The sequence below is a fragment of the Dendropsophus ebraccatus genome, chromosome 6 (genome assembly GCF_027789765.1).
Source record: "Dendropsophus ebraccatus isolate aDenEbr1 chromosome 6, aDenEbr1.pat, whole genome shotgun sequence".
In the NCBI taxonomy this organism is placed as follows: Eukaryota; Metazoa; Chordata; class Amphibia; order Anura; family Hylidae; genus Dendropsophus; species Dendropsophus ebraccatus.
The window spans coordinates 77,016,919-77,089,007 of NC_091459.1; the positions used below are offsets into that span (position 1 = coordinate 77,016,919).

General features: G+C 42.3%; 1 protein-coding gene across 1 annotated transcript; it reads left to right on the forward strand.

Moving 5' to 3' along the window:
- The first annotated feature begins 317 nt into the window (after nucleotides 1-317).
- SLC2A2 (solute carrier family 2 member 2) lies at nucleotides 318-31,538 on the forward strand. The gene is made up of 11 exons (XM_069975206.1): nucleotides 318-406; nucleotides 7,360-7,455; nucleotides 9,639-9,832; nucleotides 12,177-12,301; nucleotides 13,488-13,603; nucleotides 15,678-15,840; nucleotides 22,198-22,385; nucleotides 23,772-23,876; nucleotides 27,009-27,110; nucleotides 27,692-27,895; nucleotides 28,961-31,538. Exons 1-11 carry the CDS (start codon nucleotides 380-382, stop codon nucleotides 29,150-29,152), a joined length of 1,512 nt encoding a protein of 503 aa, XP_069831307.1. The 5' UTR covers nucleotides 318-379; the 3' UTR covers nucleotides 29,153-31,538.
- Nucleotides 31,539-72,089: the final 40,551 nt, after the last annotated feature.

Below are 72,089 nucleotides of genomic sequence, written 5' to 3' on the forward strand. Positions count from 1 at the left end.
CAAATAAGGCAGATATTGCCCTGTGTCATAGAGCCAGTGATCAGCTGACAAATGAGCAAACACTTGCTCGTCCCCTGATTGCTCACTTTGAAGTTGCCATTGCCTCCGATTAGTTGCTACTATGCTTAGTGGCACTATACAATATTATATATACAATAAAATAAAGCTTTTTCATCTAAATCTACTGTAATGTAAAATCATGCTAAATGAAGACACTTGTTCGTTTGTAAAATCAGGGACATTCTTCTGTGACAGTACTTGTTTTTTTGGTCTGGTAACTCCTCTTTCTCCTCCCCTTAAGATTGCACTCTGTTACCTGTATATAACCACAGGTCACTGACAACATTCAGTCTCTCGGAGCTCTCTGAACTAAGCAACAATGGACAGGAAAATGCAAGAGCAGAAGGTATTGTACATTTTCTATATTATTGTAAAAGAAGAAGTGCAGAAGAGACTAAATATAGCTAAATCTACACATATCACAAATCTTGAAAAATCTGTTGAATTCGGTGCCTCTGCAACACTTGTTATTTAAGTGCTTCAATAGTTCAATAGTCTCTGTCAATATATAACTCATATGTAACTCATATACCATAGTACATGTTGTGTAGATAAAAAACCCCAATGTCCACACAAACTCCAGCTGACGCTGTGACACATTGTAGCCATGTGATTGTTTATAGCATTGTTTTAACAAGCAATGTCAGAAATATCTGCATAAATTGTACTGTGATTATTGTGGTACATGTGCTAGATTACCCGTTATGGTAAATGTGGTGGAAAATGTTACAAATGATCACTCACTGAATCATAAATATCTGAACACTATAAAGGAAATGTATTGTGATTATTATTATCAGAATTATAAATATCTGTACACTATAAAGTAAAAGTATTGTCAATATTATCATTATTATTATTATTATTATTATTATTATTATTATTATATTACTCACTGAATTATAAATATTTGTACAGTATAAAATATTGTCACTTATTATTATTAGTATCACTTACCATATCACAAATAGTTGTACACTGTACAGTAAACATATTGTCCTTCTTACTATCATTGCTACCCTCATCATCTACCTGCAAGGTAATAACTTTAGATGAATCCCTCAGATTGGTTACCATGCAAAACATGGCAATATGTGCGGCTCTTCTTTATTGCCAGCACATCTGCTCTAAAGAAATTCAGTTGCAGGGGACAAGTAACAAGACAATGGAGCCATTCTATCGGTAAACTGAGCATCCCACCACCCTTGTGGCCCCTAGTATCTATCTATCTATCTATCTATCTATCTATCTACATTATAGTGGAGTCCAGAGGAGATGCACCTGTATAACACTAACCTCTGTTCTGAACAGCTGCCACACTCTCTGCTACAAGTACATTTTCCTGGGATAAGCATTTTTTCTAATGACACAACAAGTTTGCAGGTTTATGACCCAGCAGACTTCCACATGTACAGCTGGATATTGCACTCTCTGGAAGGCTGGTGATGAAGTGTTAGTTATTATGTCATTCATAGCTTTATTAAGTAGTAAGGACCTGCATAATTTACTAGTAATAATCTGTTGTCTTTTCTTTAAAAAGAGATGTAGGAATTGGTTCCCAAGGGTTCTCTGCTTTTGGAGAGTAAGGCGAATTCTAGATATCTAGAGAACTGAAAAGTCAAATAGATATGATTATCATGAACTAGCACATCCTGGTTTGTAGAATGTGATGATGCTGATACTATTAATAAGAGAATAATATTACTAATGATAGCCACTATAGTTTTCCGATGTTCTTCCAACAGCCGTTGCTAGCTTAGGACAACAATGATGGGTTTGTGTCATTTTATTTGATGGTTACATCAAAAAATACTGGTTACTGTTTTAGGTGCTAGCCTATTACGTAGTCCAGGAGGAATTCTCATCAACCATTCACACAGAGCAGTGATAGGGAAGCAAATTGCTTAGTTAGCTCTTCAATCTGCTTATCAGCCTGCGGCCTTTGAAGTCTGTTCCGCTCTGCTTTGGGTGCCAGGAAAAGCTGGATTCAGTCCTGGGAGAAGTTTCCCAGGACTAGATCCAGCTTTTTCAGGCACTGGGGGTGGAGCAATACAGAGCAGTATGGACTTTTAAGCAGCAGGCTGATAAGCCGATTGCCGAGCTAGCAAAGCGGGAAATGCTGTTTTCCTATCATTCAGAGACAGTGCTCTCTGCTGTCACCTCTGTCCGAGACAGGAACTGCCAGAGCAGAAGAGGTTTTCTATGGGGATTTGCTACTGCTCTGGAGAGTTCCTGTCTGGGACAGAGATGCCAGCAAAGAGCACTGTGTCAACTGAAAAGGAAACATTTCCTGCTGGACACACAGCAGCTGATAAGTATGGGAAGATTTTTAAATAGAAGCAAACTACAAATCCATATAACTTTCTGAAACCAGTTGATTTGAAAGAAAAAGATTTTTTTAAACCTGAAAATTCTTATTATGGCAATGGGTTGGTACTTGGAAATGTATATTTTTTCTGGTGGTTGCTGCATCTTTGTTCTTTCTATGGATTCTGAACATGGTGGTTTGGTCCCTCCCCTAAGTGAAGGTAATCTACTTATATGGTGCTGTCTTAGGCTATGTTTACACACAGTATTTCTGTCAGTCTTTTGGTCAGTCTTCTTTAAATCCAAGTCAGGATTTAAACCATCAGGGTAATATTAAAATGGAAAAAAAATGGACTGACCAAAATACTGAGCAAAATACAGTGTGTGAACATAGCCTATGACCGTATTCTTCTATAAGAGCAATGGTGACCTTATCAGTTAATGGGTCAAAGGTATGAAGAAAGACTGTGTGTACACATACCTGTGCTGGGAGCAACACTTGCCCTATTCTCTTAGTAAAGTGCACATTGAGCAAATGGATTCATGGATTTTATAAACAAGCAGAATTTTCCAGTTGTGGCTTAAATCATCATAAAAATTAGTTTGTAACATATTTGGTAATGTCTCTAAATTACAGCCTGTATTAAGGTTTATTCACATGTGGCAAGTTTCTTGCAGATATTTCTGTGATTGTTCTGTTGATCTAAATAGACCTTGTAGAAATCCTTGCACATGCTGCAGAAATAACGCCACACTAATATAAAGACCATATTTTTGGTTGCAAAAATTTCTACAACAAATCTGCAATATGTATCTACCCTTAGGGTATGTTCCCACTATGGAATATGTGGCGGAATTTTTAAGACTCTGTTTGAAGTTCCGCCTGTCCCATAGACTTAATGATATTCTCTAACGAAATATGCTGTCTGCCCAAAGAATTGACTATCAATTCTTTGGGTGGATGGCGGATTTTGTTTGAGAATATCATTAAGTCTATGGGACAGGCGGAACTTCAAGCGGAGTCTGCTGCGTGGACTCCGCTTGAAATTCCGCCGCAAATTCCATAGTGGGAACATACCCTCAGGTGCACTTTTCTTTTAAAAAAACTAAATTAAAAAAAAGTCCTTTGTGGCTCTTTCTGTATGTTTTTTGTTGGGATTTTCAGACCACTGAGATGTCTTATTAAGTATATAGGGAAATATAAAATGTACTGCAAACACTGCTCTTTTTTCCACAGTTTATGGGTCTGTAAGTTTTCCTCAGGAATATATATATATAGGGTTTTAAATTAATGACAAATTTAATAAAGCAAAAAAATTCTGCCAAAACACCCCAATCACCCATTGAAGGTCAGAATGTTGTCATTTTGGCCATTCAGATGGTTTTTGGTGGGGTTTGTTTTTTCAGCTAGAGGTAATAGTAGTGCATACCTCTGGGCTATTTCATGGAGCAGAATACTGTGAAAAAAAAGAAAACATATACCCCATGGTATAGGTTTTTTTTAACGTGGGAATCTATGTATAATATGCTTTCGTAGCTAGATGGCAATATATGATAGATACATCATAGAGTCCTTCAACTGATACCCCAGATGGACACCACAAAAATGAGTTGTTAAAGGGCATTCATTTTTTTTTACTCCGCTTTTGGCAGAGACAGAAAATGAAAACTGCCCCCTACAGTCCGAAGTTGCATTCACATATCTTCTGGTTGTCAATAGAAACAGCTGATCTACAGTAACTGAATATAATCCTGCCTGGGATAAAGATATATCCATCCTAAGATAATACTGAAGGAAATAATATAAGAGTGGACTAGACTGAGCAGGTGGTCTTTTTTTTGTTTACAATCTTCTATGTTTCTGAGTAGGAATGGTCCGAACCTGCCGAGGTTCGGGTTCGTATGAACCCGAACGCTCGGCAGCAGATCCCCGCTGTCTGCCCGCTCCGTGGAGCGGGCGGATACAGCGGGAGTAACGCCTGGAAAACTGGGATACAGCCTATGGCTATGGCTGTATCCCAGTTTTCGAGGCGGTCCTTCCGCTGGATCCGCCCGCTCCACGGAGAGAGCAGACAGCGGGAATCATTACCGAGGGTTCGGGTTCGTACGAACCCAAACCGAACTCGGTTCGGACCATCACTATTTCTGAGAAAGGTGCCTGAACCTACAGGTGAAAGAGCAAATAAGCATTACTCATTATCCTAAAGGGGTTTTCTAATTAAAACCTGTCCTCTATGCTGTGGATAGGAGACAAGTAAGGGATTGCGGGTTTCTGACCTCCTGGCCCCCAGCTCCCTTGTTTTGAATAGAGCCATGGGTTGGCATGTGACCCTCAACTCTACTCTAAAGAGAGCCGAGTGCAGCAATAGGCCATAGGCTGCATCCAACTTCTCCAGCCACTGGTATTCAAATGCTTAACAATTGAATTCAAGTATGCTGCATGCTGTATGGGATGCGCTCATCTCAATTAAATATACATTTTGAAGTACATAGTGTAGATACTGGAATGCCCAAAACTGGAATTACTGTATATTTTAAACATGATACTGTTATTCTGTCAGAACTGACAGACCAAGAAAAAGATCAGATTTTTATCCTCTATATTCCTGGAGACAACTATCACTAACTGTGTTTGGAAGCTGCACATCTTTCCTAATTTTGGGAAGATTAGAATTGTATAATAATAATATATTGGCTGAAGGATAAAATAAGCAAGTCTGTGGCTAGGATTATAGACTAGCAGAAAATTGTTAGTAGATCCAACAGTTAATTAATACATGATATATCCTTTTAAGTAGTGCCAGCAAGGTCTGGTGGAAATGTATCACTTTTCCCTATAGCAAGTATTGAATCCTCCTGTTTTTGCTATATGTACAGATCTTATTCCAGCACCATGTGACATCTAATAGATCATTTTATAAAGTAGACCCTTTATAAGGGATGGATTTGTGTGCATCAGTTTTGATCTGTTTTTCCACTCACTGACTTTAATCATAAAAAAATAATTGATGAAAAACGGATCAAAACGCATCCTTTTTTTAGTTTACACAAAAACGTGGTCAACCACGTGTCAGAAGTTTTGATTAGAGTGCTGCTTCTTTTAGCTCTGTGTGTGGTCATATAGGTATAGCTAGATGAGAACACATTTACAGTATGTCCGATTCACACATTTAAAGTCCTGCCGCAGCCGCTGACCTGCAGCTACTGACCGGATTAAAGATGTACACCCATAGCTGTCTGCATTAGCATGGGCCTATTTATTCAGAATAGGGGATCAGTACTGCAAATGCAGGCCGTACAATGGCCTGCTGGTATTTTCTTTCTGGAGCGAATCCTGAGCCAAACATAGACCCGTAACACCTACAGGTGTGTGAAATGGGCCATAGAAGTGAATGGGTCATTATTTTGTGCTCTTAGCACTGAGATCCAGACTTATTCAAATTTTTATTAGAGATGAGCGAACCTGCCGGATTTCTTTCGCACGAACCAGAAATCCGGCAGGTTCGCTCATCTTTAACTGTCTCTGCACAGTGTTTTATTAACACATCCAGTTTTGTGGATGTTTTTGAGCCACAGTGGGTACAAAAGAGAGAAGTCTCTATATTACTAATTCTTTTGGATCTATTAGCTTTAAATTAAAAACTACATGTCTGATTCCAGCCATAAAATCATTACTCTTCAAACTGTACATATTTAATTTGATTTGATTAATTTGATCATCTGTTTTGATGATAGCTAAATATTAGTAACATAGCAACATAGTTAATAAGGTTGAAAGAGAGACCATAAAGTTTAACCTAAAGAAACCCTACCTTGTTGAAGGCAAAAACCCCTATGAGCAGATGCTATTTGCCCCATCAGAGAAAAATTCCTTCCCATCTCCAATGGCAATCAGAATAATCCCTGGATCAGCATATCACCAGAAATCTAGTACCTGTTACTTGTAATTCTAAATTTTTTAAGAAAAGCATCCAGACCTCCCTTGAACTTATTTAATGAATCAGCCATGACAACATCATGTGGCAGAGAGTTCCACAGTCTTACCGCTCTTACAGTAAAGAATCCGTGTCTCTGCTGATGGTGAAATCCTCTTTCCTCTAGGTGTAGAGGATGCCCCCTTGTCATTGTTACAGGCCTAGGTGTAAAAAGACCACTACAAAGATCTCTGTACTGTCCATTCATATATTTTTACATTGTTATCACACCTATGATGTCTTTTTTCTAAACTAAATAACCCCAAGCTTGATAGCCTGGCTCGGTACTATAGCCCACCTTTCATACTGACAGTATCAAATGCCTTTGAAAAGTCCAGTGTGACTTCCTCATATAAGCTGATCAGATTAGTCTGACAGGACCGATCCCTGATGAACCCATGATGGTGCTGTGTTATAAGATTATTTACATCAAAATATTCCAGTATAGTTTTTTTTTTATAAAACCCTCTAATACTTTACCTACGATAGATTTTAGACTTACAGGATAACTTTTTTGCTACTTTTTGAATATTGGTACCCTATTGGCTATATGCCAGTCCTGTGGAACAATCCCTGTCATCATAGAATCTTTAAATGTTAGGAATAAGGGTCTGTCCAACAGTATTTAATTCCTGCAAAACTCTAGGATAGATGCCTTATTGTCTTGTGATTATGGCTTTGAGGCTTGTTTCACATAGTGCAGTTTTGGTACCATGTTGCTCTGAAAGTCTTTGCTTTATTTTTTTTCTTGTCTAGGATCTACATCCTTGGCTTTGTCTAAACAGAAATAAAATGTCTCAAAAACTGCATTTAACTGCATTATGGCATTTACTTTACACGCTTTCCATTTCTCAACACAGAGTATATCCAAGTAAAAATAAATAGGAAAACAATAGAGGGGCAGTACTGAACAATAGGGATGCCTGCTGAGATCAGGGTTACATGTTTTAGGAAGTGAACAAGCGATTGAACAATAAATAACCAGTAGTGTTGTGTCTATTCTGTTTCACTTTTCTAGAACCTTACGGGAACTCTGATTTTCGCTGTGTTCACAGCAGTGCTGGGCTCTCTGCAATATGGATATGGTATCGGAGTTATTAATGCACCACAAAAGGTAAAGTGTACTAGTGTATTACTGTTAGTTCTACTGCTACAATCAAGAAATCATATATTGTAACCAGGGCCATATTTACCACTAGGCACCTGTGGTCCGGTGCCTAGGGCAGCACCTTTAAGGGGGGCAGCACCAGGGAGCAGGGGGAAAGGAAACAACTTTTAGTTTTTTTTGTTTTTTATTTTTTTAGTCTTCCAGCTCCTGTTCAGACTTGCCAGTAAATCTGGTGTCTTTTTTTTTTTATTATTATTTAGGGGGGATTATGTTGGTATTGGTCAGGTCTGGTATGGTGGTGTTATCCATACCATATACCTATACGCTTTATCCATGTCATACGCCTATTGGTTACCGCATGAGGGTCTGGTTTTGGCCGCATGTGGAGACGTAAAGTAAATGTGGGAACACGACCTAAGACTGATCAGATATCAATATGATGTTCAGAAACAAGAAAATCCTTAAGCTAATTGGTGAGTGAAGATGGGGCGTCTTCAGATTTAGTGCCTAGGGCAGCAGCAGCAGCTCTAAATACAGCCCTGATTGTAACAAACAATCATTTTGTATGAGAGCAATGGTGCTCCATCTAAGGGCCCTTTTACAGGTTCCAATGGTACAAATCAAATGAGTGACATCACTTAGATCGGGGTTTGCAGAGTCTTCCCAAGGCTCGATAAATCGTGTGGCCTGAATAGCTGGATCATTCCTGCGGCCATTTGAATCCATTGTTAAACACATCTGTTTTTAAGACAGGGAGATGTGTGGTAAGTAACGATAATTTATGTGGCCAAACAAACTCATTCATTTTCTGATTTCCAGGTCTTTTACATGGGCTGATTACCGGGTAATGAGCATTCCTAATCAGCCTGTGTAAAAGGACCATAAGCCTTATAATAATATGCAGGGCAATTAGAAAGATGAGCACTGTTAGCTCCATTACTGCAGAGCACTACCTCAATATTCATGTAAAGGGTCAGGCCAGTTGGGCGGATCAGTGCACTAAGGGCTCTAGTCCTGCCCCCAGTGCACCAAAAAAACTCATTTACATATTAATTACAATAAAGATTTAGTAAGAATGGCAGTGAGGATAAGGGTAGGAAAATGACCTTCATTCTCACTGTCCTATGAGCTATGGGAACATAACAGCAGGTCACAGTCTTGTAACCTGCTGTTAGTTTCCCTGTAACTGACAGTCTATAGTAAGAGTTGCAGAGTAATAGAGGAAAATGTCTTCACTTTACTCCACATACCACAGCCTTACATATCTCAATATACAACCCTAATGTCAAAGTGCTGTAATTAACGTATTGGCAACATTTTATGCATGTCTTGGTCTAGATAATCATTTTTAAGACCGATACTCTGTTCATATGGGCAGGCAATGGATAGCATGTCTACTCAACAGATCAGTCTCTATAATTCATCCTTCTCTTATCTCATGAAAAAAGTCAACTGTCTGTCAACTGCAAGGGGGCCTCCTGACTAACCCCTGACAGATGATGTAGAGGAGGGTCAGATATGTTGGATGTCAACTGCCTGATCGCTTGTTCTCCAAGAGCTGACTGGCAGCAGCTTACCTGGCTTCTCCTCATTTACAACACATGAATGTTCAGCCATGTTGAATGGCCATGAGTATGGGAGATAGGGAGAGTTAGCTGTTGACCAACTGAACATTCTGTTGAAGGCTATTGTATGTGTATGGGCACTTTTAGTATCAGCTGATCAATACCAACCTCATGCAACAAGAGAAAAATATTACAAAACAGCCTAACATTACATTTATACCAATATTAGTTACCACCCAAACTGTTCCAGGCTACAGTATAGTAAATAGTGATATATGGCATATAGGCAAGTACAGTCTCAGCTAAAGTGTTTAAATAAGATCTGTTTTATTTGCATGATGCATTTTTTCTAAGAAATATCCCCAAATGACCACAAACTATTGGGTGCAATGGTCTATAACAGAAGTAACATACAATATTTCAGAAAACACTGCAGAAACATTTTCATACAAGGAGCTTCTGATACCCAGGTTCTGGTTTAGGGGATTTATAACTATGTGTATAAAGAAGATGGAACTATTTATTAGGGAGCATTCCCCCATTAGGAGCCAATGTGTTTGCTTGTGTAATTTCTTTGGCCATATTAGACAGTTTTAATTGTATCTGGTATATCCTATCCCCTAGGTCATTGAAAAACATTATGCAAAAGTACTGGATCTACCGATAAAAGAGGACATAGTCAGAAGTGGGAATGAAACAACAGAATCTGTGGTAGATCCAGCTGTTACCATGTACTGGTCGCTTTCTGTATCAGTGTTCTCTCTTGGTGGGTTGGTGTCTTCCTTTTTTGTTGGATGGATTGCAGACAAACTAGGAAGGTGAGTAGTATTTCTACCTTTGTAGCTTTATATCTTATATAAGTATACATGTTGCAGAAGTAAAATTTTCATCTTTAGCAAGCTATGATGATGTTGATTTAGCTATATCTGATGTGTTGATACTGTAAGGCTGGGGCTACATGGCAATTCTGGTCGTGAAATAGCAGGTCTCATCCAAGCTGTGTGACATGGCAGCCTTCTCCCGGAAACAGCACCACTCTTCTCCTCAGTTTGGATCTGGTTTTGATGCTCAGTTCCATTGAAGTAAATGGTGCTGATTTGTAAAACCACACAAAACCTGAGGAGGGGTGCAACTGTTTTTGCAAAAAAGCCACTGTGTTTTTTTTTCTAATCCTGTATAACGAAGTATTGCAGATTAGACATAAATAAGTAACTATTCTGCAAATGGACCCTATTATCACTACATTATGATCAAACTTGAAAATCAAAGGAATCTGTTATCACTGAGGGCAGCATAAAGTAGTGACAGTAAGCCTGAATATATCTTCTTTACAGCAGTGGCTCTACAATCGTTTTTTTAGCTGTGGACTATAGGGACTATATGCCTTTGCTATTTACTCCATGATATTTAAGTTGCTGCTTCCCTCTGGGCACCACTGACTTCTTACGTACAGGCAGAAAGCTGCCAAAAATCAGAAAGTGGGGGCACGTGATGTATATTACAGGTTTAAGCTATGGAACTCAATGGAAAAACTTCTAGTAATGCACACATTGTAATATTTTACATAAAAGGACAGCCATTATTGTCTATTTTGAGGGAAAGAGATGAGATTAAAAAAAAAACTTAGAAGGCACATGGCTGCTCTGTATTCTGCACCTAATGCACAGAGATCTTAGGAAAACCACTCCAACATGCAGCATGCTCACAACCAGTAGTCCATGCAGGGCCGGATTAAAGGGAGGGCACCCGGGGCACGTGCCCTGGGGCCTCCACCACTTAGGGGCCCCCACCAGCCCGAACCCTAGCAGAACAGTGCTGCTTACCCAGGATATCAGGCCATGTAATAGGGCCCTGACACAGTGGTTAAGAGCGCAGAGAAAGTGCTGTGTTCTCACATTGCGTTATTAACACAAACACAATGTGGGAATACACTCTGATACTTATCCCCCCCCCGCTTCTGTCTCTAGGGCCTGGCATCTTCCCCTGCACTGCAGCCTCTAGTGTCCACTTGCATAACAGAGGAGGATGCTGAGCCATACAGCCAGGAGTGAGGAGGGGTCTGTGCTAAGTCGCCTATAGTAAGCAGCCATCTGTATAGATCGTGGTATCATTTTTTTTTTGGGGGGGGGGGGTTGTCGCCCGGGGCCTCCACCAACCTTAATCCGACCCTAAGTCCATGTATTTCTCTTTTGCCAATGTGCCTCTGATGTTGCCATCATTACTAGTGAGGGCTCCGAGCCCATAGGGCTGCTATAGTACCAGTGCAGAGAAGATGCTGAGCGAGAAGCTTTTGGTTTGGGACCCAGAGTGCAGATTGCCTGCTATTTACTCTGTGCTGCCTGACTACCTAACCCAGGCTTGTTTGAGAACAATGAATTAAGTTGCTAGGTTTAAGGAGAGTTGTCAGGTTTCAGGTTGATTGCTGTTACCAGCCTGCAGCTTCATATTGTGTTCCGCATTGCTGCTGTGTAAAGGTTTGTAAAGGTTTTAGTAAAGACTTTCTTTAGTAATAAGTTTCTGGAGAGGTCTCCACTGTTACCCGAGGCTTATTATAACCTGACACTACTCATAAAGGGCAGGTTTAATCTGGGGGCAGATTCCCTTTAACATAATATAATAATTTTACACAATTGCCTAATGATATCATCCAAACAATCCTCATGTGTATATCAGATATACATGGTAAATGTTAGCAACCATTGTAATCAGACATAGTATAGTATTAGAGACATACAGCAGCCAGGTACGGCATTATCACTATTACCATGACAAATGCTAGGGCAGGCAGCAGAATGATTCATGCACACTATGTAAGAAACAAGACATTGTAGATTAGGTTATTTCTGCAGGAATTCTGACTGTATATTGGTAAAAAGTCACATACACAGTAAGGACAGGCTGTGTAAAACCAGTTATGTAAGAAAATGTTGTTCTGTACTATGAACTATGGCCAATATAATAAAGCATTGGATTTTATAACACTGTTACTGTGAACAAAGTTATTATATAGCTTGAGATTCACTACTTACTGGGATGGAATATATTACTTTTGATCAGTGAGCATACCTATAAACTTAATTGCCATTTCAAGGGTCCTAGACAGGACAATGTAATGTGACTGCAAATATCCTTTCTGATTTCAGATCTTGTTGTATATTTCAGGATTAAAGCCATGATGGTTGTGAATACTCTGGCTGTCATTGGTGCCCTTCTCATGGGCTTGGCTCCTGTAGGCCAAGCACATGCCCTTGTCATTGCTGGTAGACTTGTAACTGGTCTTTATTGTGGTAAGTGGGGTTTATATACAAACTGCCCATATCAATTATTAACCAGAATGTTCTGTGTTTTATTTCTAATGCATATATTACTATATCACAGTAACCCAACCAAAGTACTGTATGTACCATTTGTGGTGTCCCACCACTGGTGCTGTCTATGGCACCTTAGTAAGTCACTCCCTTTGGTTCACACAAGTGGGAGATGTAGTATTGTGTTTTCCCCACTAGATGTCACTACTGATTCTGCTTAACCTATTGCACTACTGAAGGAGTGGAAGGGGTAAATGTTTGTACCATTTGTTATGTGCTACCCAGTTACAGGTGCTAGTTCTCCTCTATTCTAGTTCTTCTTCTCTCTCTCTCTCTCTCTCTCTCTCTCTCTCTCTCATACACACAGGCCCACCACTCACAGGAGGGTTTAGTTCAGCCCCTGTAGGAGGAGTTAGTTTTGGTGGAAGGAAGTGTTTAATCTGGGTATTGTATATACTGGCTTTGGCCAGGACCCCTGATAAAGACCAAGGACAGCAACTTAAGACTTTAGAGGAGAGAAGCCACATAGGAAACATCTTGCCCATGTCAGGAATCTCTCTAATACATGCTTGACAGTTACCTGAAGCAAGCAGAACTTAGCCCAGAAGGACAAAGCTACAGTGAAAAGGTCTACCTATCCTACTGTGCAGTGCAGGACAACTAGAAAACCTTGGAAGTCTGCTACACCCAGATAACCAATGACTGGGGCTCGTATTACCCACCTAGGATGGGTATCCTGCAACTAGGGGGCATAAGGCGGTTCAGAGCCTGTATAGGCATCCGTGAGTACAAGTATCTTCTTATCTCTTCTATTTCTACACATGTTCCGGCAGAGCACGTTTACTACATTGTGCAGGGCTCCTCTGGCAACTCCTCTCTCTCTCTACTACAAAGCTCCTACTACTACAAGCACTGGTTCTACCTCACTGTCAGCACCTACGTTCTATGTCAAGATTTGCACTGTTTTCAACAGATGTACTGTTGATCCTGAGTTATTCTACAGTAAAGTATTATTAAACATAATCTTTTTTCTATCACTAAGCCAGTAACTTAACCACTCGCACACATTTCCTCCCCAGCCCCAAGGGTTCTCATTTTATGTAGCTGGATGTACCCCAGACTATGTATAATCTGCAAATAATCATCATAACACTTTATTATTTAGGGCTCTCATCAGGACTGGTACCCATCTATATTGGTGAAATTTCCCCTACTGCCCTAAGAGGGGCTCTTGGAACATTACACCAGCTTGGCATTGTAACTGGGATTCTTATAAGTCAGGTAAGTTGCTAAATAACAAAAAATCATATATAATATAATGTTATAGAATAGTATGTACAAAAAAGGTACATATTATAAACCTAGATATATAACTCCATTTTATTAAAGGCTTGCTACTCATCTCAATGGCCACCATGTAACCCTGTGGTGGCTGATGTAGGGGGATGTCTAGCTGTCTGTGGCCTCCCTCAGTTCAATAGCAAAGACTTCTCAATGAGACGGTGCCTTTAAATGTGTGGTGGCCATTTAAATAAGAATATCATAAAACTTTACAACCAGCACCACATGACCTGATTTAGTAAAATGCCTTTGTAATATTCTATGTGCACATCTGCACATGTCACTCGATAGGCACTCTCACATTGTTGGAGATGCTTGTGAGGGCTCGGTTCCCTATTTTTTTGGGACTGCCCCCTTATTAAAGGATTCTAAGCTGAAGTGTGTTCAATGTCCTCAGTGATACTTGAAAACCTGTCCCATGTGATCCCTTGATAAGCCTTTTGAATCTTAGTGCTGTATTAGAAGGCCTGATATTTCAAGCGAGCTCCAACCTATTAGGTCAGCACTCGCTTGCCCTTCATTCCCTGCCTGCTGTCGGTGTTATTAAACACACAGGCATTGAGCAGGGAGCTGCGGTAGGGGTGCGGATGGCCCATAGTATTGTCCGGGTGGCCCATAGCAGATAACAGTGGTCTGCCATCACCGCTGCTATTACGAGGAGTGACGGCCAGCAGACCATTGCTATCATTATCTGGATTTTAGGTCATGCTTTAAATCAACGCTGATATTGTGCATGAGGGTCTAAGGGTGCAAGAGAGATGGCCAGGTAGAAGGAGGGGGCTGTATAGATGCTGGGCAGGGGAAACAGACCACTCCTGCCCTACTACAAACCACTAACACAACTTCACAAGCAGTCTGAGCACGGAGGGTTAGTTGCTACACTGAAGGGCAACCACAGCACATTCTGAATGTTAATCTGTCGGCGGGGAGAAGGGGCATGGATCAGGCTCAGAGGTGTATGAATATGAGACTGAGGTGTGGGAATCAGGTGGTGGTGGGGGAATATTACATTGAGGGTCATGGATCAGGTTCAAATGTGTATGAATATGAGTTTAAAGGGAACCAATCACCTAAAATATCACTACAACGCTATTGAAATGTGCTGCAGCAGCGCCCAGCACACTTTCCAGACATGCTTTTTTAACTTTCCTCCCTACAATGTATATTCCCCAAACATACTTTATATTCTTGGCACGCTGCATGCAAATCCCACACACGGCGGTGAGCCGCCTGCATCTACTCACGTTCTTCCACGTCAATCACGCCCAGTGATTCAAACTGAAAAAATAGCCTGACATCATTCAGGGCTGCACTGTGCATCACGTTGGCGCACCCACATTCTAACTCATTGCCGGAGATCCAGGAATGAATTTAGGGCTATTCTGCACCTGTGCAGTACAGCGAGGATCGGGACCGCTCTATTGCGCATGCGCAGCATAGTAAGAACGTGGGCACATCGACGTGATGCACGGCACACCCCTGAATGGTGTCAGGCTAATTATTCAGTTTGAACGTCCAGGGTACCGTGACTAGATGTCGACGGCTCACCGCCGACATGACTACTTGTGGGGGATTTGCATACAGCATGCCAACAATATAAAGCAAGTTTGGGGAATATACATTGCAGGGAGGAAAGTTAAAAAAAGCATGTCTAGAAGTGTGCTGGGCGCTGTGCGGCATATTTCAATAGCGTTATAGTGGTATTTTAGGTGATTGGTTCCCTCTAAGGTTTAGGAATCAGGTGTGTGTGTGTGTGTGTGGGGGGGGGTAGATATAAGAGAGGGGGACATGAATCAGGCTGAGTGGTGTAAGATTATGAAGCTGAATGGGAATCAGGCTTGGGGAGGAGATAAATATGAGGATGAGAAGCATGAATCAGGCTCACATTGCTTTAACCCAGCATTCTAACCTCCCTTTTAAATAAAGTTGTTCACACCCACTTGTCTAAACATTTATTTGTTCATGTATGACCAATGACAGGGTCATATTAAATATTTCATTTTGTTTTCCTTAGGTTGTTGGATTAGAATTTATTCTGGGCAGCAAGGATTTATGGCCCGTCCTTCTTGGTCTTTCTGGTGTCCCATCTGTGATCCAGACAATTTTGCTGTTTTTTTGTCCAGAGAGTCCCAGATATGCCTACATCAAGCTTGGAAGAGAAGAAGTTGCTAAAAGAAGTAAGCTATGTTCAAATGTTTATGCTATACAAATGTAAAGCATCATTTTTATTAAATTCATTATACGTTTTTCTAAGTGATGGAGTGATTTAGGTCCCTATTACACAGCCTGATATTAAGGAGCAAGCGAGTGCCGACCTGCTCCTGGTTTCCCACTCACTGTCTGTGCTATTACACACACTGACATCAAGCGGGAGGAGCAGGGGGCTGTGGGCAGCTGCGGGCAGCTACATGGAGCACCAGCCAGCAAACCATCACTATCACTGTCTTTTTAAATGTTCTAAGACAACGATTAGCTGACATTGTGCACGTCAGCTCATTGTTGCCATTTAACACGACCTATTACACCAAACGATTATCGTAATGGCCTTTACCCATTACAACCAGATCAGAGCTCAGGTTTTCCTTTTACCAGAGCATTTTAACGTGAATACTGAGAGGTTTTTTTTAATATTTTTTTTAGTGCTGTTAAAATCCTATACCTTAAAATAATTGTCTCCCCTCTTTGTTGTGCTTTGTCATTTGGGCGATTTTTTTTTTTTTACTTAATGTTATTTGTTTTTATTGGCATAAAACTAATATAACATAGGACAGTATGAAATACCTTAGAATGAATGCACTACACTGACTAATTTGGTAAAAATGACATACATTTCAGTTACAGTAATCTTTAAAAGGGTCTGTATAAATAAATTCATAAAAGTGTGTTTTAAAGTCAACCGTGAAAGGTCATGTGTTCCATAAAAAGCAGCAAGGTGTTTCAATCATAAATTGTTTTTCTGTCAGCAACTTACTTGGAAGTCGTTCTAGGTATTCTTGAAGACTTGTCATTGCCTGGATACATTGGTTAAAAGTTAACAAAGATAAGATACTAGTAGTTAATGCTAGAAACCACAATCTATTTCCTAGCTGAACAAATATATTGATTCACACCGGTCTGTGTGGGATAGTGTAGTTAAAGGGTTGTCCAGGGAAATCAAAAGTTCTCTCAATGGCTGGTGGTCGTATAAGAACAATAAACATGCTTTACTCACCATCTGTAGTTCTTTGCATCTTCTGCACCAACACTCCTGGTCTCTGCTTCCTCTGGATTCTGTGCCTTCTGCCCGCTCAGCCAATCAGTGACACTGGTGCAGCTACTGATTTAGTTGGCTTGTCCTGTGGGGTCGGGACAGCATAGAAATCGTGAAAAATCAGACTAGTGGAGGATTTGGAACTATGGTGCATCAGCTAGGAACCATTGAAGATGAGTATTGCATGGTTAGCATTTTTATAGAACCCCCACACCTGAATCAAATCTTTGTTTTGCTTGAACAACTCCTTTAAGTCATGAAACACTTACAATGGCCTCAAGATACAATATTTTAAACATACAATGTTACTTTCTGGACCATTGTAACCTGAGACCAGCCTCAGCATACAATGCTACAGACAGTCCAGATCTGCAGAACATGTAAAAAAACACTAGCTGATCGAGCAATGAGAGTGGCCATTGTACTGGTACAATCCCAGTATTAGTGAAGTACATGCACTGGTTGGCTGTATGGTATCTCCTCTGTACAGTACAGTGTAATATTACATGTCCTGTATTACTCTTTACCTGCTCCTTTGGGCACCAGGTGAGGGTGGCTTCATTATATTTTTCTGGGACCCTGTGTGACCCGTTTAAAACCTTGAAAATGCTACATAGAAAGAAATTTAGGACCCTATTCAACCGGACGATTATCGTTCAGATTATCGTTAAATCGTTCGAATCTAAACGATAATCATTCGGTTGAAATGCAGTTAACGATTAATGACCAAACAAGAAATCGTTAATCGCTTTATAAGACCTGGACCTATTTTTATCGTTGCACGTTCGCAAAACGTTCGCAAATCGTACGCATTGAATAAGACATCGTTCGGTCGTTCGCAATAGATACGAACGCAATAGCGAATAAATAGCGAAGAAAAAACTATCGCAATTACAATCATAAGTAACGATTATCGTTCCATGGAAATGAGTGAACGTTTTCAGGTCTTTCGCAATAGCGGTCGTTTGAGATCATTAATCGTTAAAGATTATGCAAACGATAATTGTCCGGTGGAATAGGGCCCTTAGAGTCTCTTTTAGCTCTTTCTGACTGTTGTATGTAAGGACTTGCTGTATCCATATTAGTTATCTGCTTATTTTCCTTTAAATCTTGATTTTTTTTCTTATTTTGGGGATTTTAGAACCAATTACCAGTTTTCCATAGAGTTTTGGTCTCAACATACAATGGTCGTACTGGAGCCAATTAATATTGTATGTTGAGCAAGGCAGTTTTTAGGGCATTTTGGGAACAGGGCAAATTCTGATAAAAGCACCCCCCCGAAGCTCACTAAGTTTAGCCCTGGGGAAGGAAGATTCAGGCAGCAGTGCCGACATCTCTTACAGCTCCGGGGTCAGCGGTCAGTTGCACCGGCCTCCCTGGCGGCGGGCGCCAATGATGCCATGAATGCGCTGGCATGACGGCGTTCCTCCAACACAGCATATAGACCAGGGGAGCCATGATGTGTCTGTAAGGCATAAAGACTGAATGCCACGCCATGAATTCGCGGGGACCGGGCACTGTCAGGCACCGCTGTGCGCCCCCTGGATGTCGGCGCCCGTGCAGTGGCCCAGCCAGCCTGGTCCTAGAAACGGCCCTGATGTTGAGGGACAACTTTAGTCTTTTTGCTTATCCTTTGTTAAATTAAATTCGGAATAATTAATAAGATTCATAATGTACATTTTTATAATCTAAGGTAACTGGATCATTGCCATTGTAATTTAGCTAGTTTGAGAAAAGTTCACATCTTGGTTTCCATTGCAGTCCTGTGACTGACATATAATTTTCTATACAGTATATATGGAGAAAAAACACTCACATACTGCATGTCCTTGCCAACAACTTACTGCTACACTTAATTTATGTGTAAAATTTGGGCTTATAGTGCACCTTTTTTTAAGATTGTGCCACCCATCCACCAGCCCTGAGGTGGACTGAAACATTAAACTGATTCACCACTCTTGGGCTTTAAGCCTACAAACTTTACTGTGGGTGTACGTGGAATTTATCAACTCTTTGCTCTCATTAAAGGGGTAGTGTGGCGCCCCCCCCCCCCCAAAAAAAAAATAAAATAAAATAAAAACGGGGCCAGACAGCTTATTTACACACATTAATTAATTTGTTAATTGTTAATTAAGCAGAAAAAGAAAAACGCCACACTACCCCTTTAAGGCTGGGGGCTGGGGCTCTATGGCAATTCCAGGTGATTCCTAGTACTACAACTTACCTCAAGCCGCCATGAGGCAGATGAGTGCATGACCAGAAAGGGACATACACCCCATGCAAACAATAAAAATGCAAAAATAGCATCACCAAACAAAATGTAATAAATACACTTTCATTTTATGTCTGTGTACTGAGATATATATCGGCAAACAGATGGTCCAACTGTCTAAACCATCCAACAAGTATCGTAATGAACTGCCATGGCACTTACCACATAAACTTCTGCTTTACAGCAGGCGCTGAATGGGAGACAGACACATGCCAGATTGACAATAGCTGTTTTTTTATTTTTTATAATCTGTAGTGTTACTGAAGAAGATTGTTAGTTTATTATGCATTCTTCACAAAAATATGAAACTAACCAAAATGACTATATTGCTGCATGTGTGGTTATGCATGGAACAATAATTTACACTTTGCTCAACTCACAGAACAAAACAGTTCATTCCAGTTTTTGCTTACCCACATGTAAGCACATTGTGCTCCACTGGAGCAATACATTTTCTTCATTTATCAGTTCAGTGAAGAAATCTAACAGGCGATGATCTCTAGAGGGAAAAAAACAATAGAGCAACCAAATAACTAAATATTTAAAGAGTAACTTAACTACAAAGATGGGCATTAATCTACTGAACGCAAGTTCTCTAGATAAGTGAAATTTATTTTTTAGCCATGGTCAGCGAGACTATACTTATCTGTCATGATTGTATGAACCTGAACTCTCAACTTCTGACTGCCGCTGTCTGCCCGCTCCGTGGAGAGGGTGGATACAGCCGGAGGACCGCCTGGAAAGCTGGGATACAGCCATAGCCATAGGCTGTATCCCAGTTTTCCAGGCGGTCCTCCGGCTCTATCCACCCTCTCCACGGAGCGGGCAGACAGCGGGAATCAGAAGCCGAGAGTTCAGGCTCATACGAACCTGAACCTCGGCAGGTTCGCTCATCTCTACTTATAAGCATATACCTTATAATATAGCTAGGGATGGTCCGAACCTGCCGAAGTTCGGGTTCATATGAACCTGAACGCTCAGCATCAGATTCCCGCTGTCTGCCCGCTCAGTGCAGCAGGTGGATACAGCGGGAGGACCGCCTGAAAAACTGGGATACAGCCTATATTTATGGCTGTATCCCAGTTTTCCAGTTGGTCCTGCCGCTGTATCCACCCTCTCCACGGAGCGGGGAGACAACGTGAATCATTTCTGAGAGTTCGGGTTCGTACAAATGCGAACCGAAGCAGGTTCGGACCATCCCTAAATATAGCATTATTACTATAGACTAATAACCATATCAACATTCCAGCTGACCCCTCAAAATATTTAATAATAACCAAATATTTAATGTTCATAAGAAAGGTAAACCAGTTGTCCAAAAAATTTGTTGGCATTGTGCTAAAATAAAAAACAATACTATACTCACTGGTTTAATCTTCTCCAGGTCCAGCACAGTGTTTGTTAATTTTTAATTTTAGTACAAATAAAGCAGTGGGAAATTTTTAAGTAAGTTGGACAACCCCTTTAAAAGGAATCTGTTGCCACACTCAATGCTTTCTGCAAGGAGTTCAAGTAGTGACAGGCATCCTGATGTTACCGTTTGTAACCTATTTGTCAATACACATATTTATAAAATCATAGGGGGACATATATCAAGACCAGCATACAATAGAGATGAGCGAAATTTGAGCATGCTGGAGTCTGATCGTTCAGCATTTGATTACAGGTGGCTGAAGAAGTTGGATGCAGCCCTAGAGAGTCTAAGAAAGGATGTATACGGCATCAGGTCTAGCTCCTTACTTCACCTCATACTCATTTTCTAAACATTTTGACTCTTAGGCTGAGAGTAAAACTCTTAAGCACAGAGTAAAACTGGTGGAATTCTGCGGTGAAATTCTCCACCGCGGAATCCTGCCAGCCTCCGAGTCATACTGGCAGTCTATGGGAGCTTCTTTGCTCTAAAGATTTGACATGTCCATTCTTCTGCTCGGAGAGAGGAGGCAGCGAGCCTCCCATAGACTTCTAGTATGACACGGAGGCTGGCGAAATTCTGCGGCAGAGAATACCGCTGCGGAATTCCGCCAGTTTTACTCCGTGTGAACTGGCCCTTATGTTAAATATTGGCCTTATCAAATATTAGGAAGGATAAACTAGGATTATCTGTCTAGACAAATCCTTTGTGTTAAAAGGTTGCGCTAACAATAAACTTATGATTGTATCTTATTGCTGTGACCCTATACGTTTAGTGAGAAACATTTCCCTGCAGCACCTCAGGGGAAATTAGGCATCACAAATCAATAGGCTGTCCAGAACCAGAAACACTGTTTGCAAACCACTGTTTGCTCAAGCTAATGAGAGAGAGGATCCTGAACAGGAGACTGTGTTCTAATAACTCCAAACTTCCAAAGCAGAGTCTTTGAGAATGTGTTTCCTAGACAAGACAACTTCTTTAAAGGGGTTATCCAGTGCTACAAAAACATGGCCACTTTCTTCCAGAGACAGCCCCACTCTTGTCTCCAGCTTGGGCGGGTTTTTGCTGCTCAGTTCCATTGAAGTGAATGGAGCTTTATTGCAAACTGCACCTGAACTGGAGACAAGAGTCGTGTTGTCTCCGAAAGAAAGTGGCCATGTTTTTGTAGCACTGGATAACCCGTTTAACTGCTGCCCAGTTCTCAACTGTCAATGACAAAAAGAGTTGATAAAGAATATTTTATATTCTTAGCCTTTAATAATGAGGGCTCAAATTGTACAGATGCAGCTGAGCTGGGATAAAACAAATTACACTGCAGAAATACTTATTTTAAGAATTGAATAATTCTTTAGGTAATATATAGGTTATAGTATAAGTGTACCATATGTTGTGTTCAACACTAAGTTCCTGACTGTTAGGGTAAGTGCACACTAGACTCGGGCAGATTCCATTGTCCGCCCGAAGAATGAACAGTCCGCGAGCAGGTATGAGCTGTGGAATGTGTAACGGGTTTTCCTTTGCTATTCCACAGTGTGCATGTACCCTTACATCAAATATTCAGTTATTCTATAAATTATATAATTTACATCTTCTGTTTGCAGTTTTGAGAAAACTCAGGGGAGACTATGACCCCTCCAAAGACATTGAGGAAATGAAGAGGGAAAAAGAGGAGGCAGCCAGTGAAAAGAAAGTTTCTATTATTCAGCTTTTTAGGTCTCCAAATTACAGACAGCCGCTCCTTGTCTCACTGGTACTACACATATCCCAACAGTTTTCTGGAATCAATGGGGTAAGAAAAATAAGATTCACTTTCAGTGTTAAAGGGGCATTCTAATTTATTTAGAAATCAAACTGCAGCCTGCTAGTGCTGTATACTGAGAAGCTGCAGAATAAACACCTCCTCCAGTCCAGCGCACTAGTCCACTTTACTTACCCTGATGAAGCGCTCTCCCTGATGAGGTCTACTGATGATATGCTGAACCAACTACAGCGATAAAGTACACAGAGGCTGGACTGGGCAAGGTGGGTATGCTGTAGCTTCTTATTTTACAGCACTGGCAGGCTGCAGACTAATTTAAAATTAATAATAGTTCCCCCTAAAAAATAAAACAACATTGATGAATTCCTTATGCCAGTCAATATCTGCTTTCTATTCATGAAATATTTATAATAAAGAGGCTCTGTAACAAAAAGCCACTAGTGGTTTGAAGACCTCTGGTTAAAACTTATGTTATACAGGCTGTATGCTACAACATTACTGATGTAGACTACAGGGGAATACTACCCCACCTATAGAACATTATGATGTAATCTTTTAAGAAGCAGGGCAGTAGCAATTGAAATTAGGTCCTGTAAATGTAAGCATTTATTTATTCATTCAGTTATAGCATGGAGAACTGGAGAAGATTGACAATATGCTTCTCTTGGAAAACCCCACACATGCTTTAAAGGGTTCTTCGTACCCCCCCCCCCCCCCCCCCCCTCATGCTAAGAATACACCGCCCAGTTAGCTGTAAGATTGTAGAGGGCTTCTTTCTACCTCCATCTCCTTGCCCCTAGCACTGGTAAAACACATTGCCGCACAACAATAGTTTATTTTATCATAATAAAAGCGACGACATAGTACCGATTGGTTGTCATTATACACAACAACTGATCAGAGTCAAGTCACACCACTGTGCCTGTTAGATAGCAGTCCCAGCTATCGCTCATAGTCCACACATGTGGACCTTGCTCTCGACAGTGCGGAGGGTTTGGAGTTCAAAGCTTCATAGCCAGTGGAGGAACAGGGTCTTTGAAACATTACAGCCTTGTGAATTAGTGATGTCACTATACACACACGATCAAAATAAAAACATGACTATTTTCAGCACAGAAACCACATTCCGTTTGGTAGGGGTAAGGAGAAATAATAGTTAAGTAATTGTATCCTTTTTCTGGGGATTCATGTCCTTATATCGTTTAGCGTATTTCTGACTGAAAAGTTATTAACCCTTGACCCAAAACACTGTGTGCAGTCTATATTAAAGCTTTCACTAAACTCGTCTCTCTGTGTTACTTACCAGTCAAAGGTCATAGAAACACAACAACTGTTTATTTAAGATGTACAAATCATATTCATTTCACAATAGCTTAAATACCGTGGAAATTATAATAAACCTTTATCTATTAACAGATTTTCTACTATTCAACAAGCATTTTTACTAAATCTGGAATTAGCCAACCTGTGTACGCAACCATTGGGGTGGGTGTAGTGAACACAGTTTTCACTATTGTTTCGGTAAGTCTTTATTCATTGGTATGTATTGCAGCATTTTAATATCTAGAAGCCTTTAACTGATATTGCAAACTAATATTGACGCTGTCAGTAGCACAGTGCCAACCCAGGAGCCTTTGTTCCTTTCTTCTTGTGACAATACTAGTATGTAAAAACCTACAGAGACAGACAGATAGTAATCACCGCTCGCTGTATAGCGGCTACAACACACAGCCATAGTAACAGCAGCCTCCCCCTGTTTTTTGTATATTTTAATAAGAAAATACAGTACATGGGGAGGACCCTGCTTTGTATCAAACACACTGTGCAGCAGAACTGGATCAGAGCGGGGGAGCAGGAGCCCCAGCCCTGCAGTTCCCTACAATGAACATTGGTGACAACTGGGGGATGTTTATGAATGAATGTCCCCATACTCCATTGCACCATAGCTGCACCATCAGCTTTGACTGGATAGTCTCAGACAGTGTAGGGACACACCAACAACTGCGAACACAGTTATACATTTTTAGTAAGAGGAATGACACAACTTCTAGCTAGAAGAAGCAATATTCCAGAATTGCAATTTTATGGGGAATACAAGGATTTACAGGTTCACTTTAGCTTTTAATACAAAACATACTGATATTGTTAATTCAGCAGGCAATCCTATTTTAGCAGAATGAAAGATTATGCTCTATAATAAGAGATGAGCAAACTTGCCAAAAGTTTGGGTTCACACAAACCTTCACCATCGGCATGTGAATCCCCCTGCCTGGAGAGGGTGGATGCAGCCTGAGGACTGCTTGGAAAACATGGACACAAACTATGGCTGTATTCCTGTTCTCCAGCAAGTCCATGAGCTGTATCCACCTTCTCCAGGGAACAGGGTTCAAATGCAGATTACTTGGGTTTGTGCGAACCCAAACTTTTGGCATGTTTGCTCATCTCTGTAATGCTCTTGTATTATTTACCATAGTTATCATATTGGAGTAGTCAGGAGGGCAGGGTGCTGTCTGCTGCTCTAAATAATCTGGGTCATGGAGTGAGAAAGAGTACTGTTAAAATTAGCCTCAGGTACATTGCTGACATTATAAGTTCACCTGGCAGAACACTGGTGTATTCTAGCCTGTAAGCATTTTTATTTTATCTCAGCAACCAAGGTCAAGCCTAAATCAAATGCTGACACCCACAAATCAGCATTACAAACTTAGCAGCCTGTTATTTATTACCAACAGGCAAGGTAATATTTGAATAGTGTAAAGTAGCAACTGAAGAGAAAGAACCTCTGTATTTATTATGTAAGTTTACCGCTAACCTAAATGCCAACTAGATGTATGTTATGATCATTAAAATGTTTTTTGTTTTTCCCAGTGTTATGTAAATAAAGATGAACCCCTTTAGGATGCAGCCATTTTTTTTTATTTTTGCTTTTTAAATCTCCTTGCCTTCTAAAAGTCAAAACATTTATTTTTCTACCTGAAGAGCCAACAATTTTTATATTTTTATTTTATTTTACTAGTTTTTAAAAAAAAGTAAAAACCATATTTTATAAAATAAGAAATTCTTTGTATGGCCATATGGAGCTGTGTAAGCTCATTTGTTCCACTGTTATCTCTAATTTTTATTGGCAATATTCTGAGGGAAATAGGACTTTTTGTAGCTTTTCTATTCCATGTTTTTCTGGGATGTTATGTAAGTATACTTTTTAGTTAACAAAGATTTGACACCAGTGGATTAGACTTTGACCTAGAGGGTAGATACATGTAGGTGGCACAACCGAGACAAATTCCTTCTTTTCTTTTCATTATAGCGCCCCAATAGCTCTATGTTACATTAACCCTTTCCAGCACGAAGACGTAACTGTACGTCCTCGCGCGGGTGCGGGCGTCCAGAGCGGGGCCGCGCGCGGCGACCCCGCTCTGAACCGCCGTGGTCCCGGGTGCCTCATGTAGCCCGGGGCCGCAACAATTAGCGGGCACGGTCCGATCGCTGTGCCCGCTAATAAGGTGACAGCTGCATCCGATTACCGGATGCAGCACTTCCCTGGTGCCTAGTGGCGGAGATCGCTCCCCTGGGACGTTGTCCCGGAGGAGCGATCTCCTTTACTGCTGCCGGCCGGGGACCTCTCCAAGATGGCGCCGTCCCCGGCTCGGCACTCGTTTGTTTTCGGCTGCAGCAGCCGAAAACAAACGAGTGCCTATCTCATCGATCTATGCTGTATAATTATATACAGCATGGATCAATGAGTGATCAGTGCACTTATACTAGAAGTCCCCCAGGGGGGCTTCTAGTATAAGTGTAAAAGTAAAAAAAAAAGTGTTATTAATAAAAAGCCCCCTTCCCTAATAAAAGTTTGAATCACCCCCCTTTTCCCATGTTATAAATATAAATAAATAAACAAATAAATAAACATATTTGGTATCGCCGCACACGTAATCGCCCAAACTATTAATTAATCACATTCCTGATCTCGCACGGTAAACGTCGTCAGCGCAAAAAAATCCCAAAGTGCAAAAATGCGCATTTTTGGTCGCATCAAATCCAGAAAAATTGTAATAAAAAGCGATCAAAAAGTCGTATATGCGCAATCAAGGTAACGATAGAAACAATACATCATGGCGCAAAAAATGACCTCTCATACAGCCCCATAGACCAAAGGATAAAAGCGTTATAAGCCTGGGAATGGAGTGATTTTAAGGAACATATATTCGGTAACAATGGTTTGAATTTTTTATAGGCCATCAGATAATATAAAAGTTATACATGTTATATATCGTTGTAATCGTAACGACTTGAGGAACATATATAACATGTCAGTTTTCCCATAGGATACACGGCGTAAAAACAAAACCCCCCCAAAGAAAAAGAATTGTGTTTTTTTTTCAATTTCACTGCACATATAATTTTTTTCTGGTTTCGCAGCATATTTTATGCAAAAGTTCAGCCTGTCATTGCAAAGTACAATTAGTGACGCAAAAAATAAGGGCTCATGCGGGTCAGTAGGTGTAAAAATGCAAGTGCCATGGCCTTTTAAGCACACGGAGGAAAAAATAAAAACGCAAAAACAAAAATTAGCCTGGTCCTGAAGGGGTTAATGTATATATTTTCATGTTTTTCATGGTAATGATTGAGACTTGTGTATATACTACATTACAGGTGTTCCTTGTTGAGAAAGCTGGAAGAAGATCTCTTTATCTTATTGGCCTGGCAGGAATGTGCATTTGTGCTGTAATCATGACAATCGCTTTAGCTTTACTGGTAAGATCAATATAAGCTGCTTGGTTTGTAGTAGGGAACAGAAAATACAATATAAATGAAGTTCACTTTTTTATAATTGTATAGCCATATAGTCAGTATTCTGTGTATCCTGTATCCTGCTTGTATAGCCACATAGTCAGTATCCTGCTGTTGCCCGCACAGTGCTGGCATTACCATGCAGTGCCTATGCTGTGACTTTGACCTACTCAGTTGTCCCTACCGCTTGTAGGCCGTTGGCCTAAAGCAGCTTGCACCTACAAGAGGAAGTGATGGGCAGAAAGCCAATGGCACCCTGTTCTGCTACCTTTCAACTGTGACTGCATCCTAGAAATGCAGAAAGTGTTGAAATTGTTACTTACCTGGGAATTTAGGGTATGTACTCTGGATCCCTGGACGAGCCCTCCTTTTCTACTGCTGGGCCGGATATTGGTTGTGTTGATATCTCCCGGTAATCTGCTGGGCCTGTCTGACAGATGAGTAAACAAAACATTGATTTGTTTGTTGTAATGATTGCTAGTAATTAGCTTAGTGTGACCATTAGCAAAGATATTGAAATTAATATGACTTATTTTGTCTTCTAGCATGAACATGCTTGGATGAGCTATCTGTGTATGGTTGCCATCTTTCTATTTGTAATATTCTTTGAAGTCGGGCCTGGTCCTATACCGTGGTTTATTGTTGCTGAGCTTTTCAGCCAAGGTCCTAGACCTGCAGCTATGGCAGTATCTGGATTTTGCAACTGGACATGTAACTTTATCATTGGCATGTGTTTCCAGTACATAGCAGTAAGTATGAAATCAAGATTAATTCATCCTTATCTAAAGCATTTCAATAACTTCCAGTCTGGTGAATATACATAATTATACATGCATTATGATCTGTTATGACCAATAGACCTGTCTTTAATTGGATTCGGTTTTTAACAAAACATCTGTTTGAGCATCACGCCTGCAGTTCTGTGTTATCAAAGCCTTCAGACGAGAAGGATTTAGGGGTAGTGATTTCTGACAGCCTTAAAATGAGTCACCAGTTGAACCAGGCGGTGGGAATAGCTAATGGTATTCTGGGGTGTATAGCTAGAGGTATAACCAGTAGGAAGAGGGAGATTGTGATCCTGCTGTATAGAGCTCTAGTGAGAACACATCTGGAATCCTGTGACACAGAGGGCTACAAAAATGGTGGATGGTCTGAAGTAGAAAACTTATCAGGAAAGAACTATCATTGAAACAGCTAAATCTGTTAAGTCTGGAGGAAAAGAGAAAGTGGGGCATACGAGAAAACATACGAGAGAACGATAAGGTTCGGGGGAAGTGTTTTTAATAGAAAAATAAAGACAAGAACAAGGGGGCACAATCTAAGGTTAGTTTAGGAAAGTTGAGAAGGAACATGAGAAAATATTACTTTTCTGAAAGAGTAGTAGATTATTGGATCAAACGTCCAGCAGATGTGGTCGGTATATACACAGTTGGATAATAGTTTTTTTTTGCCACCAATCTTCTGTGCTTCTATGTTCTATATTTGCTATCAAGTATGGAATAATAAGATCTACAAGGGCGTGATATTTCAAATCTGTCTCAGAAAAAGCACCCTAGAGCAACCTATCACAGTTTAACTTTCATGATGTGCAAAAATTACAGGTTTCTCTGAGTAGGTTTAACAATTAAAGCCTGGCTGTATTCGTTTTAGGTTTTTATTTGTTTTATAACATACTACCAATAGGCTAATAGACTCACAAGATATATGGCTTTCTAGTGATTAAATATTTATTTATTTGTTACTGTTAAACTTTCTGCAGAATGTGTAGAATACACATACATATGATATACTGTTGTCTTTGCTTTAATTTTCAGGAAGCATGTGGGCCCTACGTGTTCATCATATTTGCCGTCCTTCTGTTCGGTTTCACTTTATTTACATACTTTAAAGTTCCAGAAACAAAAGGGAAATCTTTTGAGGAAATATCTGCTGAATTCCGCAAGAAGAAACTCAAGGGGCTTAAATCTACAGAGATGGAGTATCTGGGAACCAGTACAGATGCTTGAGCTTTTTTTTAAATATTTGAACACTTGTTTTTATAAGAAGTTTTATGAGAAACAGGGTAAAACTGAGTTATTTTAATAGTTTTTTTTATCAATATTTTTTATAAAGCTGAACATAAACAGTTATGTGAAGGAGTTGGCAAAATATGCAAAGAAAACCCATGCCAATATCGGAAACAATACGCACTCAGGTAATACGGTTGCAAAATACACTACAACTAGCCTTGTTCTACTGGTATAAAAATATTCCTTGTTATCTGCAAAGATGGTAAAAACACATTACCAGAACGCCCATGGTGTTATGGTTAAATATAGTTTTTTTTTTAAAAAAGGTCAGCCAATTTTGTAGAAAATCTCAAACATGGCTATTTTTTTCTTTTTAGTATGAGGTTGGACAAATTCGCAGCACTTGAGCCGTAAAAACGTATGAGTGGTATAAAGATCATTACTGATTGTAATGTATCTTGTTTAGAGACATAGAAGCATATTATAGTCAGCAATCAAACACATTATTATTAGAGGACTGGCATTTAAAACATATTTTCCATTAAGGAATTCAGAGTTAAAGGGGTTATCCACCAAAGAGCGAAAAAATTAAATGCTAGCTGGTCTTACTGACTAAGTCCCCCAGAGTATTTTGACTGCCTCCTGTCTTTCTAGCTGCTGCAATTCCTGAGTTACAAGTTTTTCTAAAAGCCGATCTATAACCAAGATAGGAAACTACATTTCCCATCATGCATTTCTCTGATTGGTCCATTGCGTACTTGCCCCCTTAGCTTTCTTTCCTGTCCACTGCTGTCATTTCTATTGCACAGTTAACACAGGACTGTTTTTTTCACTGATTTTGCATCACATCACCCCAGTATGTATTCCATACTAGCTAATGATGTAGCAGAGCTGACGTGTGCATGGTGTAGCTATGTGGTGCATAACGGGCATCTGTTTACCAGGGGGTGGGGTTGTAGGATTAGATCTCTGCTTGCTAAACATTCTAGTTTCATCCATACTCTAAGAGCATCCACAATACTTACAATATGCATAGCTGAGAAACAAAGCCAGGTACATATGCATGCATTCACGGACAGCAAGCAGAGATAGAACTTTAACTTTTCATATTACAGCAACCTAGGCTCAGGGACACATGTAAGTCTATGGAAGCAGCATGGAGATTATGCAGATTATGTCTCCTTGGGGTTGGGTTACCAAGTCAATACAAGACAAGCTAACCCGGCCCCCAGAGAGGAGATCACATGACCTCAGACCACAAAGTATAACAGTATGAAGGACAAGGCACTACATAAAAATATGATAATAATGGAGTGCTCAATCCTAATGGCATAAATATTTCCAATTTCCAAAACACAAAAAGCAAAGCATACCATAAGAAAAGATGGGTGACACAAAAATGTGAAGTGCCTCACATCTTTTCATATGGTATGCTTTGCTTTTTGTGTTTTGGAACCACAAAGACCACAAAGGGAGGGGGAAGAGGGAGCTGAGCGTGGTCTGAGTGGACCCAGAGTAGAGGATTTTAGACAACAAAAGGAAAGGCAAAGGTGCAAGATAGGTAATACATTAGGATACCCTATTCAGTACCCTCATCTATGAGATGAAGCAGAAGAGTGCGTCTCGCTCAGCATTTTCATATGTTACAAAGAAATCACATTCAATGGACCCTATGAAATACAGTGGTGCCTGTGTTTGTAATCTAAATCCACTCTTAAACCAAAAGCAAATTTTCCCATAAGAAATCATAGAAATGCAGACAATTGGTTCCACACTCCAAAAATAATTTATAATTCTGAATAACATGTAAAACAGGTGGAACAAACATTCAGAAACAGCTGAATATGGATGGCCAGCTGGATGAACCTAGACCACTGCAGTTAAGTTTCAATGTAAAGGAATACAAAAAGCCGATGAGGTAATAGGTAATCAAAAGCAGTGGTCATAGGCGCAAATTCAGACCAAATGAATATGAGTCTCCATTGGTATATTCTGTAGTTCAGTCCCTCTAATATGCCTTACTGTTAGAAATGTAATGATAAATGAGCCTTTAGTGCAGTCATTTCACAGTAAGTAGCTTTGCAGGGTCACGTTCATGAGCAAATGAAAACGTTATTTGTAAAAGAAATTAAATACAATGCATTTTGAGGCATGTAATTGCCTCTTCGCGATGTAAGGCAATGTAGAAATGCATTGTCTTTCATGTGCATTAAAACCAAAGCTTTAATGCATTTGAAATGAATGTTTATATATAAAGGATGTGATAAATTCAGACCCTGTAAACTTGCTTTATTTCACAGAAGACACATAAAAGACTAAAAAAAATGGGCATGAATTGGATCATTTCATAACCCTTTTAATGAAATGTCAAGCAGCATTGTATAAGGGGTATTAAAGGGGTACTCCAGCGGGGGGGGGGGGGGCATTTTTTTCTTGGGACCGGGGAGGAGGTGGCTGAGGGAAACATCGTCCACTCACCTCCCCGGTTCCAGCGGCGGGTCCCGCATCGAGGCCCTCCGGTCCCCGGCCGCTTCCTGGTGTCTGACGCGGCCCCGAGACGTGATGTCTCAGGTCCGCTCAGCCAGTCAGTGACGGAGGCAGGGTCCGTTTCAAGTCACTGTCACTGACTGGCTGAGCAGACCTGAGGCGTATCGTTTCAGGCCCGCGTCAGAAACCAGGAAGTGTCAGGGAACCGGAGTGCCGCAATACGGGACCCGGCGCTGGAACCAGGGAGGTGAGTGGACGTTGTTTCCCTCAGCCACCTCCTCTCAGGTCCCAGGAAAAAAATCCCCCCCCCCCCCTGCTGGAGTACCCCTTTAATACCCCTTATACAATGCTGCTTGACAGCAGTTATCCGGCACTCCCATATTTTAAACATGTTGCTGCCATGTTAGTTAACATAACAAACATGTTATGCTTACTTCTACGTGCTCCCCAGGTGTCCCAATGCGGTTGCCGGTGAGCCCTACTGTCTATAGCTGCCGTTATTTCCGAGGCAAGCTTGTCTCAAGAGTGACAGCCCGCTCAGCCAATCACTGGCCACTGTGCTGTACTGTCTCAGTTAGTGACTAGCTGAAATGGCTGTCACTCTTGAGACAAGCTTGTCTGAGAAAAAGCAGCTACAGACAGCGTGGCACAACGACAACCGCATCGGGACACTGGGGGAGTGCGGAGAGGTAAGTATAACATGTTTGTTGTACATGTAAAAAATTTTGGAACGCTGAATAACCCCTTTAATATACATTTTCCCTTCCCTATTTCAAGTTTGCAATGTGTTCTGTTAGGGAAGTCCATATGTCTCTTTCCTGTTTTCTTTTTTTTTTTTTTTTTTTGCTCCTTGCATATATTATTATCAAACTGGGGGCATAACATAGTAGAGAGGCATTAAAGCGACTCTGTACCCACAATCTGACCCCCCCAAACCGCTTGTATCTTCGGATAGCTGCTTTTAATCCAAGATCTGTCCTGCGGTCCGTTCGGCAGGTGATGCAGTTATTGTCATAAAAATTTACTTTTAAAATTGCAGCCCTGTGCCCTACGGGCGTATCTGTGCCCTAACTTTGCACCACCCCCTCCGTCCCTCCTCCCCGCCCTCCTCATCATTAGGAATGCTCCAGGCAGATTGCCTATTATTCACCACCTGTGTTACCACAGCACATGGGCTTGATCATTAAGACACCTGTGCAATGTTCAAACAGAAGTAAATGTGGGGAGGAGGGACGGAGGGGGTGGTGCAAAGTTAGGGCACAGATACGCCCGTAGGGCACAGGGCTGCAATTTTAAAAGTAAATTTTTATGACAATAACTGCATCATCTGCCAAACGGACCGCAGGACAGATCATGGATTAAAAGCAGCTATCCGAAGGTACAAGTGGTTTGGGGGGGGTCAGATTGTGGGTACAGAGTTGCTTTAACTCCCTTTAGATGGGGCAAATAAGCTGTGAATTTTCCAAAGGGAAAAACGGCAGTATTTAACGTATCAGAAAAACAGTGGATAATATCAGCTCAAAATTCATGTGAAAACGTTCATGCAGTGTATATTTTAAGGCTTCTATTTGGTATCTAATTAAAGGGAAACAGGAGGTTGAATTGCAGAGAGGTGACTACTGCCTCCATAAGAGTAGTCAGGTGGACAATAAGGGTGTAGTGGAATGATGTAAAGTTAAGTTTTTCCTGGATGTCTTCTTCAGACATTAGGGCTTTTATGTCCAGAAAAAATGTAATCTTTCTAATGGTAAATGTAACAGTTGGCTGGATAATTTAAAGGTGCTTACCCAAAAACAACACTAGTTACTTATCCTTTGGATAGGTGATAAGTGACTGTTGAGAGTCAGACCTGAGGGACCCGCGCCAATCAAGAAGTGTTTGTGGGAAAACTTTGCTCTGCTGCCAATCATATCATATGCCAAGACCACTGACTAATCATTCAGCATATTGTTTACAGTTCTATACTGGTCTGTTACATAATCAACAATGACTCTTCTGTAGAGTTTAGTTATTTCAATTTTCTTGTTAGCATTTTAAAGCAAATGAGTCTTCAGGAGAGTAAATCAAGTTTCCACCATACCTGATCGGCACCACCGCGCCGCCTGGTTTTCAAGATATCTATTTTTGTTAAAATATGCTAATTAGCTAGTTTGGTGCTCTGTGTGAGGGCCAATGCACTGATTTTCCCTCCCACTGATGATGGGACTCATTATTATTCATCTAGCTGAACCATCATAAATGGGAGGGTTTATCAGTGCACTAGGGGGACTGGACCTGTCTCCAGTAAACCAAACTAATTAGCATAGCTACAAATATGTAGCTATCTCTAGAACCAAGCAGCGATTTTCATAACAATGGGCACTGTCAGAATTGGTGTGGTGCGGCCGATCCGCTAGTAGTTGAAACATGATTTACTCTCCTGAAGACACATTCTCTTTAAGAAACAAAAATATTGTATTTTAGATCTGTTCCGAGCTTTCACTTAACATGGAAGGAAGTTTGTGGGGTGGCCTAATTTTACCATCAGCACAGCCTATGTCCGTTGCATGTATGTAGGTATAGGTGAATGTATGTATCCTGTATTATTGTATAGCAATGTTCTTCATCCTGTGCCTCTTCAGGTGTTGCAAAACTACAACCCTCATCATGTAATAGCTGGAGAGACTTGTTAGGGAACGCTGTTGTCTTTGTGTATAAAATTTCTATACAATCGTGTCTAATCATGTGCACACCTTGATCATAGATTAATTTGCCCTATTTTTATATACTTAGTTTATAAGATATAGTCAAACTTGAAGTGGTGAAGCACGATCAATCTATACTTTTACATGTACTTCTGTATAAAAGGTGTTACAATATTGTGGCATCATTTTTTTTAAACTTTTTTTGGATTCTTAAACTCTAACAACTAACAATGTAAAATAGCTTTCAATCACCACCTTCAATGCAACATAGTAAACTTTTTATTAGCTGTATTTCCCATTAAAGAGCATGATTTTTGTTGTGAGAACAAGAGGAAACTTTGCATGTAACATGTTAACAAGTCTTATTTTGTCATGGATTTTTCGTCAACCAATGCCTCAAAGAGAGATGTGATTTCAAAATACAAATTTTTTTTATATATCATAGTGGGCATCAATAGTCATTGCAAACCATTGGAATTGGATATGTGCACCATTGGTTTACATTGTTTTATTGGGAAAAGTTACTTTTTACTGTGGCCTATATGATCATCCTTTCTGTCAAGATTTTATATGGAAAACTAACTTGCAGTGTTATTTATCTAAATTACCTATGAATTTTAAGGCATTATTCATGTTAGTTTAGCAATTGGTGTTAGGTGAAATAGTGACATCCTACCAGAGCTAAGTATCAAATTTACTGCACTTATATGTGAATCTACAAATGTTAAATGTTAACATTGAAAACTGATCATAGACCAAACATAATTACTATTTAAGGCTATGTTCACACTGCATATCATTCCGTCCGTAGTTCGTACGCCGCCGTACATATGCGGCTGAAACTACGGGCGTGGGAAAAATCGACATGCAGCCGGATGCGTACGAACCACGAACATACGCCCGTAGTACAGGTCATTTACTTGGAAATCTTCGCCCAGCCCAATAAAACTCACAGAACCTTTTGGATCAAAAAATCAAGTTCAATTTGGCTGAAATAAGTACTTCGTACGGGACTGCATGGAAATCCACGGCCGTGAGTTGGAACATTTCCGTCCTCAAACAATGGTCTTGTTAATTTTGCACAGCGCCGTATATGATCCTGCCGTAAGCTCATACGTAGTGTGCATTGTGCGGGCGTATATCGTATATTTTCAAGCAAACGCATCAACCTCAAAACTACGTGCGTATATTCACAGTTCGCACTACGGACGGAATCATACGCAGTGTGAAAATAGCCTAAATGTATTTGCTGTGTTAACCAAATACAAAAGTCTATGGGACCCATCTGCAATCACTTTTTATAATTTCTGCATTGAGATGAGCAAATTTACTGTAATAATGAAGTGAAGCTTTTCGCTATCTCTGCAATCCGCTCATCAGCCTGCAGCCATTTAACGCCAGGTGCTGGGAAAAGCTGGATCCAGTCCTGGGAAACTGGGAGTTAGATCCAGCTATTTCAGGCACCCAGTCAGGAGCGGCACAGAGCGGCAGTCAGTTAAAAAGCAGCAGGCTAATGAGCAGATTTCAGAGACAATGAAGCGATTTGCTTCATTATTACTGTAAATTCACTCATCTGTACTTCTGAAGATTCACAATACAGACTTCAGCCAATCCCAGATGTCTTATATTGATTAATAATTTGTCATAGAAATGGTTTCTGATCTGTAAACTTTTAGACAAAAAGAATGCTGAATTTTTGGTTCAGGAAAAAGTTCTACAACACCCATGTCACTGCTGTGAGGACGTGACTGCATCCATAACTATATACTCACTGGACCAGAAAAAATATGAAGCAAGCATTGATGGATAGCAGAATTTGTCTGGCTAGGAGTCAAATGTTTTGCCTAGTTTCTTCTTTAGGGCTCATGCACACAGGCTTGCAATAAGACATATGATACGGCTGCCGTATGCATTAAAGGGGTACTCAGGTGAAAAGCTTTTTCCCAGTAATTAAAACACATTACAAAGTTAACTTTGTAATGGTGCGTTTACACAAAGATTATCTGACAGATTATCTGCCAAAGATTTGAAGCCAAAGCCAGGAGTGGATTTGAAAAGAGGAGAAATCTCAGGCTTTCTTTTATGACCTGATCTCTGTTTAAAGTCTGATTCTGGTTTTGGCTTCAAATCTTTGGCAGATAATCTGTCAGATAATCTTTGTGTAAATGCACTATAATATGCTTCAATCAGCTATCTGCCCCCCTTCCCTATCTTTTCCCCCCACCAGGAAGTGAAGTAAACTCATTCTTACTTAATGACTGTTGACCCCAGGCTGTCCTGTTGAAGTCATTTTGTGACAATTACATCATGAAGAGGGAGGCGAGTCTAAGCCCTGTTAAACCAGCCTCCCTATGTCAAATAACTCAGGTTGCTCAGCTCTGATTGGCTGAGCAAGATGTAACTAACAGTTCTACAGAGTCAGACATCACAAGAGACAAAGTGCATCATGGGAAAGCCCAAACCAGGAAGCTGTGCCTATGCAAAAGATGTCATTGTCACAAAATGGCTTCCACAGAAAAGCCAGGGGTCAACAGTCATTAGATAAGAATGAGTTTACTTCACTTTCTGGTGGGGAGTTGAAAAGATAGGGAAGGGGGCAGATAGGTGATTGAAGCATATAACAAAGTTATATAACTTTGTAATATGTTTTAATTACTAGGAAATTTTTTTGCTGGAGTACCCCTTTAAATGCTCTGATGTGTGCATGATCCCTTAGGCTATATTTACACACTGGATTTTTCTGTTGGGTTAATCAACTACAAATCTGGCACAGATGTATCTATGTCAGGATGCTGCAGATTTGCATGCGGATTAGTCCTATTCTGCTGCAGTTCCATGTCAAAAAGTGTCAAAAAGTCCCTTTCCCTACCATCACACACCCAATGGCATGTAGTTTTTACAAACAGTTTGAAGCGGAATAGTTGTCAGAAAATATAAGAAAAATCATTCATGTAAACAAACCCTTTTTGTGGATTTATGAATACTGATATTATCTAAGGTTAGAAAGGCGTGCACATTTTTAGATCCATATTCTCTCCATTTGAATGTAAGTAGCAAATATATTTTACAACATAGATATGGGTGTTGGACCAACTAAATTCCATGCAATTTCATTCATAAACAGTGCCATGTATGTAGTCAGGTTTTCTTTATCTACTAGATCAGAAACCATTTAGTGTAACATACTTGGAGGAAGCAAATATTGTGAACATCACTACTAAAAGTTATTAGGGTTAATCTGTCAATGTGATATGAAGAAAGGGCTTGTAACTTTGCTGAAATGTATATAATATTATATAATGTAAAACCTACATTCCTAACTTTTTATCTTGGTACATGGATTTCAAAGTAAAAACATCATAGTAAAAGTTTTATTTAATTTTATATTTGTATGTGATACTTTCTTATTGTGACGAGCTAAATAAAAAATGCCATACTTGTTAAGAGATTGATATGGCACAGGTTTTGTGGAAAAGTATCAAAAGTTTTTGGAACAATATGCTAATACTGTATTTAGGCATATTTCCATGTAACATGAGCAGCAAGTATCAGTATTAACTTTAACTGTTGTTTTTTTTTTAATTAATTAAACAAAATATAATTAAAAAATTACCCTTTTGTGGTTATTTATTGTCAGATAGTGAAGTGTGACCTGTTATTTCACAGAACACATTTCCACTGCTCTAGAGTCCAGTGGTGGCACTGGACGCCATCTGATGCTTGACATTGTGCTTGGTGATGTAAGGCTTGACTGTGTCTGCATGGACTTATCACTTGTCATTTGTAGAGCACTTGTAGACCCTGCTCTGTAGCTTTAGAAAGCTTGCACATTTCAATCATAATAATGACCTGCAATCTCTTTCCAACCAATGACATACAGTTCCACTATAGGTTGGGTAAGCAGGGGGCACCTTTACTCTTTAGCTGGTAATGACAAAATCTGAAATCGCTTAGATTCTGTTTATTTGACTGTTTAGATGTCATCCTCAATATGTTGGAAGATAAACAGTTTGTAGGTGCATTGTTGGTGATCTACTCGTCGGCTCAGCACCCCTGTAATGTTGTGAGAACAGCCCAATGACATTGCTACTCCACTGTGGCTGCCATAACCACTCTACAAATACAGCCTGCCAGAGGCAGTAGGGCTGATTGCATAGATCAATGAAGTAATCAAAATAATTCAAGATGTTTTGAAAATATAAAACAAATACACTCAGCTCTGCAGGCAGAAAAGTAAAACAGCTATAGGTATTAGAATAGGCGTGACAAACATAAATATACAGAGGGCCAAATGTAAAAATTTGGACTAAGTTGTGGGCCAACCTTAATATATATTAAAAAAAATCATGTACGATTCACAGAGGTTTCTCCTTCTCGTCAGATAGGGCTTGGATAGTAGTAGTAGTAGTAGTAGTAGTAGGAGCAGCCGCAGTAGTAGTAGGGCTGGAAGTAGTAGTAGCAGTAGGGCTGGGAGTAGCAGTAGGACTGGGGGGTAGTAGTAGCAGTAGGGCTAGGGGTAGTAGTAGCTGTAGGGCTGGGAATAGTAGCAGCAGTAGTAGGGCTGGGGATAGTTGTAGGGCTGGGGATAGTAGTAGCCATAGGGCTGGGGGTAGTAGCTGTAGGGCTGGGGGTAATAGTAGCTGTAGAGCTGGGTGAGGTAGAGGTATTTTTTGTGTGGGATGCTGCAGTGCTCTTCCTGCTGGGCCAACTCAGGGGAGTCTCAGGGGAGTCTGATTAATGAGTGAGGTTGGCAGCGGCGGGTTGGTGTTTGACATATCTGGGTTATAACTTGACGATGTAAAGGGATTTTTTTATGGCAAGTATAAAAAAAGTAGACAGGTTAGGTATCATTAGATTGTAGTGATCTGTAGTATAAAAGGTATCAAGTCAGTTTTACTGTATGGTGAAAAAATATTGCCCCATATGTTTGCGTAATTGCATTTATTTTCAATTTTGCACTAAAATATTTGGCCGGTGTTTTACAATGTGTGAACATGGCCTAAGAGTCTCTTTAGTGTTATATACAAAATAAAAGTGCCCCAAAACTGTACCTTCAAAGTTAAGCTTTGTAGATACAATTCTTTGAGTGGAGAGTGACAGAAGCGGAGGCACGCGAACCCTACCATAGAAACACTGTGGGACACTGAGGCAGGCAGGATTCCGCCGTGGAAGTCCTCCACTTTTACTCAGTGTGAACATACCTTTAAAATAACATCTGTTATTATTGGGCGGCTGTCATTTAACAACAAATAACAGCCATTGTTTGTCGTTAAATGACAGCCATCTAATAAAAATGGCTGCCATTTCAATGTTGTGTGAACATAGCCTAATAGTGTCTCTTTAGTGTCATCTACAAAATAATGGTCTCTCCTAAAGGTGCCTACAAAGTTATGTTCACTCATCATTGAAATGACTGCCGTAATTTTGATGGTGCGTGAACAAAGCCAAACAGTGTCTCTTTTGTCCACTTCTCACTGTAAGGCTATGTTCCTACAATGTAATTTTTAGGTAACAAGGAATTAAAGTGCACCATTAGTGTCCCATCTGCAGGTAAAGTCCTCGATAAGTGCCACAGAAAGAAATAAAGCCCCCTCCCAGTGTCCCCCACACAGCTAAAGTGCCCCATAGATCGCTCATTGCCCCAACACCATAAAAAAAAAACCTGTTCCCACAATGAATGGTGAAGCCACTTCTTGTCTGTGGTATGCTCTGTCAGCAGCACAGGAGCGATAACATCACTGCAATGCACTGATCTCTGTGGAATCTTAAAGTGCCTACAAGTTTGTTTGGTTAATGGCTCCATACTTAACCAGTAGTGATGAGCAATTGTAAGAATCAGCGGATGTGAGCTCACTGTGCCATGTGACTGTCTATCCCTGAAGGGTCAAGCGTGTCTTCTGTTCTTCACAAGATACTTCTGATGGTGGAGATAGACTTTCCTGGAGGACACACCAGGTAGCTACCTCTTGAGACAAACGGAACACGTGGCACCTGATCTGGGCAGACCGGACGGCAAGGGTGGTAACCACTTTAGTGGCCAAACAGTCAGTATAGGCAAATATGTAGATACAGGACACACCGGATGCAGGTGATGGATGCTGGAGACACAGGTGCAGGTCACAAAATGTAAGTAACTTGGTGTAGGAATGGATAACTGGTACAAACACCAGTCCAGTCAAGTTCACACTCAGGATGGGAACACACAGGAATACTTGAACCAACTAGAAGTGCAGGGCAAGACCGCAGGAACACCACAGCGGGAACACAGGAACCAGAATGGAAAATGCAGGAACATAGGCAGGGTAATAACAGTTACAGCAGGTCAGGAATACCTGCTAAGCACAATACCAGAAAGACCATAGCAGGACCCTAGGACCTCAACGCTTAGGCAGGGAACATGTGCAGGAAGCCTCCTTATATACCTAAGCCACAGGTGGGGATAATTTAGGCACTGAACCTTTAAATCCATAGATTTAGTGGCCAGATCTATACTGCACGAAGATAAAGGGCACATGCTACTCCATATGGCTAGGTCCGAAGGCTTGAAGGACCCAGGCCACGACAGAAAGCAGGGCCAATGCCCACCACAGATGGGAAAACATGGCCTCAGTGGTAAGAAAGAAAACAGTGGCCAGGACGCCCATCCACTGGGGTTTTTCAATGCTAAACTCAAGTAACAAACCCCTATTAAAATCAATGGGAGACTTGAGCATTTAACCAGGTGTCCCCTGCTCAGCAGAGCGGAGGGTGCCTGGTTAACATATTATATTTTTCCATTCTAATTTTTGTATATTTTATTTAAAAACATCCCTTCAAGGGACAAAACATAAAAAAATTTCAACAAACAAATGCAATAGGTTACTGCAGAAGATATGACTGACTGACAGCCAAATGATCATTCAGCCATCAGTTATTGAAGGTTTATATTACAAAACCACACCTTTGCATATGCCCCTAACCAACCTAAACTATGGCTGGGTCACTAAAGAGATATCCTAGAATTTCCCATTCTAATTTTTGTATATTTTATTTAAAAAACATCCCTTCAAGGGACAAAACATAAAAAAATTTCAACAAACACATGCAATAGGTTACTGCAGGAGTTATGACTGACTGACAGCCAAATGATCATTCAGCCATCAGTTATTGAAGGTTTATATTACGAAACCACACCTTTGCATATACCCCTAACCAACCTAAACTATGGCTGGGTCACTAAAGAGATATCCTAGAATTTCCTTTAAGCAAGCCTGTTGTTTTTAAGATTTTTACAAAACTGCCTGGTTTTGTAAGAGTAATCCTTCACAGTGGTGACATCATTTTGTGCTCTTTTTTGCTGTTATTGAGCTCCTGAGTGTCCCCTTCATGATCATTTCTTATTCTCTCCATTTAAGAGGAGGGGGACACAACCAGAGTTTGGCTGTATATCAGTAGTACACACACATGGAGTTCCTTTCCCTTACTTCTCTGACCAATTACAGCAAAGCACATGCCCTCCCTGGAATGCCAAGACATAGTATTGGCAAAAGTGCACTGAACACAAGACAAAGAAAAGACAGTTACAAAACAATTACAAGACAAGTACAAAATACAAAATGGTGGGTGATAAGCAAGCTAGGGTCAAACCAGTAGACTCAGGTACAAGTACAAAGTTGTTGGCCAATAAACAGTTAATGAGGAAAACCAGAGTCAAAAAGTCAAAGTCCGGAAACCAATAAGTCAAGATAACTAGCACAGAGTATGATGCGAGTATAGGCACACAAGGGATTGCTATAGTAGACTAAGACAGGGGTGTAAGAACTAAGAACTAAGACAGGGGTATAGGGCTGTCAATCAATGGCCAGGCAAGGAATTAACTGTTAAGCTGCTGGTAAAATTCACTCCAGAAAATGCAGGGCATTAACCAGAATGTATCACATAGGCCAGACAGAATCCACCTATGTTCACACTAGGGATGATGGATGTGGAGGTGAATTATCTTGTAGGTATACAGCCCGATCTCTCTCTGCTGTACATATAACATGCTAAGCCCTGCTCCAATTTCCTGGGTTTTGTCCTGATCAGCATTTAGAAAATAAAATAGGTACCTAAAATCTGTAGCGGTAATGAAACAAATCATAAAGTAGCAAATGAACAATTCTAGCATTAATACTTAAAGTGATTCTGTACCCACAATCTGACCCCCCAAACCACTTGTACCTTCAGATAGCTGCTTTTACTCCAAGATCTGTCCTGGGGTCCGTTCGGCAGGTGATGCAGTTATTGTCATAAAAATAACTTTTAATCCTACAGCGCTGTGTCTAACGGCCGGGCTTAGATTTGTATATGCATTAGGCTGGCACATCCTCTCTGTCCCTCCTCCCCACCCTCCTCCTCACTAGCAATGTTCCAGGCAGATTGCTCCCTATTCCCCACCTGTGGCAGCCCGGCACATGGGCTGGATCGTTAATACACCTGTGCAAAGCTCAAACAGCAGTAAATGTTCCTGGATCATTCCTAATGCTGAGGAGGGTGGGGAGGAAGGACAGAGAGGGTGTGCCAGCCTAATGCATATACAAATGTAAGCCCCGGCTGTTAGACACAGCGCTGCTGGATTAAAACTTGTTTTTATGACAATAACTGCATCACCTGCCGAACGGACCCCAGGACAGATCTTGGATTAAAAGCAGCTGTCCAAAGGTACAAGTGGTTTGGGGGGTCAGATTTTGGGTACAGAGTCGCTTTACAGGGGTATTCCAATCTCAACTTTATTCATTTAGCAGACTTACCTCCTTCTCCTGATATGCCATTTTTTCCCTCCCAATATTGATAGCTCATTGTCTAGGTTACAGACCACCACTCTGCTCTTAAAGCAGTGGTCTGACTGGAGTATATATACAGCTAGCTATATATATATATTATACCATCAAGAGTCCAGACCAATGCTTTTAGAGCAGAGCAGTGGTCGGTAACCTAGACAACAAACTGTCAACAAGAGGCGGGAAAGAACAGCATAATCAGGAGGAGACAAGTTTGCTAAATAATTGTATTTGTTAAAATATTTATTTTGTGAGCCCTACTGCAACCTAAATGCCACGAGTTGACTGGTTTAACATTGCTGTCCTTGATATTTTCTGCTTGGTTGCAGCAGGTGTTCCTGTCACACTCTTGCTTATTTTTTACAGTTAACTGTAGGTAATAATTAAGATAGCTGAGAACACAAGAACTTATTTAGACTGGTAGGAGAGAAAATAATTTCTGAGCACGGCTATTAATCATGGTGATCATGCACTAAGCTTGTGGCATACAATTCAATGACTGGCCTCAGCACACTGACAACTATTTGCTGTTGTAAGCGAATACTGAACTGATGAACTCAGGACCTGAAAGTGGCCATATGATCCCAGTGTGCTAGGTTTTAATTGATTTTATTGAGTAATATTGATTTAATAAAACACTGAAGGAAATAAGTTATCAATGCTGGTTATCGCTCAATAATAATAAAAGTTTTTATCCTCATCTACATTATAAATAGGACAGAAGGTTTATGCTAAGCTATATATTATAATAAGTGTCAATGCTGAAGGATCTTAGTACTCTACGAGTGCCTTTTAGCAGTATACTACTGAACCCCTTTTGCACCATGTACAGATACTGTGTTTTACATAAATACTGAAGAAACTAAGAAACATGTAATTAACACTAATATACTCCAATCTAGATAAAATCACCTAGTTTAAAGGACCTATTATACAGAGAGATTATCTACCAAATCAGGTAGATATTTTCCCATGTAATAGAGCCAGAAATCTGCATACAGGGGAGCAAACACTGGCTCATTGGTTGAACGAAAAATAATCTGTCGGTCGCACATCTCTCGTGTAAGAGATGCACAGCTGTCCGCTGATTAAAGCATAGAAACATACAAGATTGTTGGCAGAAAAAGACCACTTGGTCCATCTAGTCTGCCCTTTTAGTATTTCCCTTCTTATTATCTTAGGATAGATATATGTTTATCCCAGTTAGGTTTAAAGGGGTTATCCAGGGCTACAAAAACATGGCCACTTTTGCACCACTCTTAAGCTTAATTGCAAACCACACCTGAATTGGAGGCAAGAGTGGGGCAAAAGTGGCCATGTGTTTATAGCACTGGATAACCCCTTTAAATTCTGTTATTGTAGATTTACCAACCACATCTGTTTGAAGTTTGTTCCAAGCATCTACTACTCTTTCAGTAAAGTAATATTTTCTCACGTTGATTCTGATCTTTTTCTTGGCACATTGTAGATCCCTGATATGTTTTGAGAAACCTCTTTTACAATCGGCAAAGAAAACAGTGAAAGTTAAAAAGATTGTTGAAGTCACAACAAAGTGGGGACCTTTAAAGAGGACCTGTCACCCCCGGTGACGGGGTGACAGGCTCCCGACCCCCGTTAGAGCACCCTATACTCACCTAATCCTGCTGGGTCCCGCTTCTGGAGATGGTCGGGTCACGGAGATATCGGCGCCCGAAGCCCGGCGCGTGCGCTCCTCAGATGAGTCCAACACTCACAGAGATTGACAGGAGAGTCCAGCGCTCCGTCATTCTCTATGAGCGTTGGACTCATCTGAGGAGCGCGCGCCGGGCTTCGGGCGCTGATATCCTCCTGACCCGACCATCTCCAGAAGCGGGACCCGGCGGGATTAGGTGAGTATAGAGTGCTCTAAAGGGGGGTCGGGAGCCTGTCACCCCGGCACAGGGGGGTGACAGTTTCCCTTTAAGGGACCTTACACCCAAGATGAAAATCAAAAGAAGTCCAGTTAGCAATCAGCTCATAAGTATTGACTTCCTCCCAGACAACCTGGGAATAAGAGTAACTTGGATTCAGAGCGCTTTGCATGAAGAGCTCACAGTTTTTCAAAATTGTAACATGGTTTAAGAGCATTGCTTTGGTTTAAGAGCTCCCTGTACTGGGTGGGAGAGCAAGTGGGGGAGGAGCTTGTTTTGCATAGCAGGGTCTACAGCACTGTACTCTGACCCAGGAATTCTCCCTCACCTTCCAAATCATGGCAGATCCACTTCAGGCTGGGGCTTACATCAGGGGACAGGACTGTGGAGGTAATCTCTCCATAGCTGTAACCCTTCTCTTCCTGGACAGAGAGTGCTGCATTTATGTGCCTACATATGTCCTGCTCATTCCTTCATGCTCCCTGCAGTCTCTGTCAGTGTTTTTCATCCATACCATTTTCCATTATGCTTTAATGTGCCTGCACTTACAGTCAGCCATTTACACTGCTGCTATAATATGTCTGCACTCACACTCAGCTATAGACGCTGCTGCCATAATGTGCCTGCACTTACACTCAGCCATTCAAGCTGCTGTATAGAAAAGTTTCTGTCACTGTCCTCCTGCACAGCTGTGATGTTCACTTCCTGATTGGTCCATGTTGAACACCCCCCCCTCCCCTATTGCTGTCATGTGACAACACAGACCTCTGACAACAGACCTGCTTCTCTATTCTAGTCTGTTGTACTACACTACTGCATTATGGGGATCTGCAGTTCCATCTTGCTGCTGTTTTTTCATTCTTATGCACTCACTATACATTACACTACGAATGCTCATTGCTATACTGGACATAGTATCACATTATAATATCACATATTCAGCTGTTTCTGAATGTTTATTTTATCTGTTTTACATGTTATTCAGAATAAAAAAAATCACTTATTGGGCTGTGGAACCAATTTTCTTCATTTCAATGATTTCTTATGGGAAAATTTGCTTTGGTTTAAGAGTGATTTGAATTACAAGGACGGTCTCGAACGAATTATGCTCTTAATCCAAGGCACCACTGTATTTTCTGTGATTGTAGCTGTAGCCTTTAACTCTGTGTATCTAGCACTGCAGGCTGGGGCTTCAATCAGAGCTCTAGCGTGTCTTGCTTACAGTCTTTCTGCTTTCATGTTCACACTAAATTAAAAAAAAAAGTTAACTGGCTGTCCAATAAAAAATGGCTATCTTTTCGACGGTGTGTGAACATACCCTTACACTGTCGCTTTCATAGAAAAAAACCCTATGTTATAGAGATTTCAAATTCACAGCCTTGACATCAAGCACCCCCTGGTGGTGTTTCTACAATAAAACAGTCCAGTTTACATGTCCTCTCATTCTTACAAATGGAAGCAGATGATGTACCTAGAATGAAAGCCAATTTGTTGCAGATTTTATATGCTGCTGAAAAAAAAAATGAATTGTGAGCAGGTAGTATAGATTCCCACATACCCCATTATACCACGAATGCTCTGCAGAAAAGCTGCCAATTCCCCAATTATATTGTAATTAATAAATTATGGGCTAATAGAATACGTTTCCGGGGTTGTAGTTAGGAAAAAATCATGCATTGAAATGATTTACTTAAAAGGTCGTCTGGTACAAAAAAATGCTTGCCATTAAATACCATATGCAAAGTTACATGCTCCTTTTCATATGGTACTCCGGTGTGTCGCTTTTATGCGCTAACAGTTTTATTAATACAATAATTAGGCATCTGGGTGCACTGGGGGTGGTGCACCAAAACAGCTACTTGTCCACCCTTCTAACAGCACCCCCTAATGAAAGCTGAGGCCGCCCCTCTGCGGTGGATGTCTCTACAAATGGGGGCAACCTTAATATTTATTATTAGGAGCCAGCAGGTGGGCGGATTGGTGCTCCGAAGGAGACAATACTGCTCTGTGCTAAGCGGTTCAACAAATAAACAACTCTAGACACCAAAGAGATTTGCGAAACCGTTTTATTAGTATCAAAACTTTGTTACTACTTCAACAGGATATTTCCAACATATTATACAGAAAATAGCGCTTGAGAAAGGGGAGGTTTCCCAAAATGTCACATGGTACTTGACATCCCAGGAATTAGCTCAGATGAAGGCACCAGCACAGGGGAATGCCGATGGGATGCAGATGCCGCAGTCTTTTTTTTTTTTTTTTTAACTGCCACCCGGTTCCAGGGCAGGGTGCCGAGCACCATCCCGGCGAGCAGGGCCGACGCGCCCCCAGTGTGACAATCTCTGCTCTGTGAAGTGACTCCATTGATTCTAATGTAGCCACGTCACAGAGAGAAGGGGAGATCGTCACACTGGGGGCCGCGAGGGCCTCCCCCAGTACTTCATGCCGGGACAGTGCTTGGGAATAGGTTGCCACCATGCGTGGGAACCGGGTGGTAACGGCGCCAGTCTGTTCACATAAAAAACACAAAGCGGTGTACCTAGTGGTACATTCACTTTAATTATGTTTTATTGCCCATTAACCCTTTCGCCCATAGAACATCATTTCATGACAGATCTTATAACAGAGACTCTGAACATACTAACAAGATAATATTGACCACAACAGTGGGGAAAATAAGTATGTGATACACTGCCAATTTTGTACGTTGCTGCCAATTCTTGCTGCCAACAAGCAAGAATTCTGGCTGTTACAGACCTGTTAGTTTTCCTTTAAGAAGCTCCTCTTACTCTACACGCATTAGCTGTATTAATTGCATCTGTTTAAACTCATTACCTGTATAAAAAAAAAAAAAACACTTCTCCAATCACGCTCCAACCTCACCACCATGGCAAAAAAACAAACAGCTCTCTAAGGACACCAGGGACGAAATTGTAGACTTGCACAAGGATGGGCTATAGGACAATAGGCAAGCAGCTTGCTGGGACATCAACCACTGTTGGCACAATAAATTGATTAAAGAAAAACACGAAATGTTAATCTTCCTCAGTCTGGGGCTCCATGCAAGTCGTTGACTTACTTAAAAGAGAAGTCCGGCATTTTTTTTTTTTTTTTTATTAACCCCTTAGGGACCAAGACTGTTTGGGCCTTAATGACCAGGTTAATTTTTCAAAATCTGACCTGTCTCACTTTATGCGCTTATAGCTCAGTGATGCTTTAACGTATGCTAGCGATTCTGAGTTTTTTCGTAACATATAGTACTTTATGTTAGTGGCAAAATTTGGTCACTGTCTTGTGTGTTTTTTATGAAAAACATCAAAATATAATGAAAAATTTTAAAATTTTGCACTTTACGAACTTTGAAATTCTTTGCTTCTAAAAAAAGGAAGTCACATGACAAAAATTAGTTAGTAAGTCACATTATCAATATGTCCTCTCTATTCTGGCTTCATTTCGTAAACACATTTCACTTTTTTAGGGTGTTACGGGGCTTAGAAATGTATCAGCAAATTATCAAATTTTCATGAAATTTCCAAAACTGATTTTTTTAGGGACCAGTTCTTTTTTTAAGTTGATTTAGGAGGCTTGTATACTGGAAACCCCCATAAGTGACCCCATTTTGGACTAGACACCTTAAAGAATTAATCTAGGGGTATAATGAGCATTTTAACCCTACAGGGGCTGGAGGAAAGTATTCACAATTAGGCCGGAAAAAAATGGAAAATATTTGTCAAGATTAAAGTATCTCATTTTCATAATAAACATGAGAGAAAATGCACCCCAAATTTTGTAACGCAGGTTCTCCTGAGTACAATGGTACCCCATATGTGGGCGTAAACCACTGTATGGGCACACAGCGGGGCTCAGAAGGAAGGGAGCACCTATTAGCATTTCCAGTTCAGATTTTGCTGAAGAAGTTTCTGAGCGCCAGGTGCGTTTGCAGTGCCCCTGTAGTGTCAGCAGAATAACCCCCCTCCAAAAGTCACCCCATTTAGGAAAGTGCACCCCTCAAAGAATACATCTTGGGGTGTGGTGACCATTTTGACCCCACAGGTATTAGAGGAAAGTATTCAAAAGAAGACAGTAAAAATGAAAAAATAGAATTTTTCCAATAACATGTTTGTTTAGTTTGAAATTTCTCAATTTCACGAGGAACAGGGGAGAAAACTTACCCCAATATATGTAACGCAGGTTCTCCTGAGTAGAACGGCACCCCATATGTGGGCATAAACCACTGTGTGGGCACACAGCGGGGCTCAGAAGGGATGGAGCACCAATTAGCATTTCCAGTTAAGATTTTGCTGAAGAAGTTTCTGAGCACCAGGTGCGTTTACAGTGCCCCTGTAGTGTTAGCAGAATAATCCCCCTCCAAAAGTCCCCCCATTTAGGAAAGTGCACCCCTCAAAGAATACATCTTGGGGTGTGGTGACCATTTTGACCCCACAGGTATTAGAGGAAAGTATTCAAAAGAAGACAGTAAAAATGAAAAAATAGAATTTTTCCAATAACATGTTTGTTTAGTTTGAAACTTCTCAATTTCACGAGGAACAGGGGAGAAAACTCACCACAATATATTTAACGCAGGTTCTCCTGAGTAGAACGGTACCCCATACATGGGTATTAACCACTGTTTGGGCACACAGCGGGCCTCGGAAGGAAGGGAGCGCCAATTAGCATTTTCAGTGCATGATTTTTCTAAAGAAGTTTCTGAGCGCCAGGTGCGTTTGCAGAGCCCCTGTAGTGTCAGCAGAATAGAACCCCCTCAAAAGTCACCCCATTTTGGAAAGTGCACCCCTCAAAGAATTCATCTTGGGGTGAGCATTTTGACCCCACAGGTATTAGAGGAAAGTATTCAAAAGAAGACAGTAAAAATAAAAAAATTGAATTTTTCCAATAACATGTTTGTTTAGTTTGAAATTTCTCAATTTCACGGGGAACAGGGGAGAAAACTCACCCCAATATATGTAACGCAGGTACTCCTGAGTAGAACGGTACCCCATATGTGGGCATAAACCACTGTGTGGGCACACAGCGGGCCTCAGAAGGAGGGGAGCGCCAATTAGCATTTTCAGTGTATGATTTTTCTGAAGAAGTTTCTGAGAGACAGGTGTATTTGCAGTGCCCCTGTAATGTCTACAAAATAGAACCCCCCCAAAAGTCACCCCATTTTGGAAATTACACCCCTCAAGGAATTAATCTTGGGGTGTGGTGAGCATTTTGACCCCACAGGTATTGGAGGAAAGTATTCAAAACTAGACCGTAAAAATGGGAAAAATTTAATTTTTCCAATAACATGTTTGTTTAGTTTGACATTTCTCAATTTCACTAGGAACAGGGGAGAAAAAGCAAACATTTGTAACGGAGGTTCTCCTGAGTACAATGGTACCCTATATGTGGGCATAAACCACTGTATGGGCACACAGCAGGGCTCAGAAGAGAAGGAGTGTCATTTTAGTTACAGGCAATATGTGGGTGTTTACTGGTTAACTGGGGTGGTAATGGACAATCTTGGGGTGTTTACTGCTATCTGAGGTGGCAACAGGCAATCTGGTGTGGTTATGGGCAATCTGGGGTGGTTACCAGCAGTCTGTGCCAATCTGGGGTGGTCACAGGCAATCTGGGGGTGTTTACTGGCTGTATGGGGTGGTTATGGGCAATCTTGGGGTGTTTACTGGCTATCTGGGGTGGTGATGGGCAATCTGGGGGTGTTCACTGGCTATCTGGGGTGGTGACGGGCAATCTGGTGGTGTTCACTGACTATCTGGGGTTGCAACGGGCAATCTGGGGTGGTGACGGGAAATCTGGGGTAGTGACGGGCAATCTGGGGTGGTTGCGAGCAATCTGGGGTGGTTGCGAGCAATCTGGGGTGGTTGCGAGCAATCTGGGGTGGTTACAGGGAATTTGGGGTAGTTACAGGCAGTCTGTGGCAATCTGGGGTGGTTACGGGCAATCTGTGGTGGTTACGGGCTGTCTGGAATGTTTATGGGCTATCTGGGGGGGGGATACGGGCAATCTGGGGAGATTATGGACAATCTGGGGAGATTACAGGCAATCTAGGGTGGTTACAGGCAATCTGGGGTGGTTACGGGCAATCTAGGGTGGTGACGGACAATCTGAGGAGATTACAGGCAATCTAGGGTGGTTACAGGCAATCTGGGGTGGTGACGGGCAATCTGGGGTGGTTGCAGGTAATCTGGGGTGGTTACAGGTTATCTGGGGTGGTTACAAGTAATCCGGGGTGGTTACAAGTAATCCGGGGTGGTTACGAGTAATCCAGGGCACTTGACTTTGGTGACAGCCGTAAAAAAGTGCAGGCACCATTTGGAACAAGCGATCAGTGGTATATAGTATATACCGCTGATCACTTGTACTGGGACCACACCGGGTGGTCACCGATCATTGCCCCATGCTCTCCGTCACCTCCGGTGGTGGAGAGAATGAAGCTTTGATTATTTTTAGGAATCCATCACTGTGAACAGAGTCTGTTCACAGAGATGGCGGCGGCCATCTTGGATCAGATGGCCACCCTGGGAGGGGAGGGTCAGTGACCAGGTCACTAGGGTTAATTCTGGGGACAGGGGGGGACATGTTCTCATCTCCTCTCGCCGTGAGAAGAGATGAAAGCGTTCAGCTGCACTGGCAATGTCTGTTACCGGTGGCCGCCGTTATACTGATTACTGATTACTGAGAACTGATTAACGGCGATCGCTGGTGAGGGGACTGGCCGGGACTGACCCCACATTCTACCCCAACCTCTCAGCTACCTCCGATAGCTGAGAGGAGGGGGCTGCGGGCATTAGTGGCACCGCTGCACTATTCTGCACCATCGCCATAAAGAGCTGATGGCAGCAGAATAGAGACCATTAGTGATCGCCGTAAAAATCCGTATCGGCGGTCACTAATAACATAATACATGTATTCTCTGGGTCACTACGGTTACGGCGATACCACATATGGGTAGGTTTTTTTTAACTATTATCACTTTAGCGCAATAGAAACTATCTTCCTAGCACAAACCCACAAAAACTGTCGCCGCATTGCAAGATCCATAGCGTTCTCATCTTTTGCGCTACAGAGCTGGTTTTGGGCTTATTTTTTGCGGGAAGATCTGTAGTTTCTATTGATACCAAGTTTTATATGTATATGACTTTTTGATCTCTTTTATGACGTATTTTCTAAAGTGGATTGATAAAATACAGCTATTCTGGTACTGTTTTTTTTATTTATTTTTTTACAGCGTGTGTCGTGCGATATAATTATTGATATAGTTTTATAGATTGGGTCGTTATGGACGTAACAATACCAAATATGTATAGGATTTGTGTTTTATTGGGTATAGGGAATGTAATGCATCTTTATTATTGGGGGGGACTGGGGGGGCTGTGTTGTGTTTGGTGCACATTTTTTTTAACTTTTTTTTACTTTTACACTAGTGTACATTACTGTACACTAGTGTAAAATACTTAGATCACTGATACAATACACTGCAGTACCTGATGTACTGCAATGTATTGTATCATACCTCATGCTGACAGGCAATAGCCACAGCCACCCCTGTCAGCATGAGGCATCTCCATGGTGACCCCGGGGACCTTCATTAGGACCCCGGGATCACCATGTAGACATCGGAGGACCGGACGGCGCCGTGGGACATCGCGATCACATAAGTGGACCTGCAGCGCCGTCCGGGATCCACCGGGACCCGTTAGATGCCGCTGTCATGGTTTGACAGCGACATTTAACGGGTTAAACTGCCCGGAGTGGAGAATCCTCCACTCCGGGCAGTTACAGGAGGGTGTCAGCGGTCACAATGACCGCTGATCAACCGCTCTGCAGCCGCCGCCGGGCGGCTATGCGTTCCGATGCGTACGTTAAAGGCGTACGCATCGGAATAAAGCCCATTAGTGACCGCCGTTAAAAGGCAGCATGGCGGTCACTAAGGGGTTAAAGTATTGTATTGCCCACCAAAAGTTACACAAATCATCAATATAAACTTATTACGGGAAATGCCTATAAAGTGCTTTTTTCCCTGCACTTACTGCTACATCAAGGCTTCACTTCCTGGATAAAATGGTGATGTCACGACCCAACTCCCAGAGTTGTGTGGCTGCTGGAGAGGATAATGGCAGGGGGACACTGGGGGACAAAGGGCACTGGAAGGACACTGAGCATCCCTCTGCCATTATCCTCTCCAACAGCCCGCACAGCTCTGCGAGTCAGGTTGTGACATCACCATTTTATCCAAGTGATGCTTTGATGCAGTAGTAAGTGCAGGGAAAACAGCACTTTATAAGCATTTGCCGTAATAAGTGTATATTGATGATTTGTATAACTTTTGGTGGGCAATACAATACTTTAATAAATTTTTTAGCTGGACTTCTCCTTTAACCTCTTAAGGACATATGACGTACCCGTACGTCATATGTCCTCATTAGCACTTCAAAGCGCCGCGGTCCCGGGTGCCGCGTGTAGCCCGGGACTGCCACTATTAGGGGGCACGGTCTGATCGCAGTGCCCGCTAATTAGCTAAACGGAGGCAGCTGTCAAAGTTGACAGCTGCCTCTGATTACCGGAGGCAACCGTTCCCTGGTGTCTAGTGGGGGAGATTGCTCCTCCGGGACGTTGTCCCAGAGGAGTTATCTCCGTTACTGATGCCGGCCGGGGACTTGTCCAAGATGGCGCCGTCCCCGGCTCAGCACTCGTTTACTTCCGGCTGCAGCAGCCGGAAGTAAACGAGTGCCTATCTCATTGATCTCTGCAGCATATCTATGCTGCAGAGATCTCAATGAGAGATCAAAGTATATATACTAGAAGTCCCCTAGGGGGGCTTCTAGTATATGTGTAAAAAAAAAAAAAAAGTGTTGTTTATAGTAAAAAGCCCCCTCCCCTAATAAAAGTCTGAATCACCCCCCATTTTCCAAGGTTTTAAATAAAAGTAAAACAAATAAATAAATAAATAAATAAATAAATAAACATGTTTGGTATCGCCGCGTGCGTAATCGCCCGAACTATTAATTAATCACATTCCTGATCTCGCACGGTAAACGGCGTCAGCGCAAAAAAATCCCAAAGTGAAAGAACACATCATGGCGCAAAAAATGACACCTGACACAGCCCCATAGACCCAAGAATAAAAGAGTTATAAGCCTGGGAATGGAGCGATTGTAAGGAACGTATATTTGTTAACAATGGTTTGAATTTTTTATAGGCCATCAGATACAATAAAAGTTATACATGTTATATATCGTTTTAATCGTAACGACTTGAGGAACATGCATAACAAGTCAGTTTTACCCCAGGGCGAATGGCGTAAAAACACAGTTCCCCCAAATAAAAGAAATGCGTTTTTTTTTTTTCAATTTCACCACACTTTGAATTTTTTTCTGGTTTCGTAGTGTACCAAATGCAAAAATTCAGCCTGTCATTGCAAAGTACAATTAGTGACGCAAAAAATAAGGGCTCATATGGGTTTCTAGGTGGAAGTGCTATGGCCTTTTAAACACAAGGAGGAAAAACCGAAAACGCAAAAAACGAAAATGGGCCCCGTCCTTAAGGGGTTAAAGAGAGCTGGGACCACAGTCTCAAGATTACAGTTAGTAACACACTTCACCATTGTGGATTAAAATCCTGCAGGGTACATAAGGTCCTCCTGCTCATCAATGACCATATGGATGATCCAGAGAAAGCAGGGAAGGAATGTAGTCAAATGAGACCAAAATAGGACTTTTTAGTATCAACTCCACTCACTGTGTTTAGAAAAAGAATGTACAACCCCAAGAAGACAGTCCCAACCGTGAAGCATGGAGGGTGGAAACATACTTTGGTAGTGATTTTCTGCAAAGGGGACAGGACAACTGGATCGTATTGATGGGAGAATGGATGGGGCCATGTATCGTAAAATTCTGGCTAACAACCTTCTTCCACCAGTAAAAGCATTGAAGATGGGTCATGGCTGGGTTTACAAGCATGACAATGACCCAAAACACACAGCCAGGGCAACTAAGAAGTGGCTCCGTAAGCATTTCAAGGTCCTGGAGTGCCCAAGCCAGTCTCCAGCCCTGAAGCAAATAGAAAAATTTTTGAGGGAGCCGAAACTAAATGTTGCCCAGCAACAGCTTTGAAACCTGAAAGATCTGGAGAAGATCTATATGAGTGGGAAAAAAACCCTGCTTCAGTGAGCGCAAACCTGGTCAAGAATTACAGGAAATTTTTGACCTCTGTTTTGACCTTTGTTTTTTCTCTTGTATCAAATACTTATTTCATGCAATAAAATGCTAATTCATTATTCATTATTTACACAATATGATTTTCTGGAATTTTCTTTAATACATTCTGTCTTGCCCAGTTGAAATGTACCTATGATAAAAATTACAAGCCTCTTGTAATAGATGGTCCAGGCACAAGGAGGTGGATCTCCTGGATCACCAAGGAGTGCTGGCGTTCCTTCTCCAAGGAGTGGAGTCTAAGGAGCTTCCAGTTTTTACCAGCGGCCCCCACAAGATTTTGGACTTTGCTGCGGGAAACTCCCAGGTTGATACCCTCAGGGAAGTACCTCGGTGACCACTGGCTGAAGAACTGCAAGAGTGCTGGATTCCGGGACTAGGTGTTCTTCCTCTGTGGTAGAAGTGAAGAATGCAGTGTTAGGACGTAGTTCAGACTGGAACTGAGCTGGAACTAGAAATGGTTGGAGATTCAAATAGCAAGAAAATCGCTAGGAAATGGCATAAAGCCTGATGTGGCTGCTGACTAACAAACAACAAAAACTGAGCACAGAGGTGAGGAGGTGGAGAGCCTCGACGGCCAATGAGGGCGATCTGTGTTAAAATAAATATTATTCCTGGGTCTGCACACCTCAGTTAGTTAGCTGAGGTGTGCAGAACAGGTATGTGTGGTGTAGGTGCATCATACTCACCTAATCCAGGCATCCGGGAGGAGATTCAGCTGTCCCACGTCGTCCTCTTCATCCCCGTCGTCTATCTTCGGCTCCCGTCAGCAAACTTCGACTGTTTCAGTCTTTGTCCAGGTTCGTTCTACTGCCCCCAGCGGCTGATTAGTGTATATTGCACACTGATCAGTAGCTTTGGGGTGTGCAGGTACCCCCCTTTTACCCCCCTTTTTTTTCTATATCTTACCGCCACTGTCTGCTGTTAAGTACTGTGCATAAGTGTGGCATTTATCAGCAACTCTTTTTTTGCCATTTTTTCTTACTTTTTTTTCTTACCACCACCATTACACTACAATACATATTTACATACCCCATATACCAATCCCCATATAAAAATGGTCTACAGGGTGTTTTCGGCAGAGGAGGCATACACTCTTATTGCCTCTAACACTGAAACAGCCAGTGAGGATGAATGGGGGGATCCTTCTTTCCTCCATTCATCATCATCATCTAGTAATGATGAATATCCAAGGAGGACGCCTTGGGCTTCCCCCCAGACATGTCATCCCATCTCGCCCCCCGCCCCCAGACAGGTGACCCCATCCCGCTCCCCACCCCCCAGACAGGTGACTCCATCTGGACCCCAGACCCCCAAAATTATGAGCCCCAGATTGCTGGCTTTGTAGCACAAGCAGGAATTCAAATTAACCCCACAGGTCTTAGAGAAATAGACTTTTTCAAGCTGAATTTTTCTGATGACCTTAAAATTTGATGGTGGCACAAATAAACTTGTATGTGCACTAATTTATAGCCCATAACCCCTTCTCTTCTTTTGCTAGGCCCATGGTGTGGACCACTGTTGATGCAGCGGAAATGAAAAAATTTAGGGGGCTCCTGCTGCACGTGGGCCTAGTAAAAAAAACCCTGCAATTAAACATTACTAGAGTGGGGACATTATATATAATACCCCACTTTACAGTATGGCCATGGCACGGTTTCGATTCAAAGCCATCCTAAAATTCTTGCATTATAATGATAATGCAAGGTGCCCCCCGCAAGATAATCCCTCATATGACCGCCTGTTCAAAGTAAGGTCAGTCATAGATCATTTCTCATCCAAATTTGCTGAGATGTATACCCCAGAGAAATACATCTCAGTAGATGAGTCCCTCCTGAGCTTCAAAGGAAGGCTTCTTTTCCGCCAGTACCTTCCCAATAAGAGATCACTGTATGGCGTGAAATTCTACAAACTCTGTCAGAGTACCTCAGGGTACACTTACAGATTTAGGCTGGGTTCACACCAGGTCAGTTTCTAGGGCATTTTGGCAACAGGGCGAATCTGAAAAAAGTGCCCCCCCCCCCCCCTCCACCCTTTGATGGGGGAAGCTATTAATCACTGCTGAGTGAGGTGTAAGGTCTGGGTGGGACAGACTGCAGCGCCCCCCTATGTGGAACATGTGTCCGTGATTCCTGGCAGGGCTGATACTGGCCGAAACAAAAGGAACCAGTGAGAGGAATTATGCTCACCCGCTCCCATCCTGGACTTATCTGTATCTGTCACCACAGCTTCCTTGAATAACAACTACAACTCTCAGAATGCCCTACACTTATGAAGCTCTCAGGGTATGCTAGAAGTTATAGTTTGTGAGGGGACACTTTGAGGTGTCTGTTCATTTGTACTTCAACTTCCAGCATATGCTGAGGGCTGTGACCTGTCAGTACATGCTGGGAGTCAGGGGCGTAGCTAATGTCCCTTGGGCCCTGGTGCAAGAGTTCAACTTGCCCCCCCCCCCCCCCGTTCCTCGACCAAGCGATGCGATACATAGATAATAGCTAGAGGCAGATATTACCAATAATACCAGTATATAGGAAATATTATCACCATACATATTACCGCCATACTGTTACTAACCAAATCCTGTATACTGAGACTGATATTACCAATAATACCAGTATACAAGGGGGAAATATTACCACCACAACCACTACCATCACCACCATATTGTTACTGACCAAATCTAGTATACTAAGACCAATAAAACACTGTACCAGATTACAAGTAACAAATACCACCACATACTGACTAACACCACCGCATACTGACTAACATCCACTGTACACAGATCACCATCACCTCATCCAGTCATATAGAGGCAGCCCCATCTCTACACAGGCTCTGTACACCATATACATTACAGTGCAGTTATATCAAGTGACTCACATTGGAAGTCTTCTCTAATTGGAGTTCTTTCCTTTTCATCTTCTTCTCCATCTGTCCTGGGCCGTCATGAGAACTTCTCCGAGCCACGAATCCACAGAATCTGACAGACAAACATATTAGGCTCCTCATACTGGCACCATCCTCATCTCTATACACACTGCACATCTGTATTGGCCCCTTTACACCCTCATTAAAGTGACTGTACCACAGGCCCAGGCTAAAGCACTGGAGGCAGCCGACCCACCCTTAGTGGGAGGAAACCCCCGCACCTCTATGATAGGGATCCATTGATTCTAATGGAGACACGTCATAGAGGGGCTAGGGCTTCTTCCCACTGGGGGTGGGTCGGTCGCCTCCAGTGCTTCAGCCTGGGCCTGGTGGTACAGTCACTTTAAGTGGGTAGGCTGACTATGTCATCCCCATGATAGTATATGCCCCCCTCTGTGTAGATGGTCCCTAGCTCAGTCTTCCATATAGATGGCCCCTTGTGCATCTCCTTTGTGCAGCCCCTCTCTGTGTAGTCCCCTAAAGTAGATTCCCCCTCGTTTAGTTCCCCTTATAGATGGCTCCTTTGAAGTCCCCCTTATAGATGGTCCCCTCTGTATCCCCTATAGTATACACCCCCCCCCCGTGTAGTCCCCCTTATAGATGCCCCCCTCTGTGTAGTGTCCCTTACAGATTGACCATTTCTGTGTATTCCCCCTTAAAGATGCCCCCTGTGTTGTTTCCCTCTGCCCCCATTTAAGATGGCCCCCTGTGATGTCACCCTTATAGATGCCCTCCTTACAAGGCCTCCCCTTATAGATGGCCCCCTTATGTTGCCCCCCTCATAGATGCCTTCCTGTGTTGTTCCCCTTATGTTGCCCCCCCTTATAGATGGACCACTTATGTTGCCCCCCTCCCTTTTAGATAGCCCCCTGTGTTGCCCCCCTTACAGATGGCTCCTCTATGTTGTCCTCCTTATGTTGCCCCCCCTTATAGCTGGCCCCTCTGTGTTGCCCCCTTATACATGCCCCCCTTATGTTGTCCCCCATATTGATGCCCCCCCTTATAGATGGCCCCTCTCTGTTGCCCCCCTTATACTGCCCCCCATGTAGATGCCCCCACTGTGTTGTTCCCCTATACATGCCCCCCTTTTGTTGCCACCCCCCTTGTAGATTGCCTGTGTTGTCCTTTTATATTTGTCACCTGAAAAGCAGATAAAAACAAAGAAAAAAAAACTCACCTAACACCTCGCTTCCCCGTCGCAGCTCCCTTCTCTTCTATTCTTCTGAGGTGTCGGACGGGCCCCCGGCGATGCTCAGCTTCCCAGTGGTGTCCTCGGCATTCCCAGGCAGCATATGCACAAGAGAGCTCAGTGTGCGCTGCCGGGGCTGTTACTTCCGGGTCAGGGAGGGACGCGCTCCCTGACCCGGAAGTAACAACTCCGGTGCACACAGCTCCCTGGTGCCTATGCTGCCCGGGAATGCCGGGGACACCACTGGGAAGCTGAGCATCGCCGGGGGCCCGTCCGACACTGACTCTTATGACCGCAAGCGAAAGAATGCTTGCGGTCACAAGAGTGATCAGTGCGACGGGAACCCGCGGCAGAGGACGGCCGGGAGCAGGGGATAGATTGTTGGGCGCGGGCCCCCCTCGACGCCGGGCCAGGTCGCAGCGGCGACCCCTGCGACCACGGTGGCTACGCCACTGCTGGGAGTTGTAGTGTTTGCACTTGTTGTGGTTGAGGGTCCCGGGGTGCATTGATTTATCATGATTTACACCTGCAAACAGGTGTAAATCATGGCAGTAATCTTCACCTTCTCCGGAGCAGGTGCAGGCCCCAATGAATTTACTAGGGCTGGGTTCACACTACGTTTTAAAGATCTGTTTTTTTAAGGTACACAAAAACATGGTAGACCAAATTTATGTGTACATTAAAAAACGGATGTGTTCTGGTCGTTTTTTTTCTAATGAAAGTCAATGTAAAACGGATGCACACAAACGTATCTGTTTTTCAATCCGTTTTTGGTAAAAATGGATTGCAAAAACGTAGTGTGAACCCAGCCTAAGAGGCGTGATATTGTTAACAAATATTTCTAAGGATGCTCTTTCCCCTATGGCCATATAAAAGGCTCGTTTGCTGACTGGAACTTTTGTGTGAACATATAAATAATTGTGATTGGCTGCACAGCTTCCTGTATACACAGGGGATGGCTGATAGTAATGTTTGTAAATTGCCGCACAACTGATACAGCAGCCTGGCTGCGCACAACTGCATAATGGGCCATGTAAAGGGGTCCGTACTATAGACATACAGGCCTGTACTGTGAATATCACTTCTCTGGCTCCTTCAGTTTTTCCTTATCAGACACCTAATTATTGCAGCAAAGAGATTAAGGTTTTACCCTTACACTGCCTGCATAGGTAACTGATTCATGAGAAGGCAGTGTAAGGGTTAAACTCTCAGCAATAAATACAAGTGACTGAAGTTACTGAGAGGGCCGGTTTTAGACAAAGTGTAGCCCTGGGCAAAGCTAAAGTGGGGTCCTCCCAAATGAATGTGTATAGTATTTGTAAAACAGTATTGTAAACTATACCCCAACCAAATATCTTCATGTAGAGATTAAAGGGGGCACACAGAACACAGTCATTGCACCTGGGATCGGAAGACCTCACAGTAAGAGCCATATTACACAAAGCAATAATCTTCTGAATGTGTAAAGAAATTAATAAAGTTATACCTGTCCACGCTACCTGGTGTCCTTCTAGCTTCTCCACGCTACCCACAGCCGCTGCCAGAACGTCTGAAGCTGTCTGTGCAGTGCCAGGCTGCCCAACCAATCACTGACGCGGCACTGTCCCTTCTCAGCCAGTGATTGACTGAGCCGCCTGTCACTTCAGACATGCCAGTATTGGCTGGGGCTGTCCTCATAACAGAGAGAAGCTACAAGGACACCAATATTACCTCTATACAGTGACCAGCACACATTAAAATACCCACCTGAGACAGACAGCAGAAACAGCACACAAAGAGCTGGGAATTGGAATTAACACACATTTTTTGGTTGCTTGTTTTTCTTTTTTAGCCGTGTAATGGCAAGATCAGGCATAAACATTTATTTTCTGATGTATCATAAATCCTTAAAGGGAACCAATCAGCCCGTAGAAAAGCCCTTTAATCACCTGGGCGCATGACCAGCAGAGGCGGGGAGGTAGCCATCTGGGTGACTCCACCGCTCCGAGGGATGATTGACAGGCAGAAAGGCCAGTAACGGACCTCTCTGCCTGTCATTCATCCCTCCCTGCCTCCCAACATCACACATACATAGAACACAGACAGCACACTATACATAACATAGGACATCACACATACATAGAACATAAACAGCACACTATACATAACATAGGATATCACACATACATAGAACATAAACAGCACACTATACATAACATAGAATATCACACATACCTTTGTACTCTTTACACGTAAATACAGTGGACTTACTTTTTGTAGCTAGGTGCAGTCTAGAAAAGGTTAAATAATCTGGCAGAGGTCAGCCTGGTGGTCTCACTTGAGTGCACAGTTCTACACAGCTATTAACCCTCCCCCAACCCCTACTCCTGACTGACGCTGCAGACTGAAGCTCACACTGTTGCTGCTGAGTGCTGGGAGCAGTAACCCTTCAGTAGGCCCTCTTGGAGATTGGGGTCCTGGGAATTGCCCTCTTTAACCCCCTGTAAGGCTGGCCCTGGTGACTGATAAGCTGCCCATCGCCCTCCTCCCCCCACTTACATACAGACTGGACACTGTACTGCTGATCTACAGTGACTAAACCTCCCTCCAAGCTCAGCTGTGATAGAAGAGAGCAGGAGTAGGACTTACAGGATGTTTCTCTTCTGCTGTTCCGGGTCGGGGGAGGAGATGCTGTCACATGGGAGCAGCTTCCTGTGTGCCGGATCATGTCAGCAGAGCTGCTGCCTTCACTTTCCTCTTCTCTCCACTCACTGGCAACAAAGAGGGCCCTCCCAGGGTGTGTGCTGTGTGAGCTGGCGCACTGAGGTGTGAGCCCGCTGCCCTGGGCCCAATGTCACTGGTGCTGAGTGAGATGGGGGGCACCCCCTAGCTGTCAGCGCCTTGTCCCGCACGGTACTAGAAACGGCCCTGGTTCACACACAATATATTTCAGTCAGTATTATGGTCCTCATATTGCAACCAAAACCAGGAGTGGATAGAAAACAATGGCAAATATTTGCTGTTATTTTAAAACAACGGCTGTTATATTAAAATAATGGCAGTTATTTACCATTATATAGCAGCCATCCACTCAATTTCAACAGTCTGTGAACAGAGCCTTTCTGTGTTTTTAATCTAGTACTGGTTGAGGTTGCAAAATACTGACTGAAATATACTGTGTGTGAACCCAGCCTTAGGTTATGTTCACACTACGTAAAAGTATGGCTGTTGTTGCCATCGGCAACAACGGCCGTACTTTTTGCGGGGTGGAACAATGCCGGGATCCGTGCGGCGCCACAAATAACTGACATGTCAGTTTTCTGCGGCCGCAATTCAATGAATTGCGGCTGTAGGAAACCCTGTCAGTTCACACAGTGAAGCGAGCGGCTTCGGCCGCTTGCTTCGTTGTGCGCTATGGGAAGTTCTGATGCGGGCGCGCGCTGATGCGCCCGCATCAGACCACTGCGGCCGGAAAGATCATCCGGCTGGTACTTAAAGGGGTTATCCAGCGTGGCGGCACTTTTTGGGGGGGACCGGGGAGGAGGTGGCTGAAATAAAAGACATCCACTCACCTCCCCGGTTCCAGCGGCAGGTCACTCATCGCGGCGCTCCGGTCCCTGGCAACTTCCTGGTGTCTGACGCTGCCCGAGACGCTACGTCTCAGGGCCGCTCAGCCACTCAGTGAAGGAGGCGGGATCCGTTTGAAGTCCGCTCGGATCCCGCCTCCTTTACTGAGTGGCTGAGCGGCCCTGAGACGTAGCGTCTGGGAACCGGGGACCGGAGCGCCGCGATGAGTGACCCGCCGCTGAAACTGGAGATCCCGGCCGGGGTCACGGAACGGCCGGTTGTTCATGTTGTGTGAACATAGCCTTAGACTTTATGGGAAGCAAGGGACACCCGAATTAAACCCCTAGAATGCCCCCCCATCCTAGGAGCATCCCCCTGTTCCAGTCCCTCGCTGCCCGAGCTACTGTAGGTTGCGGCACAAGTCAGAAAAATCAACGAGGCCTCCCAAGTCATCCAGTAAGACAACCGATGCCAAGGGGTGAGAGACGGGGCTTTTCCATTGAAAATATGTTGTTGGTCAAATATAGGAACAAACATGATGTCCTTATTATTATTAAATTTATAAAGTGCTCTTAATTCCAGAGCGCTATACAATTGTTGTCCTTATTTTGACCACAATTCACAGGTATAGCACCACCCCTGTGCAAGGTACCACAAACATGGTGCAGAAACCTGATTGTGTTCTAGACTACAATCAGTATATGGGAGAAGTTGATCTCTCAGAGCAATTCCTCAAACCATATTACGCCACAAAAAAAACAGAACGTGGTACAAAAAGGTGGCCATACATCTGGTCCAAACAGCAATGTACAATGCATTTGTGCTGTACCGATGTGCCGGCCACCCGGGGAAATACCTTGAATTCCAGGAAGCAGTAATAAATGCCCTAATATTTAGCAGCCATGGAGAGGGCCCCAGCGCTTCTGGATATGAAGGACCCTGTATTGACAAGGGCAATATTTTCCAGGTGACGTCCCCCACACTGGAAAAAAGAGGAGATCCCAAAAGAAGTGCAGAGTGTGCCGTAAAAGGGGGCCTCTACATACAGGATTGCTTCAAGGCGTACCACACGTCATTGGAGTTCTACATTTTCTAAACTCTTTCCCTTATTCCTATTTCAGGGGTCACGTTGATTCAGGGATTATTCTGATTGTCATTTTGGAGTCGGGAAGAAATTTTTTCCCTGTGATGAGGCTACTGTCGTCTGCCCCACGAGGGTCACTGAACATCACCTACAAGTGACCCCATTCTGGAAACAACCCTTAAGGAATGGACCCTTTGGTGTTGGGCACATTTGTGCCACGAAAATGAAAAAAATTGTATTTTTCTTTTTTACAGCACATGTTCTACATATGTGCCTGTCACCAGTGGGGTTCTTATGCTAATGGAACCCCCTGTTAGATTCCTTGAGGGGTGTAGTTTCTAGAATGGGGTCACTTGTGGGGGTTTCTACTGTAATGGCAGCACAGGGGCTTTGTAAATGCGACATGGCCTCCATCCTCCATTCCAGACTCTAAATGGCGCTCTGACCCTTTGGTGGCTTGCCCTATGCCCATATGGCACATTATGTGCACATGTGGGGTATTTTCGTATTTAGAATAAATTACCCTACACGTTTTGCATTTTTTTGATCTTTTAACGCCTTGTGGAAATGAAAAAAAATCAAGGCTAGACCAACATTTAGTGTAAAAAAATATTACATTTTCACACAAAAACATTGATCTAGTTTTGATTTATTTATTTTTTTCACAAGGTGTTAAAAGATTAAAAAAAAAAAAAAAAACACAAAATGTGTAGAGCAATTTTACCTAAGTACAGAAATAACCCACATGTGGACATAAATTGCCATGTGGGTGCAGGTTAAGTCTCCAAAGGGAAGGAACGCTATTTGGCTAGAATGGATGATGAATGCCATGTTGCATTTACAAAGCCCCTCAGTTGCCAAAACAGTGGAAAACCCCCACAAGTGACCCCATTTTGGAAACTACACCCCTCAAGGAATCTAACAAGTGGTTCAGTGGGCATATGGACCCTTTGATGATGGGCACATTCGTGCCGTGAAAATGAAAAAATGAAATTTTTCACTTTAATGTCACATTGTTCCACATTTGTGCCTGTCACCAGTGGGGTCCATCTGCTCACTGAACCCCTTGTTAGAATCCTTGAGGGGTGTAGTTTCCAGAATGGGGTCACTTTTGGGGGGTTTCCACTGTGTTGGCAACACAAGGGCATTGTAAATGCAACTTGAAATCCATTGCAGCCAAATTCAGCCTCCTTCCTTTTGGAGGCTCGTCTTGCGGCCGCATGGCGCCTTATGTCCAAATGTGGGGTATATCCGTACTTGGGACAAACTGCTCTACACGTTTTGTGTTTTTTTCTCTTTTAAACCCTTTTTAAAATAAAAAATTTGCGGCTATGCCAATGTTTAAGTGTAAAAAAATTTATTTTTACACAACATCATTGATCTAGTCTTTACATTTTTCATTTGCGCAAGGGGTTAAAAGAGAAAAAACAAAACGTGTAGAGCAATTTCCCCTGAGTACGGAAATACCCCACATGTAGACTTAAGGCGCCATGCAGCCGCAAGACAAGCCTCCAAAGGGAAGGAGCACCATTTGGCTTTTGGAGGCTGGATTTGGCTGGAATTAATTTTGAGGGCCATGTTGCATTTAAAAGACCCCTGTGTTGCCAAGACATTTGAAACCCCCCACAAGTGACCCCATTATGGAAACTACACCCCACAAGGAACATAACAAGGGGCGTAGTAAGTATATGGACCCCACTGCTGACTGGCACATATGTGGAACAATGTGGCGTGAAAATGAAATATAAAACTTTACACTATAAGGCCATGTTCACACGTAGTAAGACACCATCCGTTCTGTGTCCCGCTGCAGATCCCTGGCCAGTAAACTCTATGGGCAGACAAACTCGCACATCCCGCTGCAAGTTTGTCAGCAGCTCACCCCGGTAACCCCCCAGTCGGCGGAGCCTACACTTTACCTGTTCCCTGCTCCGGCTTGCTTCGGGGGTTCTTGGCACGTCCTGCTTGGCCAATCAGTGCTCTGCCCCGCCACAGCGCACTGATTGGCTGAGCGGGACGTGAAGACAACGGGAGCCCCGAAGCAAGCCAGAGCGGGGACCAGGTGAAGTATAGGCTCCGGCAGCCGGGGGGTTAACGGGGCAGGCTGCTGGATGTGCATCCTGCTACGAGTTTGTCTGCCCATAGAGTTTACTGGGCAGGGATCCGCAGCAGGTCTCGCTGCGAATTCGCAGCGAGAAATCCGCTGTGGACCCGGTACGTGCGAACGTACCCTAAACCTTAACACTTCCCTAAAAAAAATCTGATTTTGAAATCTTTGTGAAAATATCGAAAATTGCTAATGTTTTAAGCTTCCTATTGTCTAAATAAATTGAAAGAAAGTGCTAATTGCTAATGCTATTTACTATTTAGGGTAGCTTTACACGTACCGTATCGCTGCGTTTTTAGTGCGATTTTTACATGTAAGTTTTGATTTTCACATGAAAATCATGTGAAAATCAAAACTCGCATGTAAAAATCGCACAAAACACACAGCGTTAAAAACTCAGCGATACGGTACGTGTGAAGCTACCCTTAATGTATGTGGCATAACCATTTTCTGTACAAGCAGAAAAGTTTCAAAGTTGGAAAAATGCAATTTTTTGTTAGTTGTAAGTATTGACTCCAATTTACCAGAAATGTAAAGTACAATATGTCACGTGAAAACAATTTTAGAATCAGTAGGATAATAATGAATGTGGGGGCACGGGGATGGGTAAGTATACTTTTTTTATCATGTACCCTGTTAAACTTCAGGAAGGCTAATTTTCATCACAAAAGAGAGGACCTTAGTGATATAGACTGGGACAACACCCTCAGAAATAAAAGTACACAAGAGAAATGGGACATTTTTAAGAGCATCCTAGGTAGATATTGTGAACGACACATACCATATGGAGATAAATGTAGTAGAAACAGGAGAGAACCAATTTGGTTAACTTCAACTGTTAGGCCCCCTTTGCACGTCTGTGGCCATAAAACAGAAAGGGAACAAAAAAAGTAAGCTGTACTCACCTGCTGCAGTCTGCAGCGATGCTCCCATTTGGCTTCTCTCTCTGTCTTCAAGATTTGTGAGCACATGAGTAACGTCACGCTGGGAAGAGAGCGGGCTCTTTCGGCTGGAGGTATAAAGCTGTGCTAAATACCTAAACAGTCTAGTAACTAAAAGAGGATGTTTTGTCAAACAGTGGTATGCAACACAGCTTGAAGCAGGTGCACATCCACTACAGCAATGTAGATCCAACAGGTAAATATGTTCAATGGAAAAATATAAGATGGACTGCTGTGACAGTTTGTACTGTCATCGGCCCTGACATGTTTGCCCCACTGTGTGGGTTCATCAGGGGACTAATGGGCTTAGGTGGCTGTTAGACAGTTTTGACAATTTCCCCAAATATTTCTTCTTCCTTTAGAAGATGCTGAAAACTGGAGTCTTTCTGCAACATGATTTTTGGCCAAGATAAAGGGAATACTTTTTTTTAGTATGTGCACTTTATTAATTAAATGTGGTATTCATATCACTTTAACCCCTTCAGGACCAGTCTAATTTTCATTTTTGTGCTTTTGTTTTTTCCTCCATGTGTTTTAAAGGCCATAGTGCTTGCATTTTTTCACCTACAGACCCACATGAGCCCTTATTTTTTGCGCCACTAATTTTAATTTGCAATGGCAGGCATAAAGTACACTGCATAAAGTATCAGCATTACCATTACGGCGCAGACCCCAGCTGGTAACAGATGCGGGGATCCCCCCCCCCCCCCACTAGACACCAGGGAAGGGGAAAAGCTGCATTTTAAATGCAGCTGTCAACTTTGACAGCTGCATTTAAAAGTCTAATAAGCAGGAACAGTGATTGGACGGTGCCCGCTAAGTGCCGTGGTCCCAGGCTCCAAATAGCACCCGGGACCGCGGCGGTTCAGTGCGGGGTCGCCGCATGACCCCTCTGTAAACACCCCGACCCGCATGAGGACATACAGTTATGCCCTCATGCGGGAAGAAGTTAAAGGACAACTCCGGTGAAAATCTTTTTCCCAGTAATTAAAACACATTACAAAGTTATATAACTTTGTAATATGCTTCAATCACCTATCTGCCCCTCTTCCCTATCTTTTTCCCCCTCAACCCCCTGTCAGGAAGTGAAGTAAACTCATTCTTACCTAATGACTGTTGACCTCAGGCTGTTCTGTGGCAGCCATTTTGTGGCAATGACATCATCAAGAGGGAAACTGATCTAAGCCCTGTTAGGCCAGCCTCCCTTTGTCAGATGACTCAGGTTGCTCAGCTATAATTGGCTGAGCAAGATGTAACTAACAGTTCTACAGAGTCAGTTAGACATCAGAGGAAACAAAGTGCATCATGGGAAACCCAAACAAGGAAGTGAAGAAAAAATTAAGACACCATCTGGAGCTTCCGTTCAGTTTTTTTTTTCTTTTATCAGCGCTTGAGTTGTCCTTTAAAGGGGAACTCCAGGTGGAGGTTAAAAAATTAAACTTCTCAGAAGCATAAAGCATTACTTACCTATCTATTCCAGTTTTGAAACTACCAAAAATCAAAATTTTATTTTGGGGCGGGGGGGGGGGGGGGGGGGGGGGGGGGGTTGTTCTGTTTTGTGTTTTTGTACCTCCTGGTTGATCAGTTCCCAGAATGCAGTACTGGTTTCAGAATGCAATGCTTTCCCTCAGCTGTTAACCCATAGCTGCACCAGGACGTTACTGAACGTCCTCGTGCCGCTATGGGAGTTCAGAGGCGGTCGCGCGGCGACCCCCCTCTGAACTGCCGCGATCCCGGGTGCCGCATGTAGCCCGGGATAGCGGCTATAAGTGGGCACGGTCCGATCGCCGTGCCCGCTAATTAAGTACTTAGAAGCAGCTGTCAAAGTTGACAGCTGCTTCTAAATACTTGCTCATATCCATCCCTGGTGGTCTAGTGGGGGGATCGCCCCCCTGCGGCGTGATTGCGGGGGGGCGATCCCCGCATCCATCCCGGCTCGGCATTCTATTGCTTTTGGCTGCAGCAGCCAAAAGCAATAGAACACCGATCTCATGGATTCATGCAGTATAACTATACTGCATGGATCTCTATGAGAGATCAGAGTGCATATACTAGAAGTCCCCCAGGGGGGCTTCTAGTATATGTGTAAAGTAAAAGAAAAATTTATTTTTAATAACACAAAATCCCCTCCCCTAATAAAAGTCTGAATCACCCCCCTTTCCCCATTTTATAAATAAAAATAAATAAATTAATTAATAAACAAACATGTTTGCTATCGCCACATGCGTAATCGCCCGAACTATTAATTAATCACATTCCTGATCTCACACGGTAAACGGCGTCAGCGCAAAAAAATCCCAAAATGCAAAATTGCGCATTTTTGGTCGCATCAAATCCAGAATAATTGTAATAAAAAGCGATCAAAAAGTCATATATGCGCAATCAAGGTACCGATAGAAAGATCACATCATGGCGCAAAAAATGACACCTCACACAGACCCATAGACCAAAGGATAAAAGCGCTATAAGCCTGGGAATGGAGCGATTTTAAGGAACATATATTTTCTTTATAAGGTTTTAATTTTTTACAAGCCATCAAATCAAATAAAAGTTATACATGTTACATATCGTTGTAATCGTAACAACTTAAGGAACATATATAACGAGTCAGTTTTACCCCAGGGCAAACGGAGTAAAAACAACCCCCCCCCCCCCCCAATTAAAAAAAAAAAATTCTGTTTTTTTTTCTGGTTTCCTGGCACATTTTAGGCAAAAATTACATCTGCCATAGCAAAGTACAATTAGTTGCGCAAAAAATAAGGGCTCATTTGGGTCTCTAGGTGGAAAAATGCAGGCGCTATGGCCTTATATACACGAGGAGGGAAAAACGAAAACGCAAAAATGAAAACTGTCTGTGTCCCCTAAGGGTTAATCACAGTCCTCTACCCGGCCCATTCCCCGCCCAAATCTATTGCAGAACATCTAGGCTGTGTTCACACATTGCAGTTTCATTGTGTTACTGAATTATTTGCAGTACTTTATAATTTCATTGTCGGCTCTTGCTGGTAAAAAAAAATTTCCTTTATTGATAATCTTGATAAAAGGTCATCACAAAAGTCCATGAAAGTCCATGGAAATGCATACAGGACACACAGTCTGGCACGTTTTTGGCCTTACCAGCCCTTAATCATAGATAGTGTGTATGAGGCAAAGCAGGAAATTTATGTGAGAATGGGAACCTCCCCTCCCACTCTCACCTGCTGGCTAATTTATGCTTCACATAGATAAACACTGAGACAAAACTAGTATAAAATACACATAAATACAAGTATCTAATAGTTTAGTAAAAGATCCATTCTATGATTTAAGCCATTTGGAAAAGATGTAGCTAGCATAAGTATCCAATACCCCTCTCGATTGAGTAATTTTTGTCTTCTATCTCCTCCACGGTCGGGGCAGGACACTCTTTCTATGCCAGTGATACTTCAGACACTGATACTTCAGATACTGCAGACACATCACCTGTGTGAATGGAAGAAAAATGTTTTAAAACATTAGAAGCATTTTTTGACATTATTGTGGGTTGCTCCATAAAGGTGTTTTCTTAATCTGTCTTTCATTTTTCGTTTAGTGCAGCCCACATATCCAATGTTACATATCTGACATTTAATAAAGTATACAATCCAGGTGGTCTTGCAGTTAATAAAACTACGGACTTGGTGTTCTTGATGGTCTATGTTGCTGTGCACATGCTGCGTTTGTTCTATATGCTTGCAGCAAGTGCATTTTCTACCCCCACATGTAAAGCTACCTTTAGTATCCAGCCAAGTGGCTGATGTTTGCTCAATTTTGACATGGTGGCTCAGTGGTTAGCACTGTAACCTTGCAGCGCTGGGGTCCTGGGTTCAAATCCCACCAAGGACAACATCTGCAAAGAGTTTGTATGTTCTCTCCGTGTTTGCGTGGGTTTCCTTCGGGTACTCCGGTTTCCTCCCACACCCAAAACATACAGAAAGGTGGATTTAGATTGTGAGCCCTAATGGGGACAGGGAGCAATAATTGGCGAAACTATGTAAAGTGCTGCGGAATCTGTGTGCACTATACAAATAAAAGCATTATTATTAATAAAAGCATTATTATATGAAGGGGAGAGCATGGAACCTAGTGTGGGTGGGCGTCGGGTGGAAAATCTGCACCCTTTGCAGTTCTCAGATGATCATCCTGGGTCAACAATATTACGAACTTTGTGATATTGTTTAGAATATGTTGTCACAAAAGTAAGTAAATTGTCATTATTTTTAGATGTTTTTTCAGATTTGCCAGGGCCATATAACAAATAGAGATGAGCGAACCGGTTCGCCCGGTATGGGATCCGGTTTGGATTTTCCCAAAAATCCAAGTCCGATCGGATTCGAATTTTTGGAAATCCGCTCCGTTTTTTTTTTTTCTTGCTTTCTAAAATGGCAGCCGCCATGCTTTCCCATGATGCCCAGAACACATCCAATCAGCAGGGATCTTGTACTAGCCCACCCCCTGTGTGACGTTGGTATTGCTTTAAAAGAAGCGGTCATATGACCGCACCACGTAGTGTGTAGAGGGAGAGAGAGAGAGAGAGAGAGAGAGGAAGCAAGCTGCTGTTGTGTACTACAGACTACTGAGAAGATATTGTGGGAAAGGAAAGATTAGGAAAGCGGAGAGGAGAAACATCTAGTGATTGAGAAATATAGAGAAGGCAAAAAATAGATAGATTAGGCATTGGACAGAAAAGGGAACCAAAACGTGCAGTACAGATATACAAGTCCTATACTTCTGATAGTGTGTATATCACATCTGTCTTATCCTGAGAGACAAAAATACCTGGTTCAGGTGTATAGCATTGTATCTTTAAAAAAGTACTATATACCCAATTTCTATACTTGGACCCTTCTGATTGAAAGTGTGTATATTACATCTGTCTTATACTGAGAGACTAAAATACCTGGTTCAGGTGTATAGCATTGTATCTTTAAAAAAGTGCTATATACCCAATTTCTATACTTGGACCCTTCTAATTGAAAGTGTGTATATCACATCTGTCTTATACTGAGAGACTTAAATACCTGGTTCAGGTATATA

Bases quoted from the DNA above. Each gene is read 5' to 3' on its own strand.
- SLC2A2 (XM_069975206.1), top strand. From the start codon at position 380: ATGGACAGGAAAATGCAAGAGCAGAAG. The intron at 15,841-22,197 runs GTAAGCTATGTT...TTCTGTTTGCAG, and splicing joins AGAAGAAGTTGCTAAAAGAA to TTTTGAGAAAACTCAGGGGA. The intron at 27,896-28,960 runs GTAAGTATGAAA...TTTAATTTTCAG, and splicing joins TGTGTTTCCAGTACATAGCA to GAAGCATGTGGGCCCTACGT.